The sequence below is a fragment of the Opisthocomus hoazin genome, chromosome 2 (assembly GCF_030867145.1).
Source record: "Opisthocomus hoazin isolate bOpiHoa1 chromosome 2, bOpiHoa1.hap1, whole genome shotgun sequence".
Classification (NCBI taxonomy): domain Eukaryota; kingdom Metazoa; phylum Chordata; class Aves; order Opisthocomiformes; family Opisthocomidae; genus Opisthocomus; species Opisthocomus hoazin.
The window spans coordinates 117649159-117721247 of record NC_134415.1 but is presented as its reverse complement, the minus strand read 5'-3'; the positions used below and the strand labels follow the sequence as shown (position 1 = coordinate 117721247).

The following is a 72089-nucleotide window of genomic DNA, read 5'->3' as shown; positions in this document are numbered from 1 at the left end:
TGCCTTGGAGTAGTCTGGAAAACAATGGCTGGTAGATACAGGCCGAAACCATGCCAAGTACACTTCTGGCTGTTACTAAGCGTAGATGAAGTGTGCCAGAGCTCAGAAACATTCCCAGGCATAATTTACTTCATATACATATGGCCACATTTGATAACTTAGGTGTCATGACTTCTCTTCAACAACTTTAAATGTCAGGCAATGTTAAACAGTAGGCAATTTAAATTGCCTGTAACTCTTTGGCTTTAAGCACTATCATAGTCAAAATGCCTAGGTAGCCACTTCTAATAGATAGCATGAGTATATCCTTATGTGACTTCTGAGTCTGTGAGTGCCTGGGAAGTCTGCGTTTCCATACCATACTCCGAGCACTCAGCAAATTGCTGAAGGATATGGGGTGAGTCGGATGCTCACCAGCGTGAGAAAACACACAGGGGCAAGATTCACTCTCCTTGTTAAGCAAGGAGCAGGTAGAGTCGATCCACACCCGTGGATCTCAGGTTATCTGTTCACTGCTCTCAGGGTCCCCTGAGTAGCTGTTTCCTCGTACAATTTCTCGGAGGAGTGGTAATCTCATACTTTCCAACGTTTTGTCTGAACATGAGGAAGAACCTCCCTCTGAGGGTGACGGAGCACTGGAACAGGCTGCCCAGGGAGGCTGTGGAGTCTCCTTCTCTGGAGATATTCAAGACCCCCCTGGACAAGGTCCTCTACAGCCTACTGTAGGTGACCCTTCTTCGGCAGGAGGGTTGGACTAGATGACCCCCAGAGGTCCCTTCCAACCCCTACCATTCTGTGATTCTGTGATTCTGTGATTATTAATGCAGGAGGGGAGGTACTTCTGGGCAGCTCAGGGTAACTCCGATTTTCATACGGAAACCTATCTAAACTAAAATCCACTAAATGAAGTGTGGCTTATTCTCATTTAAAAGGGATCTACAACGGTTAAAAATGAGAACAGCAAACCTTTATTCCAAATACTGACATCATTATTCTATGCAGAGGGATGGGTGTTGCAGTCTTGTTTTGCTTGCTTCTTTGAGCCTCAGTTCTCCATCTTTTTTAATCCTTCACACTGGGTAGTATAGGGTGTCTTAAACAGTCTCTTAATGCTCAACTGACTGATTGCATGAGTGATCATTTAGCAAACTGGCAGTATATTCTTCCTCCTCTCCCAGAGAAAAGAAAATGAAAAACCTCAAACACTACCACACTGGCTTTTTCAAAACAAAGCAGCAGTGAAAAACATTGTCAGTAATTTAATTATCTTTTAGGCTGACAGCTTTAGCTGTATTTAAAAATTACCAGCCGAGGGCTTTACATTAAGCCTGCCAAAAAAGTAACAGCAACTAACAGATGTGCTTTACTCTTCTTGGGCTCATAACCAGTGAGGTGCAGCTGCTGCTTTGACTTTGTCTTTCGTGGTTTGCTTTGAAATGTTTTCCTTTTTTTATCACTATACACTAGTCTTGTTACCTTGCTTTTTTCTAAAACCCAATTTTTTTTTTTACATCATGCTGTTGAGTTGCAAGAAGGATGCTCTATGGATCTTGTGGTATGTTAAAATTGTGCTAGTAATGTAGAGAACAGGTATAGGCAATATACATATGCCTACAGGATGCAACAGAGTGATGCTCATTTTTAATTAATGGGACACTTCTCAATGAAAAGATGACAGTTGCTTTATAACCAAGGCAGGAATATCAGCTGGAACACACGGAGTGTGTTTGTTCACCTTGGAAGCGAAATTAAGACATCGCATTTGTTTTATTTAAACTGTGTTTAGCAGCATGAAGAGACGGCAATACTGGGAAAGTGATGTGGCTGGCAAAATTATTAAAGCGAGCATGCCTCAGCTTGACGTTATTCATATTTGAATAGAATAGATTATACGCAGAGAATTTTCACTGTTCTAGCTCTTAGCACATCTGGTAATTACGACAGCACAAAATACAGTAGGGAAGATGGAATAAAATCTCAGCATTAAAACATTTCTTATTTTTTCCCAGGAAAATAAGGACTGTGGAAACATGCTGGAGGACAACAACTTAGGGAATAAATAAGCTACTGGAGAATTTTGCAAAGGGCTCAACGGTTCCTTTTTTTTGTTCTGTGAAATGATTTTTTTTTTTAGTACTATCAGCAATCCATACACATAACAGCTTCATACTAACTAGGTATTTTTATCTGGAAAGACAAACATTCTGTGTGTAATGAAAGGAATAATTACAATTAGCTGAGATGCTGACATCCAATGGGGTATAATTGTTATTTCATTTTACATCTTTAGCAAAAATGTACTTACTTGATTCTTAGCCAGCAGATGTGAGTCTCATGCTGAGAATTAAGTGTGGTATTGAACAATGGCCATAGCTCTGAGTTAGGGAGTGGGTGGTAGGAATGAACAAGGAGAGTCCAAGGGAACTGTGAGGAAAGGGAAAAGAGCTGATATAAATGCTAAGAACTGTGAGCAAATTCCTCCTCTCCTCTTGCATACAGACTGTCTGGAGTGTAGAAGCAGTGTTAAGCCTCTGTTTTCCAGCCTTTCTTTCTACATTTCTTCTGGGCAGCAGAATAGGAGCTGATCCTGGGTAGCAGAATTGGATAGGGGAAGGGGAGAAGGAAAAGCAGAATAAGAAGAATGGAGTGACAGCAGACAATCCATCATCTTACTCCTTCTCCCACCCACAGTATATACACAACCCAGCACTGTCTGTTTTTTTACTATGGCAAATTCCAGATCACCTTTACTTACCTATTTCTTGTGTCCAAGTTGCCATGCAATTCTGCACACACAGGTGAGAGAAGTCAGGCATGTCAGACTTTGGTAAGGCAGAGGGGAGCAGGAAGGGAACTGGGTATTTACCCTTCCATGTTCTGTGCCCACATAGGAGATAAACATAAAGCCTGGCTTGAGACCCTGTAGTATTTAACTAGGCTGTCAGTGGGGCTGGGTTCTGAATACTGTGATGGAGATGGCTATTTGGCATTGAGCCAAGAAATAACCTATGAAAGATGAAAAAGACATATTAGATCACACAGTCTGTCCTAAGTGTTACTTCCTCTGTAGTGATTGGTTCTGTACTTACTACAGTCCACTTGACACAATCTAAATAACCCAGCTTTCCAGTTTTGTCCTTCCAAGGTTAGTCCAAAATTTTCATAGTTTCGAGGAGTTATCCATGAAAATTGATTTTTCTTTTCTTTTAACAAATAACTGGTCTTGATTACAGATTATTATATTTCATAGAGATTTTAAACATAATTATCATATAAATAAGATATAACTGCAAATTTGAAAGCCACATGCTACATATCCATGTTCATAAAAGTAGGTTTTTATGAGCTGTGTTTCAGTGGCAATATTCACCTCATAATGAGGTGACACAGCATGAGCAGGAGATCTGAATACTGCTGTGTTTAATATTTCAATGGGCAGGAATCTAGTAGAATACTTAACCTTAAATACAATGTAGACGATGCCTTAATATAATGTGGAAGAATAATCTCTAGAACCACCTCACTGAACTTGAAGACACCTTGGGTGAATAACAGAAAACGCATCTGACAGAGGTGGGGGAGAAGCAGGGGAAAATGCCTAAATCTTGCCGCTTTTAGGCAAAAAGCCCTACAGCCTCTTCCTTTGACTGTACCTTTTAGAGGTGTGAACCTGCTAGTACGATTTCATATTCTGACTCATTTTGTCATAGATGTTTAACTTAGGACTAGGTGGAATCAATTTTAGATTGTCTCACACTGCTTTCTTCAATAGCTCTTAATGGGTACCTACTCATAGCTTCTTGCAGTAGCTACTGTGAATTCCTGTTTCAGGTGTCTAACTCTCCATTCATCAGGAAGAAAATGCAGGCACTTGGCAATAGTTAATTCCAGGACTACAGAAATACAGATGAATTTCCAGCATTGCAATGTTGAGTGTTAGTACACTGACAATCCTCTTTATGTCACTGAGATTTTAATTTGTTTTATATAACTGTATTGCATTAAAGTTTTATTCTACTGTGGATATAATTAATTGTGAAAATTTATCTTTTTCAGTCATGTAAATCACAATGTGAGTTGTATGATAGCAATGCCGCTTGGAACAGGAAGTGTACAAGAACATCTACCATATATAGCTATCCATTTTTAATCTAATATTAAATATTACATCATTAATTAGTCTAAGTGAAGAAGGCTCATTTAATAATGTAGTTGACATACGTAGTCACATTTTCTGCCTATCAAAATACCACAAGCAGATTTCAATTTTGCCATAATAATTCATGAATTGAATTAGATATGTAACAGATGTATACACCTATAAAATGTATGGTTTCATCATGATTTATTTGTTATGGCTACTCAGTATTTGATCTTTGATTTTTTTAACTTGAGCTACCATGATTTTGACTGTATCTTGATATTTCACATAGTGACTAGGTGAGATTAAGATTTACACCTTAATCTCTCAAAACACTAAATGCAAATTATGATCTGCAAAAGAATGCAGTTAAGGGGAGAATTAGGGAAATGGGGCCACAAGTGGCAAACATCAAAATTCTCTTCTGAAAATTTAAAATAATCTGATTTGTTTTCTTCTTTTTTAATGAACAGTGCAACATTAGTGCAAACATTTTCAGTTGGTTATCAGTCTCAGAGAACTGTGTTTTTCTCTGGATGGACCGAAGCAAAATCCATGGCAATTGCATATTTGCATAGGTGTATGCAGTAGAGAGGGAAAACGGGTCAAGCAGAAACTTATTGGGCTTATTTTATTGCTTCTGTGACAAGACCTTGGTCAGAGTGTTTCCATCCAATGTCATTCAGTGCTTCCTTCTAAAAATAATGTCTCTTTTAAGCTTACATAATTCAGTCTTGAGAATCATGTGTGCCTCAGGAATGTGAATAGCAGATAGAGAAAGGAAAGGACCTGAGCCTATCTCAATTATTTGCTTTAAAATCTAGCTGCCTGACTTTGTAAAACATCTCACAAAAAGAGGTGTAGTTCTGAGCAGTAAGAGATTTAAATACAGTGCAAAGAGATCAATGACAATCTATGCTAGTTTCTCAAGTATTTACCTTTTCCAATAACACTCTTTGGTTTGGACTTTGTGCTGTTTCCTCATGTGTTCCTTCATACCTGTCCTAGCTTTCCTCCCCACCTGCAACTCCACTGAGTCACAGGAGCTTTTCATGAGCTCTCTCCAAGCCATGGCCTACCTGGCCATCTGTGCTGCAGGGAGGAGGAACCTGCTGGGTGTGGTGTCCTGCCTCTGACTGCTGGCATCTCAGAGAAGAGTATCACCACTGCTGTGTGCCATCTGCCCACTAGAGCGGCACTAAGGGAAGACAGGCAGCAATCAAGACTATTTCTCCCTGTCACAGGAATGATCCTGGACCTCTCCTCATTCCCCTCCTAGCAATGTTGCTGCTAGCCTATTCTGGTCTCAGCGGTCTTCAACTGTTTAACCCCTAACTATTTTCATCACAAATCCAAAACATAGCACCATACAAGGTACTATGAAGAAACTAACTCCATCCCAGCCAAAATATGTGTCTTCAGGTCTAACTAAGATTTTTCCCCCTCATAGCTTCCCAGGATGTCTATCCACCTTCCAATGCCCCACCCTGATTTTTAGTTTCTCACAGCCTTTTCTACTTCTCTCCATTTCTCCTGAAGCCAGGTGTAAAGGAATTGGTATATAACCTCATGTGAATATGGCCTGACAAGGTTCTACACCATTTTTTCCTAACTAGTGTTTAATATGTACTCAGTATAAATTAGCTTGAAGATATCTTTTCAATAGAAAAAGAAAAGCCCTTGAACCTTGAGGCAGGGAGGGAAAAATAAAGCATGAGGTGCACCTAACAGGAATATTTTATAAACCATGAGGTGGGATGTTTTCTGATGGATGCATTCTAACTCATTTTAGGTAGAACAACTGCAATGTGGCATATGCTACAGATGGATAACATCACAACAGCAGTACACTTTTATAACTGGAAAACAGGTGTCTGGGTTTATTTAACAATCTAGCTAGCATAAACCAGATTTCTATTTATTATTGGAATAGTTGATGCATATGATGTTGTTTCAAGGAAGTAGAGAAGCCAAATGTCTGTGAAGCATTTGCAGATTTAAGGTTTTACTGCAAATATTGTTTCATTTTCCAGAAATTTTTAAAAGTGCTATTTTCATCTCTTTTTAATAGAAAGCATCCATTCATTCGCTGTAGTAATACCCTAAGCCGATGATGGCTGCATCACTGAGATATGAACAGGATGTGCCCCTTTGCATTTGTAATATGTGTATTGTGCACATGTGTAAGAAAGAGAAAACACTCTTTTTTTGGTAAATATATGGAGTTAATTTTTGCTTGTGTACAAACCATATTCAGTGCTCACAGATAATTCTGCTCTCCAGGTAAGTCTTTCATGATTATATGCTACACTGCTGTCAGACATGTAAACAGCTGTTTGTTTTGCCAGCATGACCAACTGCTGAGGCTTTACACATATCTCCAACAGCCCTATTAGTCTTTCAGTCCTGTTGGGACTTGAACATAATGGAGAGGATAAAGCTCAGAATACCCACCACCTGTCATGTCAGCACTTGCAGATGTTATTCATAGAAACAAGGGTTATACCTAAAGCAACATGCTGAATAGGAGCAGGTATGGGTTTGCCCACTGGTCAGCAGCAGTCTGCAAAGAATAATTTTTAGCGTGTTCCCTGCTATGGCTTTGGCTCAGGCCAAAGACCACTCTCCCAAGCAATGCCTAATTTAGATTAGCATTGGCCAGGTGTGGCTCCAGTAGGCAATGCAGATGAAGCTACCCTGTTTTGGGCAGGGAGAAATGAGAGTTCAATAGTTAGCGTGCAACTCAGAGCCAGAAAACCAGCTGAGGGTATAGATGGAACCAAAGGTGCCAGGCATCTCAGCTCATTTGAGTGTTGGATTGGGTACCTGAAAGGACAAAGGAGTGCTTCAGCTTTACTGGAGCTCTAATCGTAAGTGCCAAACTAGGGAGAAAACACCCTGATTACTGCTAACCCCATTGACATGGAGTTCTATGGAAGAAGACAGAACATACTTTGATGGCTAATTGTTGAAAACAGATACACTTAGATAAGATGCGAGGATGTTTATAGCCATTGGAGCAAATTGGTAAGAGAAATGGTAGATTTTTCACTTCCTAATGTCTCCAGATTAAGACATTTATGGAAAATCTGTGGTGGTCAAAAATGAAGTATGGGGCTGAGAACAAAAAATAACTGGTTGAAAATGAAGGATCTGTGGTGCAGAGGGGCTAAGACTACAGGTCTGAATAGTACTCTGACTAAACTGTGTAAATACACCAGTGAAAAAGCCCCATTATTATTCTTTATTTAGCCATGGGGAAAATGAACTGTGTTGAAGTTGTATATCTGGCGTGACACAAGGCAGTGGCAGAGTTTAAAGCAGTGTCAAGGGGTCTCTGAAATTAATAGCAGGTACCATTTTCCAAAATTTCCTACTGGAAAAGAGCTGCAGAACATAAGCAGCTCAGGGGTTAAAGGTATTTTGATTTATTCAAAAAAAAAAAGGCATTTTTCCCCACGCACTTCCTGAAGATTATAGACTGTGTTATTCCCTTTAGCAGTGCACAGGTTCATGAATGATTAATGAAGGTTTAGGTCCAAAATCACTGAGTAGTGCTATATTGCAAGTTTTACAGTGTGATCTGTTACCAGAAAATGTATCTTTTGGTGTTTCATTTGTTGGATATACTGTGCTGTGAACTGGATAATCCTTCCAATTTTCCCCCCTTCTAGAAATTACCGGTTAGGTGGGAGTGAGAACAAAACTTCTTTGCCTAAAATGGATACTGCTGTTAAGCACCTTGTTTCTTGTTCATACACTTGGTAGGTGAAGAGTAGGGGGAGAGTATTTAGCTCTCATTTTCTGGCATTTTTCTTCTACTAGTAAGATATAATTTGCATATCTTATCACTGCCGCTTTTTCTGATGCTTTATTAATGGCCTTTTAAGGAAGCTAGCAATAGTCATCTAAGTAGCTTTGTTTGGAAGTCCATGTCATGATTGAGTTTCAGAAGCTGAAAGAAAAGGATGAGTCACAGCAAGCTTCAGGATATGAATGATCCTGCAGCAAAGATGAATGGAAGAGTACAGGGGTTAATAAAAATTAATATGGTTTTTTTTTTAGACTGTAAACCCTGCCTGTGGGTGTGAGAAGTTAAAGAAATGAAATAACAGTGTTGTATTTAAGTTATTAGAGATGCAACACACCCTCCTTGAGTGATTTTATTCAAAGGCCCTAAACAGCATTGCAGAAGTCCATTATAAAGATGTTGCTTAACTCACTCTTTTTAAAATTAGAAAATGTCAATATGGTCTCCCTCCCAAGAATGTAAAAAGTCTGGAGCAAAAATTGGAAACACTCCAAAGAAGGTAATTAACACACTCCCTCAGAGGAAGTGTCAGGCAGTATAAAGGTGAATGCGACATGCAGGTTATGAGAACATCTAAAAGAAAGGGGAAAAATCAATTAAAAACACTGTAAAGCTATAAATATGTCTGACTAAGACTGGTCTGAGTCACACGTTAAAGCAGAAAAGAGCAGACTTGACTTCCTGCAGGTCCACAATTTTGTTTCTTGGACACCTACTCTGGCCTATAATGACTGTAACAGTCTGCAGAAGAGTTTGCTCTCTAAACAAGCGGTCAGACCAAAAGTGTGTACCATCTACGTATAATTCTTGGTACGGACATTTTGTCCCCAACCAATTAGACAAATAATGTTTGTCAACTTCAGCAAGACAGAGAGTTTTCTCTGTTATTTTTCAAAGTATTAGCTATAGATTACCACAACCCTTAGCAATTTTAAGTAACAATGACTGGAACAAGGATATGAGAGTAATTCTGATGGGATGAGCTGGAAGTGTCTTCAAAGTAATGATTTTCTTAGATTAGACTAAAAAAAATATCTTAAATTTAGTTTTGAACTATACCGATTGTGGGTGAAGACTACATGCTTCTGCTTCAGGTCATGTAACTGCTCAAGCTGCTGTGCTTCGCTGTTAGCAGATAAAAGAGACGAGAGCAGAAGGTGAGTTCATGAATGGCAACACAGCAAAGTCTGTGTGAGAGGGTTTTAAAGAAGGTATTCACTGCAAATTAAAATGAGAAAATTGGACAAGTTCAGGGAGTCATTAACGACTAAACTACAGCAGAAGTTAATTATAATCTTTAACCAAATTTATACAAAATGAGTGATTTCTGAACTAGAGAAACAGATTAAATAATGTTTATACAAAGCATGTACAGCATATCTTGACCAGAAATTAACGTCTGTTTTAAACTTGCTACTTCTACAGTGTTCTTCATATTAACCCCATTAAAACCCATCTGAAAACCACCTGGGAATCTTTTAGAAAAAAAAAAAAAATCTGGAAAAGCCCCAAAACAAAAGCCAGTTAATGAATAGGAGACACTTTTCTTGTGTATAATAACCAAAAATTGTACTTCATGCAAGAGAAAATAGGAAAAGGGTTATTTCAAGCACTAAGCTGACTGGTGTTTTAGATAGTTCCAATGGGAAAAATAGGGTGGAGGGAAGAGAAAAGAGCTGGTAAAGCTGTGATTCAGGATGGAAATTATATGTTATATATAAAACCAGGAGCAGGACTGAATTTTTACATGCAGCCTGAGGCATATATAATGCTGCAAACTCTAGCATCCTGGCAGAGCGTTTATTCCTGTTAGCCAATCCACTGGCACCAAATTCCTTTTTTTTTTTTTCCATTAGTAGATACTTTCTAGTGGAAGAATCTTTCCTAAAGCCCACATAATGGTGAATTAAAAGTTTTTCAATAAAATTATTTTCTTTCTAGATACTCTTTTCTTAGAAAGCAAAAAAAGCAATAGAGAATTTTTGACTAGTTAAGAACTAAGGTATTTTAGATTTGCATAAAAGAAACTAAACTGGTGCTTGCTTTGAATGTGACGATCTAGCTAAAATGATATGAGATGTGCTTCCTGCTTCACGTTTTGGATTTTGAGATACCAACCTAGAATCAGTCTTCAGCCCAGTATAGGTGAATCCTTTTCCTGAAATCTTGCAGTGTCAGGCAGATGAAGAAGTTACAGCAAGCTGACTGAGTGAAAGGTTATGGAGCTATTCTATAAGTACTCAGCCTTCAAGTGTTTTGGGTCAGGTCCTCATGTATTTTAATGAAAAATATGTAGCACACTTCATGATAAGATTTAAAAATGTGTGTTCCTGGTCAAAAAAAACCCCAAAACACCCAAAGCTAAACCAAACCAAAAACTAAACCAGTGTTTGTCAGGAAAAGGTCGAACACAGATAATTGTTGAGAGTTATTCTATATAGAACACCATCTTTCAAACCATGTGATTCTTGAATTAACAGCTGTTCAAAAACAGTCCCTGTTATTTTCTTCTGTTGCTGAAGTAGTGGATAAATTGTATATTCTTACTTTTATGTCCCCTCAAAACAATCACACTATGTTACTGAAACTTCCACAAAAATACTTAATCCTTTGGCAAACATCAAGGATGGAGAACACCAATATAAAGATAAAAGAAAAAAACCAAACTCCCCAAAACAAACATGACTCAAAATAAGTAATTGTCATGAGTATATTTCTTCTTGTTTTGTTTTTGATTTTGTTGATTTTGTTTTTTTCTAAATACTAAATTGTGTTTTAACTAGGACATGGCAATATGAAGAAACTGTTGAACTACATTATCTTAAATCCTGCCTAAAACGGGGATGAGGAACCCAAGTTCTGCTTACATCCAACACTGCAATGTCATTACATATTTTTGTATGCTGTCTGTATAGAAAAACACTCTCTGCTTTTCTGGATGCTCCTTAGCTTCCCTTGATGCAGTACAAAAGCTTATGTAGAAGCGCCCTGATTTGGAAAGACAGACACCAGCTTAACTTCCATGGCAATCCAGGTCTAAGAAGACAGTTACCTAGGAAAGTCGAAACTTTTGAGGTCTTGATCGTGATCTGGAATGTGACTACAAGAACCAATACAAGAGATGTGAGGCTGGTGATGGGTTCCTTACGAGCTTGTTGCATCACATGTTTAACTAAGAAGCAAGAGATGTTTAGCCTGGAGGGAATTAAATCCATATCATTGAAAAAATGTTCTTTTCAAACCCAGAAGAGTTCTCTTAGTGCTAAGCTATTGGACAGTCACCATATAAGCGTTTTCACAAGTGAAGTATCCTTGAAGCTTATGTTGTTAAGTGCACAGGATATGTGGAAGTCAGGATATAAAAGAGAGTTGTAGTGATTAGGATACAGTGATATTATTTGCAGTTACCTAGTTACTATTTTCATTACTGTACTTCCAACTGTTTTTGTTTACTTTTATTCTCGTAATTGAGTAACAAACTAATATAAAAGGTACATTTTAAGGACACACATTTTGTTGACACCCATTTTCTTCCAAGTGCACCCCTTCTTTCAGAGAATATCAGGTTTATGACACTTGGTCTCTTTCAGGAAAATCATAGATTTTGCAACCTTTTATGGGAGACATCGAAGCTGCTTATTGTTTAGTGAAGAGTATGTCCCAGAAATGCTAGAAGTTAAGGAGTAAAGTACTTTCTTAGGAAGCAGAAGCAATAAATTCAAGACTGCTTATACTGAGGATATGCTGAAATTACAGTTCTTTCTTTCCTGTCAAGTGTTGAAAACAGCAGGAAACTGTACAACAGTAAGACCACATTTTCTACACATCGTCTTCCTTTTATTAGAGCCAGCCCTACTCTACTAGGTGTTAATTCTACGAAAAGGATCAGGTAGCCTGGATGCAAAGATTAGGTGGAGGATGAAAGGTATTTCCTCCTCATTCCTTATACATTTAGTGAAAAGAGGTAGAGTTAAATTTATTTTTCCCATTTTGTTTACTCAGCTTTTTTTCCTCCCTCTAAAGTAAACTATTAAATGACCACACAAAATGTAAACTCTGATCCACCCTACTAGGAAGATTAAGAGAAGGTTATATTTTATACAATTAGATTCTTCAGTTCTCAGGATGGGGATTTCTTGTTCACATCTTCAGAACTGTGCTTTGTTTTAACAGTTTGGGAATGTTTGTGTGATTTCCTGGAAGAAATGAATGAGTCTGATGTAATGGCTGAGTTTCAGCAAGTCTCATTTCTGATGTGCACTATGTAAACTTCCATGGCTGAACTGTTCACTTGAAATCCACTTGATGATCAGTGGAGAGAAATAGTATTTTCTAGGATTCGATTCATCAGGCCCACTTCAGATATCCACTTCAGAAATACTGAATTGTACCTAAAATTGCCTATTTTTCTCCATTGACTACAAAGAGATTCCAAGGTGACTTGGTCAGATTTTTAGAACACATCTGTCACCATCTGTACTGCATGTAGACATGAATATTTGTGTAGATTAATCCTTTCCAACTTACCTTTGAAGTTACAAATGCTATACTTGGGCAAGCAGCTAACTTGCTGCATTCTTAAACAATGCACATTTTTCATTCTCTTCGCACTACAATTTTAATGCACTTCCCTCTTAAATAAATTGGATGTTTACAGTTCAGTAAAAAGAATACTTTGCCTAACTAACTATTTAAAGGTCAGATTACTCTGTATTCTAACAGGATAGTCAGGAATGTGGGATCTCTCCTAATCATTGTCTGGAATGGACATGAGGAGATCATCTAATCCAACCTTCTGCTCAAACCCCTTCAACACTAATCTCAGACCAAGATGTTCATGGCTTTATCCAGTCAAGTCTTCAAGACCTCTGAGGACAGAGAATCTGCAGACTCTTTGGATAAACTGTTTCACTGTTTGACTATCCTCATGGGGAAAAGTTTTCTTCTTACTTCCAGAAGGAATGTCTCCTGATTCAGTTTATGGTGTTATCACTGACCCTTCCACCATGCACAGCTATGAAGGCCATGGCTCTATCTTCTGGACGGTCTCCCCATAGATATTGGCATGCTGCTGTTAGGTCCTCTGAAAGCTCTCTCTTCTCCAGGCTGGACAAGCCCCATTTCCTCAGACCCTGTCGTGGCGTAGTGCTCCAGCCTTCCAACCATCCAATGATCACTGGCCTGTTTATGCAGCCCAGTATGCTAGGAGGCACTGCTGACTCCTGTTTGCTCTGCTGTCCGGCTTTGCAGCAGAGCTTCTCCCCAGCCTGTCCATCCCCAGCCTTTGTCATTGCAGGGGTTTCTTCCTTCCCAGGTGTAGTACTTTGCCTGAATACTGACTGAATTTCATGAACCTATTCCTTCAGCCTGTCTAGGTCTCTCTGAAAGGCAGCTCTCCCCTCAAGCATATTGATTGCCTAATCCTACTATACATTTGTATTTATTATACTATCATAATCTGCATTCACATATTTTAATTCATCTTTCATGAGAAAGAAGGAAGATGGGAAGGAAGCAAGCAAGTCTGGACCTCAAAACTGCGAAAAGTTGTATATTAAGCTTCAGAGATTTTGATTCATTTTTTAATTTGTAGTGTTGTGACCATAGTCTTTCTGCGCTTAGCAACACAGTGAGTCTGACCTAAAGATGCAGGGTGCTGTTTATCTCTCTGTTCCTGATTATTATCTTTCCAATAACATTTAATAAAAAACCCTGCTAGTGTCTGGTAAAGATTTCTAGCATGAACTTTAGAAAAAAGCAATGCCCTGGTAGTTAAAAATCTAATCTGAAAAATCAAAACCCAAGTTTAAATACCAAGACTGAGGGTAGATTGACCCGATAGACTGTAATGTGGTGTTTGAGTATTTGTGCCTTCTTAAACAAAATAATTAAGCTGTGGGTGCACAAAAATCCAAATAGTCTAGAAACTCTAGGCCATGCAGATTTCCACACTCATTGCAGAAAATTGTTCATGTCAAAATTTGCTCTGATGCCTCTCCTGTGTAGCTATATCATCAGCTGGACCAACTATGGATGCAGAAAGATCACTACTAATCCTAGTGTGAAAGCTGTAAACACTATTTTGAAATCTATCCTTTTCTTTCTTAAATATTTTCTCTTAGGAAAAAATCTTTCAACATATTCAGAACAAAAAACACATTTCACAACCGTGATTTTATTAATGAAGCAGATTTTCTGCTTTGTAGCCAGACCTACCTATAAATATTGCTACATAGCTTCCAGGAGTTTAGCTGCTCAGATCCTTCTATTTCCGAGACTGTCTGCCAAAGCGATATGTTGTATATAACACAGAACTAAAAATAATTGATATAATTTAACCGATGTTATTTTAGCTGATTTTGCAGATCATCACAAATTAATTTGCTGTGATTCTTTCCAGTAAAATAGATGAAAAAGATTAATCTCCTTTTCCCTAACACTTGATTTCCCTGAAGAGACCAGCTGGGATTGAGAAAATAATTTAACAGATATAAAGAAATGTTCAAGATGACTATACTATTTATTTTTCTCCAACAGGATAACGAACTTTTCTGATGTAAACTTCAGGTGCTGGAGGTACATTTTAAAGTCTCAAAATCTTTGGTCTTCCTTCAGATGTAAGGAATGAGGGAAATTTGCTACTTCGTCAGAGACCTGGTTCGTGGATTCCTTGTAATGCAAGACCGACAATGACCTGAACTCTGGTGAAAATGCGCAGAGACTTCCTGCCCAGGCTTAATAAAGCATTGCTGTCTGATGATTCTACTGTTTGTAAGCTACTGGACTTGAAGGAGAAATAGAAGGTCTGAGGGAAACTTGCATGAGAGGTGAAATTCTGTACTAATCACAAGTCCTGCTATGTGGAGTGAGGAACTCTGCATAGTAATACAGCAGCATCCACTTTTTATCCAGCAAAATGTAGAGCTGACTATACTCGAAAACCCAGGGGTCTGAGATAAGCTACCAGGAAAAGTTTAATAAATATTCTTAGACAGGTGTTTGGAGATTATGATTGTCATTTGAATTTACAAGGTCGTCAATAGCTGCAACACTACAGTGGCAAGCTGAATGACCTAAACTAGAAGCCTAACTTTTAAATTACTGGAGGTACCTGAGCAAACCATAGCTGTAACTCTTTTCTACCCAATAAACACCTGCTGAGCCAGGGACAGAACTTATTGTGGCTAGCTTAAAGATATGGGTTCACTTATAAATGTTCTCATTGGCCATCTAGCTGCTGCCAAAGCAAATGCAAGGTGGCTGAGCTCTGCCTGAGCTGCCCTTAGAAGGCACAGCCCACATATTGTGAAAAATCAATGAAGTTACACCAAGGTGCAACAGGTAACAGACAGATGGGTTAGTTGAATAGTAATCTGTTTCCCGAGAAGGACCCTACCTCTCCAGTAACTCAGAAAAGCTGCTTCAGTTTTTGAAAGCAGTGTGGGCAAAACTGAATATTGCCACCTCGAGGATGAAGAGCTGCCATAGTTAAAAGCAAAGGGCTGAAGAGGGATAAAAAGTCCTAGTAGTGGGCAGAGAGCTGCAAGGAAGGAAGACTCCAAAGATTCAGGTTGTGCTGTCAGTAGCTGCTGCTGCTAGGTGGAAATACTCTCTTTGACTACCTGTGCATCTTCTGATTTAAAACACTTTCTGATTTCACCCTTATTTGTGGGGAATCAGTGTTGTAAGGCACGGTGGGTCACAGGTCCCAGATGATATGTCGCTACATATTTGGTTGCTTACATTGCTACTGCTTAGTACCAGGTTTCAATCCCAGTATGATTGTGTTGCCTTAAAGATGCTAAAGCTTTGTTCACTAAAATTGAGTTTTGCATGTCTGTAGGACAAAACAGATTAGAGAAGTCACTGTGTGCTTCATATGCTTTTGCCCTTTGGTGCAAAATTTCACATTGCCACTGTGTCATGTTCTTTTTTAATTGAAATTAGACATAATTTTTGCAGGAAAGTATTTGTTTAATTGTAGCTTTTTAAATTCTCCTTGGACTCTTTTTTTTTTTTCTTTTGCTGAGGTACAACCAGATGAACGGCATTGCAGTGATGACCCTGAATTTGCACTGTGCTCATCATGATACACTGTGTCAGCTTGAGTGGTACAATTAATGCGACATGACCTTATGCCATACTCAACGTCATAGCAACATTTTGTTTTTCCCCCTTCATTCCACGAATAAGTGTCAGTAACCATTTTTATCATGTCGACTAGTCAAACACTTATACCCACAATGGTATGTATTATAAAACACCTTATCATCAGTCTGGCAGTTAAGCCCTGGAATATTTTTTCTAACCTTTAGATACTCACAGTGTTTTCCCAAATGGGTGTATTTTATTTACCTCATTACGTTGCACAGTTCAGTGCCAATAATAACCTCTGCTACTTATTTAATCAATCTGTAGCATAAAGTAGACTTCAATGTTTTGCTTTCATTTTTTTCTGGCCAGTCCAAAAGATTTGGAACATTCTTTCTTGTCAGTTCATGATTTCAGGATGTTTGTTCTCCAGGTCAAGCTGATGTTTAAAAGCAAGTTTCTTTTTCAGTATCCATATGACTGTCTGTGATCTGTGTGTGGGAAATGGTTGTTGACAACTCTGTGAGGCTGCCTGCCATTTTAATTTAAACCTTTCATTAGAAAAGGGTAAGGTTTTTTGGTCAGGTATTAGTACAAATTATTATAGTCAATGAACCTTTGGTGGTTTGCATGCCCTGAACATCTGTTCTGGCTGAGCTCAGGCAAACTGCTCACAAGAATATTAGCCAGTTGATGATTACTTTATTTCTGTGCTACAAAGATTTTCTTTTCCGTCAACTGACGATACTTCAAGTATTTTCTGCAAATATTTAGCTTTCATCACTCCACTGAAATAATGGCCTCCACTGTAATAATATTCCTATTTTGGGACCCAGTGCAACTCCCATTAATGCTATTTATTGAATTAGAGGAGAATTGAAGTAATACGCTCACAGTGACCTTTTGCTCTGGAGTACAGTGAGCTGATGTCTGTCACCCTTCAATTCATTTATTACTAATTTATTACTCATTTTGAGTTTGCTTCAGTGTTGTTAGTACAAAGTAGTTCCCAGCTTATTCAGGAATTGGTCCTTCCAATGTACAAGGAATTTATCCCTTCACGACATAGGTGAACTAGTCTAGAATGCTTAAGATCATATATTTTGTTAATTTTTGAACTAGAAAAGAAAAAAAAATTAGTTTTCCTTAATTAAAATGAGAAGAATTTCTGTTAACAGGTTCATCTTGGGTACAAAGAAAGGTAAAGGGATTTCACCATGCTGCCCAACTTTGGAAACCTTAACTTATTTGCCTTGGTTAGGACAGGAGTCCTCCCAGGCTGTCTGTACAGTCACAGGAGAAAGACGGACTCTCTTTTAAGCACGGCTTCTTGTAAAATATTACCTTCTGTGTTTTCAACCAGCCTTCAAATGAACCCCTCATTCTTTCTCCCTTGACTCTGCTAATGACCTCACAGAAAAAAATGAAATAAAAATTACAAGAAATACTGAAGGCTGCCTGATCCTTCCCCAATATACTCTCCAGCTCCTAGCAGTAGTTTTTTAGGTAGCTACCGAACAGGTTTTCAGTCTGGACCACTAATATACTATGAAACAGTTCTATACATTGGGTTTGCTTTCTTTTTTGTAGTTTTTTAGTGTTGGTCTATCCTTTAAGAAATATTGCATACAGGGTTCAGGATACAGCTGTACATGGTGAATGTACCAAGTTTTCTGTTTCGCTCTCAATTTCTTTGCTAATAATTTCTCAAATTTATATTTCCTTTCTGACTTCTGTTAACCAGGCATTTCCTTAGAAACATCTACAATGACTCCAAAAATCTGTCCTCTAAGTGATAATAGCTCATTTAGAACCTATCATTTTATACACAGTTTTTCCCATGCTTATTAGTTTGCATTTGTCAACACTGAATCTTTTATGTATTTTGTTATCCATTCACTTCTGTAACTCTGTAATCAGCATTAGCATTGACTTTCTTGAATAACTGTGTAACATCAACAAACTTTGTCACCTCACTGTTCACGTACTTAACTGAATTATTTTAATTGATACAATGAACCTATGTCCTAATTCCAGTAACCTTCTTCCTTTGTGTGTATTGGTATTGTTTTTGAGGCTTGAACTTATTTTCTTATTTTAATCAGTTACTAATCCACAAGTGAAACTTGTTTCTTACTAATGATAATACGTTTTTCTAAGAGCTTTCTGACAAGAATATTGTGAAAAGCTTGTAAGAGCCTTGTGTATGCAAGTCTGAATGGATCATCCATATTCATGAGCTATTTCACTTCTTCACAGAAATCTAACAGCTCTGTGAGGCACACCTTTCCTCTGTAAGAAAGGTGTTTAACTACTGATCTTGAACTCTGTATGTAATATTTATTCATGTATCTCTTCATATTTGCTCAACCATATAACCCTGCATCATCCCACAAACCTTTTCTTAAAGGTAATTTTTTACTTACCAAAATGTCTAGTGAAGGTTTTTTCTATTCTGCATCCCCTATTTGTGCTACAGGATCTGTATCAGGCTTCATATTTTAAAGAAACATTTTGTTATTAAATTGTAAGTCATTGGCAGGTTGCATCTCAAAATCTCTGTGCCTTTAACTTGCTGTGATTTAGCACAATTTTCCAAATTATACTTTTGTTTTTTTAAAAAAAAAGAATATCAGACCCTAATTTAGGCATTTAGCCTCAGTGCCCTACACTGGGCTGCATAACTGTCATCTACAAAGTAATTAGTAGACAGCAGAAGTGGGAGTAGATCCAAGTGCTTTGAATCTTCCCAGCAGAAGTAACCTTCTGCCTGCTCAATGTAATCAAGAATATTGTCTAGTGCATAAGGGTTTATGCATTAGTGTTCTAACCACGAAATGTTGGATTCAGACACAGCTGTATATGTTATTAATTTAATCAAATGTACCTTTACTGTGTAATTTTTGTACAATAAAAATATATAAAAATACAGTTGTCACTGTACTCAAATTTGTCTAAGAAGGAAGCAGACGCTTTGAAATCTTTCAGTGATGCTTCATAACCTGGTTTTGAGGCCTCAGTGAAGAAATCCTTGATCTATGAAATATAATATTGACAGTGTCAAGTCAAATTTTTCAGAGTGTGGAATTTGTTTATATCTTTGTTTAATAAGGTAAGATACAAAGACAAATCTACTATAAGTGAGAAATTTTAAGTCAAATATTAAAAGGGTGTACTCCAAACTAAAAAAAATTGCATGTGTGAATTATAATGCATTTATAACCGAATATATGTATCTTCATGTGTATGTAGCAGAGCAAAATGGGTTCCAAAAGGATCTTTGCAGTGCTGAGTGTCTTCTTATTTAGGTTAGGAAATTTCAACATTATCCAATTGCAGAATATTATTATTTTTTTTTATTTAACTCCAAAAGTTATAACTTCTATTATCCCCTCTCCCAATAACAGCACATTCTTTAAAAGACCTTAAATAATCCTATTTTAATTTTACACAAGAATTTAAAAGTGAGAAAGCAATTTTGAGTATGGATGGCCAATATATCTCAGCAAAGAAGGATGAGGCTGCTATATTTATGCTGTAATCAACATTTCTGATGTTTACTCAGTCAGTGTAGTTGTGAATTGTTGTCTTGTTATTTCTATCATGTCATCTTTAAAAAAAAAAATAAAGTAAGTGTTTGGGGCCAGAAGTTGGCAGTGAATGACCATAAACAAAGAAATATATATTATTATATATATATATTTGATTATATTAACACAAAATCAAATCTGTTACTGTACAAACTACAAACATGGCATTTTTCTGGATACCTGCAACAGTCACACTTAGGAGTGCCAGCTGTTAAAGAAGTAGCAAAAGTGTGAAGTGTTGCTTATGACTAATCAGAAGGCATTCACAGACCAATGAATTATGAACTATTAGCAAGCAGCTACAGTTGAATATTAAAAAAAAAAGGGGGGGAGGAAATAGAGACAAAGAGGGAGAGAGAGAGGAAAGAAAAAAGAAAGAATGAGAAAGAATGAGAGAGAGAAAGACAGAAGACCATGTGCTTCTTTTCAGGAGCAGCATATAACTGTATCAAAGAATAGACATGGAGACATTGCCTCGATTCATTTTTGTCTCTTTTCTTTTTGCAAAAAAAAATGTAGCTCATTGCCAGTGTTCTTTTCCTCACTTGCAGCTGCCCTTTTGGGTCTTTCTGTGTGTTGTCTTGCTTCCCTTCTTAATGTTATGACTTGTAATCCTCCATTCTAGGACTGACACAGACTAATGTTGATCAGCTACACAGCAACCTGTTGCTTCTTGTCTGAAAAGAGACAGTAAGATCCTCAGGGTGCTTCCTCACGCTTCATACATTTTGTCAGCACAGAAGTGCCCTGTGCCATTTGTGAATACTAGTGTAAAGGAGGCAATGAATGATAATAAAGGTTTCAGGTAGTTAGAAACGGAAAAGTAGGGAGGGATAAATTATGCTCTTTTTGAAGTCTTCTCTCTATAGCTTGCCGGTTAAGGCAGGAGAAATAGATTAATTCATATTTTCCTGCAGTAGATCGTACTTCTATTCTCTGTCAAGACAAACTAGTTACTTTCCTGTTCTTGTTCTCTATTAATAAAAAGCTTCCAAAATGATTCTAAAAATAGACCTGTTGGGGAGATTCTTAATGTGAATAACTCTGAATAGCAGCTTTCAGAGAAAACAGAAAAAAAAAATTATTCCAGAAGATTCCTCTTATCTTTGTATATTCCTTAATGTACCCTTTTTTATTTTAATCCATCTTCAACAAAAAGTTAAGAGAAACATTCAAAACACAGTATAAAAATCCTTCAGGTAGATCCCAGGGGCCTTACAAAAACAGTGATCTGTTACTGTGCCATTTTGTTACGAACAGATACTGACATTTCAATCACCCTCCGATTCGTTGCAGAAGCAAAAATTAAATGCAAGGTCAAGAACCGTATGTTGAGTCACATCTTACTCTATGGCTAGTTTGATTAAAGTCAGTATGCCTACTGGTGGATGTGGTTTAGCTTTCCGTTAGGGATGGTAAAAATATCATCCTAAGAAAAAGGACCGTAATTTGTTGATTTGAAGATGTGAATTCTTTAAAATTTCTACTTGAGTTCTTTTTTCTTTCACAACACTAGTGTGTAGAGACTTGTATAGTCCTTTTGGACAGAAAATTACCATGCAGAACATTAGCACAGGGAGTATTAAACTTCTATATCATTAATTAACTCAGTTTTACTTTCTCTGCTTTGTGTTTGCAAGCTTTTGTGTGACAGCTGAACTCCTGGTTAATATGACAGGGACTAAGACAGGAACCTCCAGAGCTAATAACATTAGATGCAACATCTTGAGCTAGAAAACCAACACTCTGTAGCTGGGAGCTGTAACACTTGTATTGTCTGTGAATACCTCACTAGTACATTGCAGTTGCTTTGACTGCTCAGCTCTGATTTGCTTCGCATAATTTCACACTAAACTTTTTTGTTCAGTATTTATACTTAAATACCTTGTTCATTTTTTGCTGAGAGATTAGTTCTTTGTAAACGGAAGACAAGCTTTTCAGATAAATATGGCAGACACACCTAAACCGTTTTCTCTGATTTCCAGTAAGGCTTACTCCAAAGATATGAGGCACCATTTAACTTCAGCTATGTAAAATACAATGTCTAAATGAAAATAGTCAACTAAGTTGCCTTTACAACCAATGGAAAGAAACAAGGATAAATTCCAGACACACCAGTCCCTCCCTTGGGCGATGATCCTTCCCACCTGCAATGAGAATCAGGTTCCAAAATATGGATGTTCACTGCTGTTTGAGATACCATTTCCACCTGGCTTCCAGCCATCACTCCAGAATGAAGTGGATTTTTTGCATAGCTTCTGTGCTATGTCTGACAACTCTGGACTGATGCCTCAGATACCCTACAACACCTGAAACAGCAGTGCACAACTATGCTTAGGTACCTGAATTATTCCCCTGACTATAGGCAATGAAGAGTGGTAAGGGAATTAGCTGCACTTTAAATCCTAATTTCATTGACATGACTAGCAAAACTGATTTAATTTTAGTCGTGCAGGTGCATACCATTAACTCCCTTAAGCCTCAGATTAACAAAAAATACACCTGAGCAGACAGTCTAGGTAGATAGCAGAGAGTATTTGCAAATAATTATCATCTCCTTTGTTGGATAATGGCAAGTATCAAAGATAGTTATGCATGTTTATTTTTCAGCAGCAGAAAAGACTCCCAACTAAATTTACCAGCTGGGCTTAAGAATTCTTTGTGTTAAATAACAAAAAAAAAATTAAAAAAAGACAAAACAGTTGACTCAGAACATGACTGAGTAGTGAATTGTGCAATTTTTAAGTTTCGAGTTTCAAGGGATATCTTTATTTCTAATCAACAGAACAAAATCACATAGTTTTAAAAAGAAATGTGCATGATTGCATTATACAGTCATACAATGTATGCCTGTGCAGTTTTACTACGAAAAGGTTTTTGCTTGGTCCATTAAGAAATTCTATAGTGTCTGATTCAAGTGAACTGAATAGGAGTCTGACAAATAGTGGAGGGACTGAAATCTCAGAGCTGTCCTCTACTTTGATGTTTAAATCCCTTAAAGAAGAGATTATCTACATAGATTATATCATACTCTTTGCTACTTAATGCAAAAATACTTCAAAGCTAAAGAAAGAAAAGTGTATGTATGTGACAGACACACTATAGCAAAATTCATGTGTTTATAAAGAGATTTATGAAAACATTCTAGCTGTTTACAATGCTGGTGGTTTTCTGACAACTTTAAGAACATGATCATAAGCCCTTCTGAGACTAAAGAATGACTTAACTGGCATTTTAGCTGAGTGACAACGGAGCAAGACATAGTCATTTACACACTTGCACTGGCAGATGAAAACCCAAAATAAATGGAAGTCATTTGAAAAACTGATCCGTAAATACTAAGCATGTGTGATTATAGACATCAGTTCCCCAAAGTATTGACAGATTTATCTCCATAATCCTTATAAAAATAAAAGCAGTTTACATGTAAGTTCAACTGGTTTCAGAAAAAAAAATGTAGCTAGAGGAGTCTTCTCTGTCAATTAATAAGCCATTCCATTGAAAAATGGAATTGGTGTATCCCAAATTTACAAAGGCTAAAAACATCCACCAGATTCATACAGAAAAATAGCAGGCTTGCAGAAAAGCCTTAGAGCTTTCAAGCATTTAATTTAAACAAGCAATGTGTGTGTTGCTTTGACTGTCACTAGAAGCTGTTGTATTTATGATGATACTTTCCACATTCAAACACTTTTTAAATGTTGGAGATTTATCTTTTCCCTTACACTGATGTTTTATGTTTTTGTTATGTAAGTTATGTAGCAGAGAATTATTTCTGAACATGCAGTAATGATACAAAATCTTCATAAATCCATATAAGAAGAAACAGGACATCAATAAAAAGTACCTAAAGTGGAAAAAGTTTTGACAATAAACACATGTTTTAAAATTAAAATTAAAACAACAGTCTCCGGTCAGACACTAACATGAATCTTTGATCAGACAAATAGTTCTCCATGTAATTCTTTCCCTCTTCAATTCCACAGACATAGTTCAAGTCTGGAAGGAAAAACACTAAGATGGGGCCATCTAGGCTATTTCAAAGTCTTGGAGGGCTCAAACTGAGTTATGTCTGTTGAACTATTTTCATGTGAGAAGCAGAAACCTGCTTGGCAAAGGATATGAAGACCCATGTCTCTGAAAGCCATGGATATGAGCAGCTTTCCACACTCAGAGCCACTGTGAGGTGGCCCCTCACTACAAGAAAGACAATGAGGTGCTGGAGCGTGTCCAGAGAAGGGCAACAAGGCTGGTGAAGCATCTGGAGAGCAAGCCTTATGAGAGGCTGTGGGAACTGGGGCTGTTTAGTCTGGAGAAGAGCAGGCTGAGGGGGGATCATATTGCTCTCCACAACTACCTGAAAGGAGGTTGTAGTGAGGCAGGTGTTGGTCTCTTCTCCCAGGTAACTAGCAATAGGACGAGAGGCAATGGCCTCATGTTGCATCAGGGGAGGTTTAGATTGGATATTAGGAAAAATTTCTTTACTGAAAGAGTGGTCAGACAGTGGAACAGGCTGTGCAGGGAGGTGGTGGAGTCCCCATCCCTGGAGGTGTTTAAAAAACGTGTAGATGTGGCACTTCGGGATAAGGTTTAGTAGGCATGGTGTTGTTGGGTTGATGGTTGGACTCAATGATCTTGGAGGTCTTTTCCAACCTATGATTCTATAGGTCTATGATTCTATGTGGCCAATGTTTGTTACTTTCTGTGGGTCTAGATGTTTGTGGCTCTCACCCATTGGTCTGCCTTCTCCTAAGTGACTGAGAGGGATGACGAGGGGAAAGTTAAAATAATGATGTTATGGTCATTGTTATCGTACTGATTCCGTACGGATTTGCAGAAGATCTAGATATTCCAGTTTCTCCACAGCCCTGCAACTGATATTTAACATCTTTCATCTTTAACTAAAATTCTTCACCAAATACAGTTTCTGCCTAATTCTTACTTCATGACTTTTAGAAACCACTGGTAACTCCTCCCTTTCTGAGCTGTTTAGCCCTCTAAACACTTTGGCAGCAGATCGAAGCTGACACCTGCCTGGCAAAGCAAGAACCATGTAACTCCTAAAATGGGCAATTCTCTGAGCACTGATGGATGAAGAAATTATAAAGTGAGCCAGTGCTGAACAAACTTCCACAGCCTGGGATCTTCTTTAACTGCCATGAAAACCAAGGTTAATTCCTTTGCTGAAAGGAAGCATTTTACCTACACCAGATTTAATGACTGGAGACAGGAATGTCACGATTTACTGATGTTCAGCCTGTGTGTAGAGCATCTCACACGTTCTTCTGATTTTCCACTATCTATGACAACATCACTCCTATTAAAGCATAAAAGTATGTTGTTAGGTTTTGCATATTGTAGGCTTTCAGTTCGCTAGCCATTAGTACTGTCACTAGTACCTTTTGAAAAACTTACTATGTAATTGTGGATACTGTTGATCACAACAAACCTTTAGAAAATGTAGCCCCACATGTATTTATTTCCCTAATGACTGAATTTCACATCATTCTTCTTCTGTCAATTTGCTCCTTAGAAAAGTAGAATTTTATTTATTTATTTAATAATTTTTGTGCACGTTTAAGACAGCCTGACTCAGTTGCCACTCAGTTTAGGGATAATTACATGTTAGATGCTATAAATGGACACAAAGAATATATTTCACTAGGAATCCAGAAGAAGAGGAAAAAGAATAACAAAGAGGAGGCTTTAGAAACACTTGTAAGCCACTTGTCTATCTATACCAGCTGTTTGACACTAGCACTCTCCTTGAAATCATTTTTAGACTGAAATCACACAGCGATGCTGCTTCTGAAATGTTAATGTTTTCATGTCTAAGGCAAGACTAGATTATTCTCCCCTGAAGATTTTTAGCAGTCTGTTAGGTCCTTGCCAGCACCAACAACATTTTGGACCCCCACTGATGACAGAATAAAAGAACTGCCTTCTGTCTTGCTTTTGGGGAATAAATGCTCCTTGTGACTCACACTGCCTTACTCCTCTTGAATGCAGCTGTCTTTTTCTCATCAGAGTTCAAGTAAATTTACAAGAGTGCTTTAGTGAGAGAAAACTGAAAAGGTTGCTTATTCTCCAAGCTCACTATGTTGGCTTTTTCCTGAGAAACACTCATGGTTAAGTAATGATATTCCCTGCCGAACTCACAAATTGAATCTGAAGGAGCGACAGGGAGGGTGTTTTGAAGGTTAAATCAAATGACAAGTTCAGTCAGTGTGGTCCATAAAGATCATAACGTGTTATTTATTTAGTGCTTTTTCTGGGGCTGGGATTGCACTATGTGGAATGTCCTTTCTGGAATATCTGCAAGATTTGTCCCATGTGTTTGGAATCTAATATGTCCAGAAAGCTGCCCTGGAGAGCCTGTGGCTTTCTGGAGGACCCTTAGTATAATGTAGCCACTTCTCACCACCCAGGCTGAACCAAGCAAGCAGGGTGTCTTGTCCGCTCTTCATTTGATGTCACTTCTCTAGCACCATCTGACAAAAAAAGCTGAATTTAATTACAGCTGTGTGTCCATTCCTGGTGGTGGAATTGCAGAAAGTATCCTGCATGGGTGTCTGAAGATGTGACCATGTGAATCCTCAGGGGAAGAGAACAGAAGAGATGACACAAAATATAGGAAAGAACAAAACACCAACTCTGTGTTAGTCCCTTGCTAGCACTGTTCTTTGTTTTTTTGTAAGCTAACACAAACAGCACTGGCCAAGTTTGTGCTCTTTCTGCTTTGGCAATATCCTGAACATCCCATTATGCCAGTCAGTATCATTTGTCACTGTTAGAGGAGCAGTGAAGTAGCACCTTTACTCCTCATTTCTTAGCAAACTTGGTTAATGATAGTTCAAAAACTATGTTACATTTTTCTCATAGCCAGTTTGTTCCCTCAGAGCACCAAAGGACATCCCACCTTTTTCTCTTAAGCATTGGGTGGGTATTTTGAAAGAAGAAAACAAAAGCTCAATCACGTGTAGCCATTTTGGATTGAGGCCCAACAGCTTCTTTAAAACCTTAATAATGGAAAACCTGCAATTAATTTATTGTTTCCTCTGAAAATGGAACTTTAAAATAATTTAAACTGCTGTGGGAAAAAAAAATCCTCATCTCGAAATGATTTAAAATTTCATCTGTATTTTGACAAATTCTTGAGTTCAGTGTTTCATAACATGATCTGGCTATTGGACTCTGAGGATTACGAAACAGTTTGCTTAGAGCAACTGTATAAGTTAGCTCCCCAAATCACATCTGTTCTTTTACTACTGGCCCTAAATTTATGTCAGATAATGTGAAAGACCTGCCGGTATTCTTCATAATTTCTAGGATAAAAAAATAAAACCAGGGCAGAATCTTAATAAATGTCTTAAGAATTTAAGAATTGCTTAAGAATTTGACTTCAGCAAGCAAATTTGCTTTTAAAGCAAGGAAGTTGTTAAAATGCATTAAAAAAATACTACAGTGTACTCAGGGAGCTTTGCAATGTCTTTATACAAAGCAACGATGTAAATTAGTGAAGAATATTTGGAGCCTTGTATCAGGTACTTAGCAATCTCAAGAAAAGCGTTACTGAAGTGAAAGGACTCAGAAGACAGTCACAAAAATGAAGCCTAGAAAAACTCATAATAAAAACACAATATGTTTCCCTTTCTTAGCATGGTAAAAAAACTAAGGATAGAAAATCACTAGTAATACATCAAAAATAGATTAGGAACTTCTTGCTGTATTATAGAACAAGAATTGATTTTACATGAGGTAGGATATCAAAACACAGAAAATGCTGAGACAAGAACTTAATTGGAAACAAAGAGGGAGTGGACATTTGTAAATTCTCCAGACTATCCAGAATTGTAATCAATTATAATGAATCTTACAGAAAGGATTTTGTACCTTTTTTAAAATTAGAGAAGATGAAGATAAATATCTACATATTCTCTTGCAGCCTCTGGTGTTGGTCACTGTAAAAAGATCGGTTAGTGAGATAGAAAAACACATGGATTGATCTAGCAACACAAAAACTCTTTCAAAATTAAATGTAAATAAGATAAAATTTGTCTGTTAAGGTTTCAAGTTCTAAACTGCATTTAGAGACTCAACAGTTCATTGATCAAAGGGAGACAAAGCACAATTTAGGGGATATAGTAGGACAAAACACAGAAATTAATAACCCGTGGAACTGCCTAGTGTGTTTTGTGGATTTGCTTTGTGTACCTACAGAGGAAAACCGAAAAGTTAAACACTTGATGCTGTTCTTTCCCTCCCCTGAACAGTATCTACTTTTCCATTACACAGATACACAAAATTTTGATTAAGCCATTGGTGTTCACCAGATCATGGATATGCTCTATGATCAAGCTAAGACTCTAGCTCTCAGTACCCTGAAGTAGTTGTAAGAGTCATGCTCAAATTTTCAGCTGCCATTACTCATAAAATGGCCATGAGTGAGTGCACTGTTTTGTTTCTGCAGCAGAGGATAGATTTTACTTCCCTTCTTATTCTATCCTAATGACCATGTCACCCACTGATGACTGATTCCCACCTGTTGTCAGTGTCTGAGACAGCCTATGAGAGCTGAGGACAGGTGAGGCTTCCTGACTAGAAAATTTAGTAAAAATTCCTTTGTTTGGCCACTAGATGACTCTCTGATCTATTGAAATTTAACAGGAAAAGTGTAGACCCTGGGAACACAAAAATGGATGCCAGGATGGGGTTTTTTTTTTGTTCTTTTCTGGGTTGTTCTTTCATTTATTGTCGATATCAATAGTTTAGTGTGCTAAGACAGTGTGGGACAATCTACCCAGAGGTCAAGACAAAATTCAAGCTTACATATTTTTACAGCTGAACCCTTTTTTTGTCTGTTTGTTTGTTCCCTTCAAGAGTCTCCCAAGACTTAAAGATAAGGAATCATACACACACACAAAAGGAGCAAATAAGCAACCCTGACAAACCTAGCACACAAAGGTGATATTCCAGTGTTGATATCATCCCATGTAAAATAAAATAGGTGATGGTAGGAAAAGGCATCTGATGGTCGTTTCACTGAGGTTATTTGGTCCCAAAAGCTCCATATAGTTTCAATTTATTCCTTCAGCAATTTTGGTCTCTTCAGGAGAATTGTTATTGTTATTGCTCCACTCCTACCACAAAACTTCAGGAAGTTGGTATAGCATAAAAGTTACAGTTACTCTGCTTCCCACTTCTCTCCCTCCTGCCTCCCCCTTCCCCACAATAGAGAGATAGTACAGTTTCTAATAATAGGGACTTGAATGCAGGTGTATGGAAGCACAAAATTCAATTGTAATTCAGTGTTCCACAAATGAGCAATGTCTTGATGAAAATCATTCTGAATCATGAATTGTAAGGCTAACTGCAGAACCAACATCTGCAACATTTTAGAGCTTGAGACACCTAGTAAACCGACCAGGTAGATTATGCAACCCTCTGAAGGGAACTAGTGAATGCAGACTTACAATAAACCCCAAGATGCAGTCTGCTCTGGTGTTTTCTGCTGAATCGAAGAGCAGATAGTATGGCTGTTACTTGGTCTTCAGAATCTTAAGCAGACTTCTATGCTGTGAGTAGAAGGCTATTCGCTGTTATCTATTAAACTGGATGGTAATAGGCAACTCAACAAACCAAATTCTATTTGTTTAGAAGTCCAGGAACTAGCACTCCTACAGCAGATGGTTATTCTTTATTGGGTGTTTACAGTCCTTCCCAATATAAATTACTGTCATGTGGTACAAAAAAATCCAACATTCCCTAAAATCCAAATACATTTAACTATGTCATTGGTTGCTGCTTATATCTGATGGAGTAAACGGGACAAAGTTGAAGATCATGTGAAGTGAATACCTACCTAGCTTAGTTTTTGATACCATGAACAGAATCACCAGTGAACCCAAACAATTATTTGTCCAGCTCTAGAGATGACCATATTTTCAGAAGAGATTATTGAAAAGAGAATTATTTGATCAGTAGAAGTTTAGTGTAATATCTGAAAGTAGGAGAAAAAAGATCGATTTTGATTCTCTATTAAAATGTTCTAATCCTCAAATGCAAGCAGGAAATAAAATTAATTATATCTACTCCTTACAACTGAAAAAGTGCTTTCAGCAAAGTGATGAGGATTTCAGAAGTATTTGAATTTTATATGCATTTTCAAAACTTATTCTCAAATGCACTCATAATGAGTGAATGAATGAATAACTAGTTCAATGAAACAAATATTAACTGTTACATCTTTTCAAGGATAGACATTATCACTTTTTATTTGAATATGCGATTATTTAAATGTATTTGTAAATTCTTCCAGCAATGAAATAAAATGAGTAAAGGTCAAGCCTTAAAATAAAGACCTGGTGCCAATTACATTACTGTAAATGATAATTCAGTTTCATTCTCTGCTTTATCTCTGATCTACTTTTTATGCTTCATAAGGAATGACTTAAGCAGGGACCACGGAGAGGTGCTGGAATGTCTCAGGCAGCCATTTTCATTAGATAATTTTCAGTCAAGTGTGAAATTTACCAAGGGAGCTCTAAGATTTCTACATCTCATTTTTTAATCTGGGTATCCTTTATTCATCTGTCTTTCTAGATAGGAAATGTTATTATTTGATGGCATTTGATAGAGTGATTTATGGAGTCTGCTCAATCAGTCCTCATATCATCAGAGCAAACTTGAAAAAGTATAAATGAGCAGTGAAATAAGGGTATACAAGTGCTTCATGTCATTGCCGTGCATTGTAAAATTTGTCAGCTAGGACCTAAAATTCAACATTGGGAAATCAAGAGGTCGAGAATCTGCAGAAAGGTAGCCAGAATTTTTTATCACATAAATTCACCTTTGATACTAGAGAATTGTTCAACATTAGCACTTCAGTGTCTTCCTCACTGTAAGTAGGATTTTTCATATTCTGTGCCACAGCAGCTACAGACAGACTACAGCCATGGGAAAACTGAGTTTAGAGAGAGTTTCAGAAGCAAGTCTGGTCCTCACTCAAAGCCCTGTGAAACACGTGAAAGGGTGTCTATTGACTTTGATGGACTTTGGCTTGAACTCTTCCAGCCCCTATAGGCTGTCTTGGGTTCTGATCATACCTCCAAGATCAAGTTCATGTATTTTATTCAATTTCTGCTTATTTATATGTATTGAACATCACTTGGAATAGGTCCAGGAATACAGGACTTTTGCCTTCCAGGATGATGTTTTAACAGTGAATGCAAGAAAATAATTCTTTTTTTTTTTATTATTACACCTCTGAATTTTCTGTGATTTCCTGCACAGTGACACAAATTTTGCATTAGCAACATCTTCCATCACTCCAGAATTAGACCAGGGGTGACTGGACAGGTGAGGTAAGATGGAATGCTCATGGACAAAAGAGGAAAGGAACTACTGAGCATATCAAAATTAGTTCTGTAACCATTCAGGCCTGGGTCAAAATTGAGCATATCAAGTTGCAGCATAAAATAGTTTTCATTGCATTTCACTGGTTTCCAAAGGCGGGCTGCAAGCACTGTGAGGAACTGTCAGACCAAGAGCAAGGTACCTGGGAAATAACAGCTTCTCTGCTTTAGAAAAGTCGAAAAGACGTGACTACGTGTTTCTGTGATTTTAGGAAGTGATACTAAGTGTCTTTGAAAGTTTGTGGCCTTTATCTCCTCATCTGTGAGTGGAATGCGCCAATTGAAGAACATGTCAAGGGGGACAAATGGTCTACCACCTGCTGCCTGCACTCACCCGTAGGTCACCAATCTTGTCAAAGAGATTTGCATTGATGGAATATGAAATGGCATTACCATCAAAACATATAAGATTATCTTTCCTTTGAAGAAAAGCAACAGCTACACTTACTTTGAAGTTTGAGGACAGGAAGGCAATTAGTTCAAGACTACTAGACATAAATGGGGAAACGAATTCAATGTTGCCACTAACAGGAACTGGCAGATTTAAACCCTGAAAGATGGGCTTCTTATAACACTTTTCAATGACAAGTCCCAAGCTAGTGAACTGATTTTGGACTATAAGAATGGAATAACTTGAATAACACTGTTAGATGCTCTAAAAAAGCTAATCTTTCTGCTATACAAGAATAGATTTCACAGGACATCTACTCTCTGTGCCACCACACCTTCAGGAGCCACAGACTACATTCCAATAATCTACATCACAGCAATAAAGCAGAGGAGATTGTGGGAACTGAACAAATTCTGTTAAATAAAACTCTGCAGATGATGTTAGAAAGTGGTCTACACTACACACTACAGAAGAGCAAACTCCCTCCTCTGCTTGCAAAAGACTAAACAAGAATGTGGTGAATGAAGAAGTCCTTGAACATATGAACAAAAACCAGCAATTAAGGACTTGAGAAATTACAGTGCTATTAAGGTTACCCAACTTAGGTCATCTACCTGCCTTTAGCTCTGTCTTAACTTCACCTTTCTTTAGCTTACATTAGCTTAATATCAGGGCCTCAAGTTTAAAATTTATTCTGAGATTTCTCAGAGCTCTGTTACTATCTCTTGACTCACTTTCACATCTTTTTCTTTTTGCATTGTTTTGAATAACAGCTAAGCTGAGCTGTTAATCTTAAAATGTTATCTCGGTACTAAATGGTTACATTAATTTCTTACTCTTCATTCTTCTAAAATTCAGTCTGCTGTCTTGTTGTTGTACTGACCATCACTAATGCTAATTAAATTAATTTTGATGAAGACAAGTGAATATATCTCGGCATGACTGGACATCCTGCCATTATAGAAATACATGGCACAGTAAGTGCTAAAGACTTTAACAGTATGGTTACCCAGTGATATGCTAGAGGATCCATTACTGTGCAAGGTTTCATAATTTCATAATGCTTATTATTCTCAATAACACATTACATCCTTTTAAATGTAATCTATATTAGTTCTCCATGTCTTTTCTGCCTGTCTGCATGTATGCTAGCTAAGATTAACATCAACTGTCACATGAGAATTTTCGGCAAATACATATCTGTTCCTTTTTTAACAGTCTGCTATAAACAGCATAAAACATGAGTTTATGTGCCGATAATTTATTTTTGTTCAGATAAACTTGAAGATTTCATTAACTTTATTTAAAACTTTGAGTGGTATGGAAATCAGCATTACATTAGAATACCTCTCATAATATTTTTCCCAATAAAAGTTAAAATCAATTGCACATGTCCTAAAATGAGCCATCAGATTAACGTCTTCTGAGATATCAGTGGTGGGTTCTCACACTGGAAATCTATTCCTCTGGCAACCCATTAGAATTTAAATTTGGCAGGCTGCAGTGTAGTATAAGGTTTACTTGTTCAATCAAGCATTCAATTAACTAACATGTCAGTGTGTTGGTCCTTTGTGAGACAAATAAAAGGCAGCTAAAGTGCATTGAGCCATCTGAATGGATAGTTGTGTAATTAATATTTGTTTTTAATTTATTGTAAGGTGTCCAGATGCTCTGGCAAACAGTTCCTGGGAAATCCTTAAAATAGTTGACTGAGTTCTGTAAACTTACTAGAGGGCAGCAGGTTTTCCTCTGTGTGTAATTAGAATTGGGCAAACAATTCAGGAGACCTAAAAAATTTTTTTAACCTTTTTTTTGTATTAATAAATTGTTTACTGTTATGACATAAGTTCTGTGTAATTGTCTATTTGTTATATAATAGGGTTTATCAATTATCTACAGTCTATCTACGACTGTCATTGTTTTGGGAACATATAGTATTCTCCAATTCAGTAAACCAAGCTTTACAAGTCTGAGGTTTGACAAAACAGCGGAGCTCTTCCTGGGAGAGAAGAAAGCATGCAATTTCAGGACTTTTTTTTCCTTGGTTAATGTCACCTTTGTAGCTACGCCAGCAGCAGGTTAATTCTAGTTGTGTAAGTACTAAACTGAGAGAAAGGCATTTGAAGTGTGTGATTCTATTACATGTGTGCTGAGGTAGGATGAGTTGTCCTCTGAAAGCCTGGCTCTCCTTCTGTTGCTTAGATGAGTGACTTTATACTTACAACTTTTAGGTGAAGAAGTTGAGGGAAGGGGGAAATCAGAGCCTTTCAGTCTGTTTTTGACCTACTCAACTACAGTATATAAATATAGAGCATTGGTATGCTAGACAACTTCTGTAGCCAATAGAGATGCAAGTATCTTCAGCAAATGGTGCAGCTTGGATACCCTATTCCCACTAAGTACCGAAAAAGCTGAAGTCTATATTGATAATTGAAATCAGATGAGTCAGATCTTTATGTAACTAAAGTCTGCATTTCGCCAAGGTCTCAGAGTAAATGGGATGCTACTTAGCTAACCAAAAGAGATAAGAAGCTAGGCTGATTGGCAATATTGCATGTGTTATACTTACATTACCTGATGACAGTGACACCATGGGAATTGCAAGGACATTTCTAAACATCGTTTCACTGGAGACCATTTGTTAGTCTCATATGATGCTACAGGCTCTAGTGGGAGGACCATTATGTGCTCCACTATGCCGTCTCAAACACGCTGTTTTGTATATGTGGTAACTCCCAGAATTGATTTTTTTTTGTCTCAATTTCCTGCTGCATTTGCATCATTCAGTTATACATTCCCCCCACTCACACACTGGGTGAAATGTCATTTAGAGAAGGATAATTCCCACTACTATCACCCCTGGTTTACTTTTCTTCTGACCAAAGTTTCATTGATTTTTCTGCTGCCTTCTTCCTGGCTAAGAGTTAATGATCACACTCAATGTACAGATAATAGAGATGCCACTACCCTTGTAGCAGTTAGCTGTGATCCCACAGAGCCATTCTCACACACAAATACTAACAAACCAAAGTAATAACAGAGATCCCACAAGCATTTATATACGTAGACAAATTTATTTGAATGATAATGGAAACATCACCAAGAAGGGGTAGATTAGCTCATAAATCAGATTTAAGGAATATCTTTTCAAACTCTACATCTTGCATTCAAGACATAGTGGATTCATTTTTAAGATAAACTGCTTAGCAGCCAACTTTTTTCCTTGTAATATACTAATGCTAACCTGTATGTTTAAAAATCCTGATATATTTAACGTTTAGTAAGATACGATATCGAATTCTGTGTTTTGTAAGATTTACTTTACAGCTATGAAATCTTTTTAAAATATGTGAGCAACATCTTCGAAGCTCTACTGAAGCTGTCTTCAGTTTTCAGTTTCTGACTAGACTCTGCTTGGGGGCTTCATTTGCAGGTGGCAGAAGTTTGACATTGTTTGGAAAAAATACCTACTTTTGGAGGTCTTCAGTGAAGTTCTGAAAAGATGAGGGACCACAAATGACCGCTTGTATTTGTAACACACTGACCATTATGAACAGATATAATACAAAACTAAATGTTTCATGTTTTTGAGCTATTCAATCTGAAACTAGTTTGTATAAGATTTGGAAAGGTTGAAGAATACAACTTGAGTTTTCCTGTCAATATGACAACTCTATTAAACTCAAAATGGTACATCTTCCTTTTCTTTCGCATTGTTTGTTTCAGTAAAGCGCACCTGAATTTTGAAAAAAGGTCTATGGATCCTGAAAATCAAACTTCTCCCTAAATATCAATACAAATCTTATTCCTGTTTCAAGGAAATAAGAAATATATGACATTCCATAGCAGAACATGAAATAAATTCTTCCTCTGACATATTATCTTTCTGCTTTATTTCTATTCATATTATCTTGGATGTTATTCTTAGGAAAGTCATTAAAAGCTCAAAGGTATATATGAGATTAAGGATTTCAGGAGAACGAAATTGAAGATAGGCTTTCAGTACTCATATCACTTGCAGTATGCAAACATTTGACATTTCTATTGCTCTTGGGGTTCATTATCAGCAGACAGTGAACTCAACTTTAGGTTCCTATGGATTAAGAAAAGTTGCTAGCACACTGTGAAATGGAGAAGCAAAAGATAATCGTCTTTATTCAGCATACGTATGCAAGCTTCTAGCATGCCAAAATTTAAAGGGTATCATTTCTATAATTGGTGCTCCTAACACAGTGAAAGTTTTATCTGCATGTTTCTGAGTTTATCTCTATACAAAGCATAAATATAAAAGAACTGCTCAAGATTTCTGCTGAGCATGAGTTTTTTTAGAACCTTTTTCTTCTGCCAATCTGTTTTCCCCTATTCCTTCAACTTGAAAGAGACATAAAGAAGTGGAAACTCTTTTACAACCCTTAGCTAGAGCTAATGGGACCCAGGCAATATTCCTGCCAGGATGAATCCGCATATTAACTGACCCTTTGTGCAGAGGTCTGGCACTTGACACTCTTTTATATTGCCATAATTAAAATGAGTCGATGGGTCAATTAAAGTGAACTTTTCAATATTAATAACCTTTGATTACACCTAACTGAAGAGTCAATGGTATAAAGTCAGCACAGGCTGGAAATACTAATCCTGAAAGCCTGTCAGGTAGCCAGGCATATTATGTAATGAGGTTTGAACTTAAAGCTAAAGTAGGGCTGTGTCATACTAGCAAATAAACACAGTTGTATCATATAGTTCTATGACAAACATTAACAAGTCCTTGCCTTTATCTAATCTACCTCTGTTCAATGAATTTATAGCTTAACTTGCAATCTGTTTCTTAAAAGTAACGGTTGCTGACGCTCAGTCTGATGTTTTAATCACCAGCAATGTTATGGTGGTCCATGATTTGTTATACTGGATCTACATTCAATGGAATTTATGCATTTATTTAAACAAAATTGTTTTATTAAAGGACTTCAGCAGGATAGGTGAGTGAATCCTTTTTCTTCCACAGCCTCTGGAAATGACAGTATTCTTTGGCAAGGATTCAGTCCTCACAGTCTTTGTAACAGTGTTTTCTAGTGACTGGCTTGTTCATGGAAAAGGGATTTGTATCACCCACAGGTGGTTTGAAGAGGAGGCAGAATTTTGGATAGGTAAAAAGATCTGTATTCTTTTATCAGGTGACACAAAAACTTAATGGGTGAGGATGTGGCATAACTGGGCTATTCTAGTTCTTGAAATGAAATTTCATCTGTCAAGCACTCAGAAGCATAACACTCAGGAATCCAGTCCACATGAAGCACTCACAGGTCTTGACAGAGCTCATTTTCACCCTGTATCCATCAGGTAAGATTTCTAAAAGCAGTCAGTGTTAGCCTAACTGTGCCCCAAAGATCTTTAGTGAAAGTTCAGCAATGAGTTCAATGGGGAGAGTCAAATCAATAGTAAGTGCTTTTCAAAGTCCCATCATTTAGCTTTTGAAACAAACATATGAGTTCAAAGAAAGATAATATGAGAAAAGTCAAGAAATATCAATGTCAGCCACCTCTTTACCTAGGAACAACCATACAACAACAGCTGAGCATGTCTGTACGGCAGAACACAGCTAATTTCAGCGTTATGTTTCCAAAATATTAGTGAGGGGAAAAAACATTCAAATCATGAAAAAACCTTTGTGGCACTATCCATTAAAATATACCAGAGAGAAAGATGGATGGATACTTCACTGGAGCATTCTTTTATTTATAAATACACAAGTCAGCAGCAGCATAGTTCATTCTAAAAGGGTACTTCATTATTGCAAAGTGTAGTGCTTCTTGATATTTTTTCTCCAGTAAGTAGCAATATGTCAAACCCCACATATTTAACCCACTTCTCTTGATGTCAGAAGACCATGGCATACCCTAAAGAACAAATATTTGAACAGTGTTAAAATACTGTCAGCGAAGTATTGGGTATCCATCTGTTGCACAGATAATAAACATATTGAAATGACTGCCATTTATTACCAATGCTAACAAAATAGTCAAGACTTCTAGTATGTGTGTATGCATAATATATACACACACATTATGCATATGTATATACAAGTATATCAGTTATATATCAATATGCATACAAATTTCTGCTTAAATATGTACAAACAATTAGTATATTTTTCAGGCTCAGTTTTCATATTGCTTTCAGCTGACTGAAAGGGCATATGGAAACAATAGGAACATATGGAAAAAAAGATCTGTTTTAAGACCAGATTGTGTTGTGTTTGCTTATGTTGAATAACATATGAGGAATATTCCTTCTGTGGCATAAAGGACTCTGCTGTGAAGAGGTGTCACAATGCAGCACTTTGTATTTACCCATGCTGTTAGGTATTCGCCATTTATTTACCTGCAGCAGTGATAGTGTCATGTCAGAAATAAATCTGGGTCTGATTGTTTCATTTACTTGCAAATTCTACCCCATGATAATTTTCTTGAATCAGTGTTACTTTTTTATTTACACAAAATGGGAACAAGCTCTTACCTCTACTGTGCAGGAATTACTGAGAAAGATTATTGAGGTCTCCCATTTATAAGTATTATGTTGCTTAGCTTATGAGCTTAAAAATACTTTTCAAAATCAAAAAGATTGCCAATGTACTCTGTATCCAAATAGTGTTTAAACTGAAAAATTATTATCTACTTAAGGATGGTGAGACACTGCATATTTTACTCACGCTATTTTGCCTAGGCAGTAGCATGGATCTCCAAAGTGTGAATGGTTTTATGTATGAGAGGTGCATGTTACTCAGCCTCATGCACCTTGGAGAAGAGAAAGAAAGAACAGAATTTCAAGCTTAGCTCTGAAAATCTTCCTTGAGCAGGCTGAAGTTTAACTGCAACTCTCCCACCCTTTTCTGTTGTACCCACAGAAATTGGGTATTGTTCCAAATTGGGTATTTGTTGTTCCAAATTCCACCTGAGTTCCTGTCAAAATAGTTGGAAATATTGGCTCTACAGCACTTCAGAGGCTCAAGCTCATAAACTAAACTCCAGTTTTCTATTTGTGCCCAATGCGTACACACACAGCTGCACAAGAGAAAGTCAAAGGGATGTTTGAAAAGAATTAACCCACTTTACCTAGGAAAATGTCAATTTGCATAGATGATTATTAAATGTACAAGTACAAATACACAATTAAGGCCCTTCTGGTAGACTTCACACACATGAGCCTTCCACTGAAATCTATAGGAGGTTGATGCTGAGGTTTTGATCCTGGCTAGTCCTACTCCCTGATTTTAGTCCAAAGTAAATGCCACATGAAGGGGATAGATCTTCTATTTTAAAGGTCCTGATCCTGCAAACACTTAAAGAGGCAAGCAGTTTTACATACATGGGTCAACTGCAGAATCAGAAATGCCCCAAAACCCCAAAATAAAAATATGACCAAAACCAAAAAGCGTCACCATACAAAAGCATACTTTCAATCTGAACAGCCGCTGCTAATGGAAGTTCCGCTAGACATATTCACCTGAATACTTTTGTGCTTGACGTATTTAAAATTAAGACATGAAAGTGCATATTACTAGCTGCTCGATTATAAATCTGATAAGACAAATTCTAGTTTATTTCTCAAAGGAAAATATTGTTAAAGTAACTCAATTTCAGTGGCGTGGTGGCATTTCAAGATACCAAAAATTAGAACTTCACAGCAGATTTGTATTATTTAGACAGATCATACTATTTTGCAAAAGAGATAATGCAGATTGCCAAAACTACTTAAAAAAAAATACATCACTGGTAATTTATATCTATATTATCTGGAGTAAACCCACTGATATGTCAAGTAACGGAAGATTCTTAATTCATTGCCTTTTTCCAACCTAACATCTACCCTACCCTCTTTATGATTTATAAGCACTTCAGTAAAGTATCTGATCCCAGTATTCACTAATTTTCTTTACACTAAAACTATAAAAAATTCTGACAGATTAAAATAACATTGTTTCAGAGGATCCATGAGCATAGGGCAATTTTACATGTCAAATTTGAACTCAAAGTACAGAGAAGTTAAATAGTTCATAATAAAGTAAGCAAATAAACTTCAGACTTGCCATGACACTCATCAACTAATAGCAGCACTTAATCACACTCTAGTCATATACTGTTCTCTTCAGACCCTAATTCTGCAGTGAAAATGCCCCCAGCATGGTAGCCCAATCATATCTCTTTACGTATTTCTGGATTAATTCTTTGGGACTGGGACTTTCATCTTTCTCCTGGATTATAAAGCAGAAAACACACTGTTTGCACAGCATAAGCAGCAATACATCCAACTTCTTTATCACAGGCAAGTATAATTATGGACAGAACACTGTTAGCTACTCTAGCAGAAATCTTTCATAGAAAATAACTAGCAGTAGCTATCTCAGCCCACTACCTCCTCTGTAGCTGCAGAGAGAGGGTTGCCAAGCGGGTGGGCTGAGGTACCTGATCATGCAAGATGCTGCATGTCTTGAGTGAGATCCGGCGTTCTCTCAACTCCAGCCATTGTTAGTTGGAATTACAGATGTTCAACACGCCACATAAACAGGTCTATAAACTCTGACAGATTTTTGCACATCACTTACCTGAATGTGAAAGACACTAAAATGAAGCGGGGCAGGATAATTAAGACTGTGCACACTCTAGCACAGACCGAAGGCCATTTCTTGTCACACCCTGAAGGCTGTATCTTGTTACATGCTGCTTTTAATCTGAAATCCACATATGGATCAATAGCATAGTGCCCTTAAAAATACTCTGTGAAGGTTTTAGGGGTTTTTTCATTCTACACGATTGCAATGACTTGAGAGGGAAAAAAAATCCTAACAAATGAAAACAAAGTCACCTGGAAATGTAAGATGGAGAACAAGGCAAAATTTGACAGTGAGAAAATCTCTTTTGCTACCTATCCTTACAGTGCTCTACCTGTATGCAGAGCCAATAACCAGCAAACATTTTGGTCATGACAGTAAAACATTTTACAACGGCTCTCTGTGTTTCAAGAGGACACGAACTGGATTTTTAATAAAATGTTAGCCTCAAAGCAATTCAAAAGATCAAATTTTGAAAAGACAAAGAAAATTGTATCCAAGCAAACCAGATGCTTTAAAACTGCTACCCAAAGAGCTAACAGAAAGCTTGAAACCTGACACAAAAGAAAGATGTGCAAAGTATCCTAACACTGCAGTCATATCACAAGTCAGTACTTCAAGAGCAATGAATGAGATATAAATATTTACCCTAGGTAGCTAGACTGAAGAATGTAAACAGATTCCACAGATATAATTTGTCAATATCTTTACTGATGGAAATAGAAATGTTAACTCAGGCAGGTCACTGATCCTGAAACATGAGTATAACAAATTACATTTTTTACCTATCATTCATTCACATCATTGGCTTTCTCGCAGCTGTCTGCTCCCCTGCCTTCCATTTCTTGTTTCAAGGCAGTGAACAACTTTTTATATCCACTTTTCACTTGCTCTTTTTCACTGTTTCCTTACTGCATTCTCAGATTAACACCGCTTGTTTCAGAACTAGTCTGTTTTCTTATTTTCATGGTATTGCCTGTTTTCACTCTCTCCCATCTCAGAAAGGTGGCCCTTCTGCTCTCTGAAGCACGGTCTTAAATCTCACTTCTTCTCAAGGTCCACAAATTTTAACCACCTCCTAAACAATAAAATCTGATCCAAAGCTTACTGAAGTCAGTGGAAGCCTTTCCATTAACTTCAGTGGGCTATGAATCAGGACTAGATTGCTGTCAGTAACTTGGGACTGAAATCAAAAGGACCTGTATGAGTATCTTTGTTCTTAATAACAGACAGCTACTTGAACACAGTCATAGCAATACTATATCCTACGTTAATACCATTTGTGAATATTTCCAATTCATTTTCTCCAGACCTTATGCAAAGGACTAAGGCCTTAATTTTGTTGTTACCTCTACCTGTACACGTTTGGAGTGATGCCAAAGACTTCTGACAGAGCTTGAATAAATAAGCATAGACTAGTTCCTATCACTTCCTTTATATACTACAAAATACCATGCTACTAGCTAGGTAAGCCACCGAAAATTGTTGAGCTTGTGAACTGGGTTAGTAAATCATCACAAAAAACCCCGGAGTTAAACTGGCTGTTTAGATAGAGTGGTGGAGTATTTAGAAAGCACAGTGGAAAGTTTAAAGCAAATATGTTTTAAATTCTCATTAGTGAGGATGTGCAATACTATTCTTGCAAGGATCCTTTCTCTAATCCTATATTATTCATCTAAGAGCAATTTGAAGAAAAGCATTCCAGAAATCAAAAATAACAATGTGACTTCATTCCTCCTATCTTCATAAACATTCTCTTATTTATTCCCTCTTTACATAATTCTCCCTGCCTCTTCCGACCTCAGTTCTCTAATGCATATTTTTACAAGGGGAAAACTAACATAAATTACTTTTTCCCACCCTTCCTTCTCCTACTACTTAAGTTTTAATCTCTTGTAAGAGCCTTGGGTGTAAAGACAGTGCCTTTCTGCAATCCCACAGTGCTCTCACCAAGTGATACAGGGAAATCAGTCCTAACAGACCATTTGGGAGATCTAATGCAGTATAATAATTAAGATACAGAAATACTATGTAGAGGACTGTGTTCATGTTATGGAAAAACCTGTCATTACCAGATAGCAATTATTGTCAATATAAAGCTAAAATACTACACACATTTATTAAAAGATATGTTGTGATTTGAGGCTATTTCAGTAGTAATTTGACAGTAATGAAAATTCACATTTTTCACATCTTTACCCTATATTGTACTAACTAAGGTACTTTAGGGAAGTAGATAAAAAGTATCACTGCCTATTACCACATAACTTGGCCAAGTGTATCAGCAAACACAAATCCAGTTAGATGACCTTCACTGGAGGGGCGCAATTTTGGGGTTTTCTGTTTTATTTTTTGATTTTGGTAGGTTTTTTTGTTTGTTTTTTTTTTTTTTTTTTTTTTTTTTTAAGATATTTATGCTGACACTTCTATTGTAGTGAAGTACACTCCACCCTCACAGCTTCAGCTATGGGAGACAAACACTTTGTAGAAATGAAATTACTGTTGCAACAAGGTTGCTTATGACATTGTTTAATACAAAAAGGAGCCAGGACACAGTACATTGATAGGGGGTGGAGTGTATTGTATATACAGAAAATGGGTATTAGTTCTGTTCTGTCATCAGATGTTAATGTGGGAAAATGGGACAAAAACATACGCATTTTCTTTCCAGTACTGAAACATGCAAAGAAAAAATGCTTATTACAAGTTGTATGCAGCTCAGATAGTAATAAAAAAAATTAGACAGATCTAAAAATTCCCCAGTATACTTAATTTGTTTAGTTTTTTTAAAATATATATTTAATACTCTAATCTTTCACTTCAAAACTTAGAATTAAGCAATGAGTGAACAGGATCTTCAATACAGACAAGGCATTGCTCACATCACAATAAAAGGCATCTTTTGAATGCAGCTGTGGATTTCTAAACTTAGACTGAACACAATTTTTAGTTGCTTGAAATTTGAAATGCAAGATGAACTTGGCCACATCTATTTTCTTTAAGTGGCATTGTAAATATGCAATAAATTGCCGATTCAAAGAGGCAACATGCAGAATTCAAACCTATTTCCTTCTTGCAAGATTCTGTTGACCTGTGCACAGAGGTATTGAAGCAGTGGTGCAGTGAGAATCACTATAGCAATACAAATCCACCGCTCAAGCATGAGATCCTAGAGGCTGGATCTCTGAGGAGTAACACTAAATATGCTGTTCTCCAAAATACACTTCCTTTAACCAAGGAATTCAGTTTCAGCAAAACTGCTGCTCACCAACTTTTTTCCAAAAGAAAGAAAGGCAGGGAGGGTGAGAGAAGGAAGAGATTATGCATTATGATGACTTTTAGCAGAGAGCTGCAAACAGTAAGCAAAGATGACCAATATTTGAAATGTGATAGATTTGAACCAGAAACACGAAAATCTTTTTCCCTATTAATATCTTGCCAGAGTTGGCTGGTACAAAATTCGGGTTGCAGCTACACGCTGAAGCAACCATGTTGAGAAACAAAACAAACAGGCATTTATATCCCCCCCAACCCCCTCCCCTTTGGGTAGCAAAGTACGACTGACACTTTTGGTTGGCTGCAAGGCAAATATGAGCTAGAAACTCATTTAGCCAGATCCACATCCATGGCCCCAGATGTTTAAAACTTATCATGGGTTAAAGCCATGAAATAAAAATTAAAAAAAAAATTTCAATTTGAAATTTTATTGGCATGTTGCTAGAATGGTCAACATCAATCGACAGGAGAGACTTTGTCCACACGCTCTGAGAACAGCCTTCCTGCACCTCCCCCCCTCTTTTCTTCCTCTCTCTCGCTCTTTCAGCACAAACGCTATTAGAAGCCAAACAAAATACTGGCTATGGGTGTAAGGAATGCTGGTTTTTTGGAATGTCGCCATGGATCCCGCTTCCAGTCACGTCCCACGGAAAGAGGGTGCAGACTCCTGCCTCTGTGGCAGGCTGGTCTCCCCAGGCAGGGCAGAAGGAAGATAGCCACATACCCCTGCTACCCCCTATTCTTTCCCATCCACTATAGCCAGGTCTTTGATCACCCTCAGTTTGCCGCTGGCATCGATCCTGCGCTTCTCGCGTATTAGATCCTCCAGGCTATGGAACCTCACCGTGTGCACCTTGTTCTCCGCCAAGTGGATCTTGAGATGGTACTGCTGCTGGTGCTGGGTGCCGGCGGCAGCCTGCAGCTCCCCCCCGGCTTTGAACTCCCTTTTGCCGAAGCGGCACCAGGCGGCGAAGCTCTCGGAGTTAGTCCAGCAGATCTCGTCGCTTTTCAAGCCCAGGTGCCCGCAGGCGTTTTGCACCACCAGCTCAGCTACCAGCGGGCGAAAGCGGTACCAGCTATTCACCACCCGGCCCACGTTGCCCGCGGCCGCCTCGTACAAGCTGTCCTGCCGGATCTGCCCCTGGTGCAGGTGGATGATCTGCCCGCCGCCCACGTACACTGCCCAGTGCGGCGGCGGGTGCTCCGACGGCCCCAGGTAGAGCAGCTCCAGCAGGTCCCCTGGCTTGCAGAGGGCAGGCAGGGCTGACACCGAGAAGACGCTGAGGTCCCCAGCCTGGGGGCCGCTGCTGACCTTGGAGAAGATGCATTCCTGGCCGCGGAAAGCGGAGAACTGGGTCTCGTTCAGCACCAGCTGGTGGTGGAGGTGGTGGGTGGGCGTCTCCTGGCCAGGGCTGCCGGAGCCCTTCACGCTGTACTTGTCTGGCTGGCCTCGCTCGTCCAGGTCCTCCTCCTCATCCGAAAAGAAGTAAGCCACCCCGACGCGCAGCTCGTCTTTCTCGATCCCCGAGGGGTCCCCGGTCGGCAGCTCGCTGTAATTCAGGTGGGTGATGCGATCCAGTTGATTTCCCATCAATGACAGGGCGAGGCGAGGGCAGGAATCGCCGGATCTGAAGGAAGGGTGGGGTGGGCAGACACAGACAGAACAAGAGAAAGGGAGCGCAAACGGAGCGAAGGGAAGAAAGGAAAAAAAAAAAAAAAATCAAGGTACATACAAAAGATCTCAGCGATTCCGCCCTAAGCCCCCATTCCTCCCCCTCCCCTTCCCTCCGTGCATGGCAGAAACTCCCCGCGCCGACCCGTCCCCTGCCCTCGGGCTGCAGGGCAGGGCAGAGCCCCGCGTCCCCGCCGCTCCCCGGGCCGCGCCGTGCGGGGCTGCCCGAGCCCCGCGGTCCCGCAGCGCCCGGCTGCTGCCACCGCCGCCGCGGGAGAAGGCGGCTCCCCGCCGGCTGCCAGCTCCGCGCCGGGGTACGGAGTTGCCCCGGGAGCCTCCGCTCCCAGCTCAGCAAGGGGAGAGGGCTCCCGGGGCGCGGGGAGGGGCTGGCCCGGAGGGTCCCGAGCCTTCCCCTCCGCCTGTGCACAGCCGAGCCGAGCTGGGCATCGCTGCATGCAGGAAGGCGGCTGGAGGCGCGCACAGCTTCGGGGCTGGCACCCCTGCCCGCCTGATCCCCGCAGCTCGGCCGGGACCCCGCAGGGAACTGGTGATTGGCATTCCCTCCCCCAGGGGTCCCACTCCGTACCCGTGGTCGCCCAGCGCCAGAACACCTCCCCCCCCAAACTCCTTTAAAGCCGCCCTGTCCCCATGGGCGCCGCAGAGGAGGTGAGCTCCGTCCTCCCCGCCGCACGCCCGGCTCCTCCGCCCGCTCCGCTCTGGGCTGCCCGACCCCTCCGGCAGCCTAAGTACCGGCGGCGCCGCTCCCGAGCCCGCCCCGCAGCCGCTCATTGGCCGCGCCGCGCCGCGCCCGGCGGCGGCAGCAGCGGGGTTCCGCGGCGTCACTGTCTGGCCGGGTCCCGCCGCCGCCGCCGGGAGCCACCGGACCGGGCACCGGGAGCACCCCCGCGGCCGGCCGTGGCGCTCCGGCGGCTCGGTGTGGCGAGGCGGGGCTTCCCCGGGGGGAGGGAGCGTGCCCACTGCGGGATGCTGCTGCCGAACGACTCTTGCACCGAAAAGAAAGAACAAGGGAAGAAGAAGAAGAAGAAGAAGAAGTCATTTCCATCAAAAAAACCCCTGCCCAGGATCCAGCTGCACGTGTCCGGGGGTTGCTCCGCCCCTCGAGGCCGGAGGTGGGATGCCCCTCACCCAACTTCAGCGACCTGAGGCTCACCTGTGCAGCCCAAACTGGTGCTCTGGGTTTCCCCTTCCCGGTGGCTGTTCCCCTCGCCCGTGGCGCGACCTGTCCCAGGAAGGGATGAGGTGCCGGCCTCCTGCCGTCGCCTCGATGGGATGTCGAAATGTTGGGCGGTTGGCGTTAGGTGAGATGACTCCTTGTGTTTGTCTTTCCACACCTGGCTGAAGCGGCAGCCGTGGGTTGTCCTCTGATGTGACTAGAAGGCATGCTATGACTTGTCTTAGGTGAAAAATGAGACTGCCTGACAGCTGCGGTCCATGCCTCCCTAAAACACATGAAACTTAAGATCTGTCCTCTATAGTAGTTAACACTGACACACGCTTTTACACCTAATTTTGCACGTTATGGAAATGAAACTCAGAAATGATTAGTTCGTTTGACCACAATTTCCTTGTGAGGCAGTGTCAGCGATGGGATTGTAACATATTTCTTCTGCGATCCTAGTCTTGTGCTCTAATCATGCAAACTTCTGAGAAGTGAGAATTTAAATATTTTAAGACACTTCATGAAAAAATCCAATGACATTCTTTAGCTCATATGTGAATCATATTAAAGTACCATTTTTATCTAGAAGTAAATTTACTACTTTCTCCACAGTGGAAACAGTTTTGTCATCTAGATAGAAGTATTTCTGCTTTCAGTGTTTGTGGATAATCTCTCTCTTCACTGCTGCCCTTTTTCCAGTCTTCAGGTTTAATTAACTGAGAACAATAATGCCATCACTTTATTCTCGTGATAGAGAGACATACATCCTTAAATATAGTGAATTTCAGTTTCTCGGGGTACAAGTTGTATACCTAAGTTCATATGGGTCAAGTACTGAGTTTCTTAGATAGACGTGTTTACTTCGAATGACCCTTTTATTTTTCTGTTCAAATATTCATGTGGCTGTGTTTCCAGAACACCATCTTTTTGTTCTCATCATTTTTTTAACATACGCAAAGGCATCGCATCATAAATGGAAGAGAAAAAAGGGTGTGTTTAGTGATATGTCTTTCAAAGATGAACATCAGTTATTTTTCATTGTGGCAATTATACTAATTTGTTGATGGTTACAGATTTCTCATGTTTCATAAACCCAGGGGCTACAGCCCGAGACTCACAGGAATTGATCTGATTTACAGCAGTTAAGGATGTAGCATGCAGGGTCTGTAGAAGCAGATAGTGAATTTGAAAAAAAAATTATATAAAAAAGTATTCTATTCTAATATATGCATTTAAAGGTTTCACAGGACTAAGCATAACAGATGGAAGCTATTAATCTCTGGAATTGTGTAAATGCTTTTCTCATGATTGTCAGAAATTATATGTTCTTTTATAGCATGACCTTCACCAACTGCAACATTTCAAATTAAAATATGCAAACACTCTATTAAGTTTAGAGTTTAAGCTGTAAAACTGTTTAAATATTTTGATTTTTTTTTTGGTAACTGTTAATTCATTTCATTGTTTTAAAGCTAGTCCAAGTTAAAGGACATTTTCTGTAGGCCTTCATCAAGAGTTTCTGTTTTCTAAACACTTTACATTTTTCCTGTTAAAGTCTGCATCTTTTTAGGTTGCACTCGCGCAGTTCACACTTCCCACATTTGCCAATCATCAAGGCTACGTGGAGTAATTTTTAGATAGTTCTAAACAAAATATTATTTCATCTTTTCCATGCAAAAGAGTGGAGAACAGGCTGCTTCAGTAAACTGCAGGTGCAGAAGGAGAGTGTGGGTCTAAGCAAAGCTTTGCACTTCGAACTAAGTGGAATAGCTCCTGCCAAATTTTAACCATTCTCTGTGTGCCTTCCATGCTTTTTCAAGTCTGCACAATGAGGGTACTCCATCTCTTGCTGAAGCACTTACCATCCCTTGCAGTCCACATCTCTCCATGACCTCCATTCAGCACACCTCCAACACCCATTTTCTCATTTCATTTCAGTTCTCTTGGCTGCACAGTCTCTCTCATCAGTGCTTCATGCTCTACCTCCATCCTTCAGGAAAGACTTTTTCTCTCAGTTTCTCTTCAATCCCAATTTTATATTATGAAAAGTGTCAAGAAGTTGCCTTAAAAAAATCCAACAGACAAAACAAAAAAAGCCCAAACTTATGAACATAGTTATATAAAACTGTGATTAAAGGACACTATAGAAAAATCATAGAAATAATGTGAACCAACGGCTAGAAATAAACCCCTCGGTTTGAAGGCTTCTGTTGATGTTAGAGGATGCTATGAAAGCAGTACACTGTGTCCACAGAAATGTATTGATGTGGACTACTGGAGATGCTTGTTTTGTCTGAGCTAGTTTGACTGGCAAGTTTATCATCTCCTTTAGATGTTTTGCTTCTGGGAGCTGGTGGAGGCTTGTTTCACAAGGCAGAGAGTGCAGGCTTGGCTGCTCTCAGACCACGGCACTGGCAGTGCAGTGTCGCTCTGTTCACACTCCTATTGACCAGCTTCGGCCTCATTAACCAGGGTCGTGGGAATTTTCCACGCTACTGACCCTGGTCCATTGTTATTAACTGTAACGATTTTTTCGTCATTCCGAGCACAGGAAAGAAGCCTGGTAACATCATCATCTCTGGTTCTGTCCTGGTCTACTCCGAGATTACATTTTTCCATTGCTATTTTTGGCTTTGGTGCCTTTTTCCATCCTTGGCATTTTGTAACTGTTGCATTTATGTTTAATTTAATACAGTGAAAACTCTTAAAATATGTAACAAAATAGATACTCAAGAGCTTACTTTTTAAGCCTGATTTTTTAAATGGTCTTATCGTCTTGCCTTGAGCTGAGCTTTGGAGCCTTGGACCCCCGTTGCTAAAAGCGGAGCTGAAACCTCTGTTGATTTGAATGAGTGGAGAACATTTGTGCAGAAAAATTTAAGACTGCATATTTCAATAAACAACCAGAGATAAAAAAAAAAGTGAGGATAAGGGTGGGAACTTTCCTATGTGTTATAAACTTTCTCTAGATTGTAGAAATCTGTCCTTTACAATGCTGTTAATGGTGAATCTTGGGCACCAGGAAATTCACCTCAATTTCAGATTGCAATCTGGTCTGCCCGGAGGCACCTAGACATAAAGGGTACCAGGAAGGGTCTTCTTCGCCTGAAATTCTCTAAAGGGACATACTCCACGTGTACTTCTTCTGTGCCTATGTCTTCATTACAATCTCAGTGTACATAAGGCTTCAGAAACATCTGATGTTAGTCCTTTGAGAAACCTGTGATCTGGACCACAGCTGATGCAAGTGGTAGAGTTGCTCACTTTTTGCAGAGAGCTTTGCATACATACTGTCTGCATACCAAAGGCTGCGATGCCCAGATCTGGGGTATTCTGGGTAAATGTGTGCCCTGCCAGCTCTATAGCAGCAGGCACACTGCATAACTAAGTACAGTTTCCACATCTAACTAGTCTGGGAGAGTCCTGAGATTTTGATCTTTAGCTTTGGGTGCCTTCTGTCATTTTTATCCAGTGATGGTGAAATATAGAATGTAAAAACTCACTCAGGAAGATAACTGTGGCCACAGCTTTTCACTTTACCACTTTTCTGCTGGCGTCTGGTGGCTGCATGATTCTTGCATTCATAGGGTCAGTTGTTAGTAAAATTGGCCAGGGGCTGTTCTCTGGCCCTGCTGTACGGTGCAACAATATAATTGTCCAGCTGAACCCTCTAAACTTCAAACAGGGTGGCTACATCCAAGCTACCTATTAGGAATTATTCCTAACCCACTTTAATCCCTAGCCTACATGGAAGAATAGTAGTTGTCCTGTGCCAACACTTCTCAAAAGGCCACGCTACCAATTTAATATTGTGAATAACACTGTGCCAGTCCTTGGGCCTGTGACCTGGCCCCGTGTAGCCAACTATTTAGACTCAACTCAGCTCTCGAAGGAGAGGTGAAGCATGACCAAGTGTGTATTTTGTCAGATAACACTTGTAAAGACTCCAAACTTAATTCTGCTTCCTGATCAAGGGATACAGCAAAAAAGATATTCTGCTAGAAAAGGTTTTGAGGAGGGATGGGAAGAAACTACCTTCCTTTTAAACATATTTGTCTTTGAAAGACTGCTATGTAGACAGGATCCCAAACAGGGAAGCTTCATCGCTTTTCAGCTGTCAGGGAGCAGCAGGGCAGGGTGCTGGGCAGGGGCAGAGTGTGGGGAGCTGGAGATGCCCTCAGCCCCAGGTACAGCTCCCCAGTGCCCTGGCGAAGGGAGCAGAGCAGGGGTGGGGGACTGGGGCCAGCTGAGGCCCAGCTGGGAGGTCATGGCAGCCATGCGAGGTTGTCCCAACACAGGTGAACTGGGAGCCTAGCCCAGGCACGGGCCAGGGCTTCAGAGCAGCTCCCAAGTCAGGGGCGGAAGCCCCATCTGAGCCTCCTCAAAACTCTTCATCGTTAGCTTTGCTTTTCCCCCAGACATCTGATTTGAGGTTCATCTTATCAGAGCTGATCTTGAACATAGGCAGCAAACCCTGAGGAAGGAAGGGAAGTGCTTGTATCTTGCTCGTACACTCAGGGCCCTGACGGTAGCAGCATATTCATTCACTGGAGTATGAAAGAAAAATAGCTGAGGGACTAGATTTTCATTTAGATGGCCGTCTCTCTACATTAAATAGAAAGTGAATGCATAGACTTTGGTTTTTTTTTGGTTTTTTTATAGGGTTATTTGCTTGGCCCTTTCCTTTTTCACGTGTGCTTTGGGATCCTTTATCAAGTCATTGTTCTGTAACTGCATTCTATTATAATTCTGCTCATTTTGAATAATATGTAGGATATTTCTGCTGCCCTGAAGGTCTCCTATGAAAATTAAATGTTTAAATAAAATGAGAACCCAATGCTTTCTATTAGGCTAGTTAATATTTTATAAAATATTTTTATCTGTGAGGCTTTCAATACCTGAACTCTAAAATGACTTTCTAAATATTATAAGCAATAACAAATAACCCTTAACTAAATAGCAAAGAAGAAATTTAATCTGTGTGACAGTTGCTATTCATAAACTGTTCGAGCTTCACTCTCATGGTTTATGATGTTAGCTGAACCCTTTTGACTGAGTTAGGAGAACTAGATTCAGTAGGGAAATCATACCGTGCTATATATAAATACCTTTTGCAGTTAGCCTCTATCTTTCAAATACAGAGCCTGATCCTGGAGACCTAAGTCATTCAAAATTCATATCAATTTTATTGCCAAGCCAGCACCATCCTTCCTATAATACAGAAAAGGCTGTCACCAAATACATGCACACAATTTCCTTTGAAACCAGTGAGATCTCTGTGTGCATTCAAAGGAAGAATACAGCCTTAGATGCTTAGAAATGACAAATCTATACAATTAGAATTCATCCAGTTTGCTAAGGTGTATAAGTATCGAAGAAAATCATTGAGACTGCACTGTGATGTTTTAAAAAACAAGTTTCTGTTCAAAAAATATTAATTTGAATAGTCTGAATTTTAAATAACACCATTTTCAGTAAAAATTTGTAAACAACATTATCCCAGTCTCTAAACTCAGCCTTGGGTCTAAAATACAAGTAGTGTCTATTCACCTATACCATCCTTCCAGCTAAAAGTCTGTCTGACCTAAGTAGACTTGTAGGTTAACCCTGTTACCGTCATACTTTTTCTTTGTGGTCATGAGTATATAAACCCATTGTTTACAAAAGTTCCTTTTAGAGGTGTAGTATACTAACCTTTAGCCAACTACTTTACGTACAATGCATAAATGACTGTCGAGTACAGCTCATTTTACTTAGCTGTGTTGTTCCTTAAATAATAACAGAAGTAAAAAGCCATACAAAACTTATGTTTATCCCTAAGTTTAGAAGATGCAGCATGACTTGAGTATATTCAGGATAAGTTGCACAAAGTATGACAATACTTTACCTTAACTTTCTCCTCCACCCTAAAAAAAAAGCAGAAATTAATGTGATTTTGCTAAAGAAAAACAATCTACTGAAAAGAAAAGAAAAAAAAATCCGATTTAAGACAAGACTGGATTTGTACCTGTACCTGTTAGTTTTATTCTCAGTTCTAGAAAGTCACATAGTGACGCTGGTCATGTCACTGGGAGCAAGGCTGGTGCCATCAATTATTATTTAAAGCAAAAGAACTAGAAGCATTTTTTTTTCTTTTAAAACATGGGCATGCTACTAATTTTTGGTGTGAAAAGTCTGTGTTCAGTTCCCTGTGTAGCCACAGTGGCTTAAACCTCTGTCATCCAGTTTAAGTGTATCTACTAGTTAGACCCACTACAGGCTATCTGGCTGTTCTCCAGTCATCATGTGGTAACCTTGCCCTTAATATAAGAAAATAATTCAAGGAAACACAAAGAAAACTTTTGACTAAGTGATCAGGGTATTCACCCGAAGGCAAAGAAACCTGGGTTCCTACTTCTGTTCCTATAGTTCAAAGACTATTTAATGTAAAAATGGAAATAGCCTTGAGATGAGAATGTTCCTGCAAAAATAGGTGCTTCATTCTTTCCTACAAAGCAGAAAAAATGACTGGATCCTACTTTCCTGTTATCTGGTTTCTGATTTGACTGCTGATTACAAAATGGGTGGTCAAGTGCATCACCATTTGTGTCTGCAATGTCTTAAAACCCCATGACTTTTCATTGTGCTCAAGCCTGCTGCGGATGGTCGGTGCTGCAGAGCATAGCACTGAGCCCCAGGGAGGACCCCCGGAGATTTAGCATGAGTTCACAGTGGGCCACTGTTGGTAGGTGCTGTGTTGTCAACACTCAGGAAACTTCAGGCATGCCTATAATGAGAAACACTAACCTCTTGTAAACTCAAATCTAGAGTGTCTCTTGCATTTAAGTGCCTCCAAGTTTAGGCAGCAGCTGTTGCTTTGGTTTTCAGATTACAGTTTTCTACCTAAACATCTCCATTTTCTCCAAATCCTGCTATACATGCTTAAATCCGTTATTGGCCCTATCCCTTAATCTCTGTACTCCTTACCTTCCCCTGTGTAAATGAGAATATCCATACTTCTTTCACCCCCCTTTACCTTCTGTGTTGCCTGATAGTGGTTATATAGGACAAGGGCTATTTGTTTACAATAATTCTCACAAGTCTGTTTCTTTTAGGGACTGTTCAGACCTTTACTGAGATACAAATTTGTACTAGAAGAGTTAGGTACGAGGTGCTATATAATATAGCGGACATAGCTGTTCCTTACTAGGAAAAAAATAAAAACTTGTGGCAATGTGAGGTGGTAATTCGGGACATGAAAGACGATAGTGGTAAAACGTCAGTGCTGGTCTGGGGAGACAATGTAGCGCTGTTAATGAAACAGGACGTTAATACAGCTCTGCAGGGGACGCGTTAAGTGAGATGCAATAAACATGGGATATGGAGGTACTGTCAAACAGAAATGAATTTAAATATTATAACTGCATGCTCATTTCATTTCACTTACCTGTTCCCTAGACCATCAAAGATTTTTCACATATGGTGCTGTAAGAATTATATTATTTTGGATGTCATCAAGTTTATGGGGTAATAATCCACAATATGGATGAAATTCTGGGTGTAAAAGCATGGCCCACGCAGCCTTTGTGTTGCGTGTGCAGACTGTGAGAGAATTGCTAATGATAAAAGGCCTTTGAAGACTTTGATGCCTGGGGTAAGCTTGTAGAGATTGTTGTTCTGTGACCATTTCATAAGGAGCTATTCACCTGAGGCTGAGATAGTAACCCAGGATATGATTAAATTCAGAATTATAGAGCCCTGATATAGCCAGTGATTCTTTTAGCTTAGTTAAAAAAAGCTGCTTATGAGTTGTGCTGCAACTCACTACAGACATTGAAAAAAAAACAAACCACCCCAAACAAAGATTTAACCTTTGAAAAAAAGTAAATTCCTTTTAAGTCAAACATTTTTGACCTGAAGAGTAGGATTTTTTAAACATGCATATTTTACTTGAAAAAAGAGATAGATAATTAAATATGAAGCATAAGTAGGTGGAAGGTAAAAATTTTTTAAAGATGAGGGTCTTTTTCTTAATTAGAAAGACTGAATGCTAATGTCAAACAAAAACATTCAGAATCTTCGAAAATGCTGAATATTTGGGGCTGAAAGGTTTTGCTGAATTCAACTTGGACTTGAAAAATATTTCTGATAACTGAGTAATATATTGCTTGGTACGCAGAGTATTTGCCAATAGAAGAAAAAAAGTAGCTGTTCTAATAAACCATCCTGACAGCAGCATGTGAGCTGGGCTTATGACTACAGTCGTATGTGATATGAACACGTGAAATGCTTCTCCAAGACCAGAAGCAGGTAATACCTTGCAACCCCAGAGACACCTGCACAGGAGAACTGAACTTTAATAACCTCCCCTCACCAAATATGATTAAGCCTTATTATGTGGCTAGTTGAGGATTAAAGAAATAAACGAAGCTGATAAAGAGGAAAGAATCTGCAAAAAAACAACTATAATAAATTTAACTGAAAATGGTGTAAGTCACATAGGTTCATCTCAGCTTTAACTGGGCTCATGATTCTTGGTGAAGCATTTATTTGACACATTGTTTTTTTTTCTTTTCCCTTTTTTCTTTTTTGTTCTTCTGTTCACAAATAGCTTATGAAAAAATAACTATTTCATCAAATGTATTGATTGGGCAAAATTATTTTGTTGAATAATTTCCATGAACAGAAATTGCTTCTTGTTTTCATATTAAATTTATTGATTATTACTTTTGCTCATGAGAAGAAGCTTGTAAAAAATACAGTTTGGGGGACACAATTCATACTCAGCTCTTAAGTCCTCCATGTAAATGAAATAGTGGGAATTTCCATGGTTTCCATCAGTACAAGATAGCTGGAAGAAAGACAAACTCAAACAAATCCAAAGGAGAAATAAAACACTATTTTTTAAAAGAAAATTATTAACCTTAGGTAAAAAATACAGAGTAATACAACGGTTGTAATATCTAATGTTCAAAACAGAGTGTATTAAATTGAATAGTCAAATAAAGTCTTTGGTTTCCATATAGTCAAAGGAAGAATAGAAAGAAACATTTTCATAGATTCATTATCTAATCTGCTTCCTTTCTCAGCAATATCTCTGCAAGTACTTGTAGCTCACATACGTTGTTTTGATGGTCTCTACAGTTCGACAGTCCAAAATTTCCCAGAAGCTTCTTACCATTGTATCACCATTTTGTAATATCCTAATCCTAATTTCAAACTTTGTTGCAGTTTAAACCAGTTATTTCTTGTTCTGTCTCTTAGGTCATGGAGAATAATTTATTCCTTCTCTCCTGCTTGCAACCTTTTACATACTAGAAGAAAATTCCCCTTTTAGTCTTCTCTTTTTTTTTAGGTTAAAAAGTCATCATTAATTAATTTTTTTTCTCTCCAGTTTAGTTTTCTAGAATCCCAGTTGTTCTTATTATTCTACTGAGCCCTCTTCAATTTTACATCTTTCACAAACTGTGGTGCCCAAAATCGGAAAAAGAAACCCAGCTGAGGCTTTAACAAAGCAGAGCAGAACAGAAGAGTTGTTTACAGGCTGTCTGTCTATTTATACCTTTCAGTATGGTCTATGCTTTTTGCAACAGAGTGGCATTTTTGGTTCACATTTAGGTTGTCATCCAACTACACAGTTTTCTGTGAAACTGTTACATTGTCAGGTTAGTTCCCACATCCATGTTTCTGACCTTAAAATTTTGGAATCTGTGAGTCTTGTAAATCTCTAAACCTTACTTATTGCCCTGGTGATTATATTCACAAATTCTCTCACCTTATTAGAACTCTGTATAAATAAATCTCTTGTTGACAGAGCGGTCCATCTGTATGAACTGAAAGACCCTGAAGAGAAGTCAAACTTTGCAGAGAGAGTTTGAAGGAGATTTAAGTAGTAGATGGTCCTCTACAGAGGAAAAATTTACTTGCCATAGATGATGTCCAGTAGTTAGGATTCACTGAAGCTTTCTCCAGGTATAATTAATTTGTGGAAATGGAGTGAAAAAGGTATTGTGAACATAACTGGTGTAAAAGCTGTTAAGAATGGAATGTGTATTAATGGAAATAATTAGTAATAGTTGCCTAGCTGTATTCTTATCCTTAGGCAATGCAGATTTCTTGAAGTACATTATTTGGAAGGACTAATGTTTAGCAGCAGGTGTTTTCTTCTGTCCTAGCCTCATAGAAGTAATAATTGACAGGGATGTCTGGTAGTCCATCTAATGCACCTCCTGCTCAAAGTGAGGCTAATGTCAATCCTGGATTTACATCAGCTGTGTTTTTTTCTAAGCATATCTTAGAAAGGATAGAGATTTCACCACTTCGCAGACTGCTCCAGTGCTGTGCTATCTATATAGTGAGAAAGCTTTTCATAATGTCCATTTTTAATTTCTCAATGGCTTGAGATCTAAAGGTTGGTAATGAAACAAGTACTCTAGGATTTGAAAGCAGTGATGGTGCAGTTCAGTATCTTCTCCTGGATGATGATGCAGAACACTCCCTCAGGAAACACCTTGCAGCTGCTTCTTGTTAAATTGTCTGCCACTACAAAGAAGAGTTTGGCCATGTCACCTTTGCAACTGCCCTTCTTCTGGTAGTAGGCTTCTATTGGATTGTCCCTTAGACTTCTCTTTGCCAGACTAAGCACTTACAGGTCTCTGCATTTCTTGCAGGCCATAATGCTGTAGGCTTCCGAACAGCTTGTTTGCTTTCTGGTGGACACTTTCTTGTTTCTTGACACTTGTTTTGAGCTGTGGAGGCCAAAACTGGACATGGTACTCCAGTTGCAGCCTTGTCAATACTGTGTAGAGTAATGTGCTAAGTGCTGGCTTTACTTCCATGAGTGCAGTCCAATATGCACTTTATCTTATTCATGTTGGCAGTTAGCTTTGCGTCATAGGTATGATTGCCTTTGTAAATATGTGCTGACTGTTCTTGGTTGCCTTCTTGTCCTTTGCATGCTTACAAATGGATACTAGGAGGATATACATCCTCCACCCCACCAGGGACCATGCTTAGTGTGTCCACGTGGTAGTTCCCTGGATTGTCCTTAACTTTCTTAAATATGGGCCTCATCTGTCATTGCCATGACTTTTAATAGTTAGTAAACAGCTTTATAATTACACTGCCCAACTCTTCTACAGCCTGGCGTATCTTTTCAGGCTCTATAGATTGAATAATCCATTTATTCTAAGTAATCCCTTGCCTATTGCTACCCACTCATTCTTCTTTCAAACCATGCTGATATGAGCAGAGGACTGGGAGCAGGCTTGGCTGGTAAGGGTGAGGCAAAACCAAAGTAAGTATTTCAGTTTTCCTTGTCATTTTTTGCCAGGTTATAATCCCCATCCATCAGCATTCATTCATTTGGTTGCTGGCTTAATTTTTCTCCATTACTCTCTCACTAAAATAGATACCCAGGTCATCAAGCACGTTGAATGCTGGACTACTGCTTATGTTAGTAATAATATGGCATCTCCTTACCAGCAGTGGTCTCATTATCACCTAAAAATTACCCTGCTATTGTGTTGTTCTGTGGGAGAGACCTAATATCAGTAAGCTTCATAATACTCAGCATTCCAGAAATAAAGAAAGGGGTTGGTATTTCAGATTAGGTAACTAAGTTTACTTCATACTTTTGACACTGATCTCTCTGAGCCTCCTTTTGCCAGTAGGATGTTCATTAATCACATAGGAGATGCTGGTTCCTTGCGTTCCAATTTGGTGTCTGGTTAACATCACCTTGGTCCAGCCTTTCCCCCTTAGCCATAAGCAAGCTGTAACAAATGTGCAGACCTGTGATGTGCAGGAACCACGACGGATAAAATGTGCTTGTTCATTCAATTGGGATGACACAGACATGGTCGAGCAATGTGCACAGTCACTCTGAGACCTAGAACATGTGCAGTGCTATGCAGAACACTGAGAACTGTGTTAGGGCAAAACACGTTCTAGCAAGATTTTTTTTAAGAGTATGCAGACATGAGTTTGTAATTTCCTTTTCAAGTGTTTAGAACTGGTCAAATTTCTGTATATTTTTTAAAAGGTGGTAAAACGCACTCTGCCTGCAAGTGTGAAGTCTGGGCTTCAAAGCATCGTTTGGCTTTATACAAAGAGGTAGGTAACACTCTTTAATGGTAATTTTCCCCTAATTCAATTCCTCCAAATGCTTGAGTTGTTTGATTAAATGCTACCCACCAAAGAAACGGCCTCAGGCAGGCATCTGTCATAGAAATTTTCAGCCCAAATCATTAATATTTTGCAAAACTAGAAGTTATTAAAACAAGGATTTGTAATATGAAGTGTCAGGGAGGCTCAGTAATACATTATGCTACTATCTTCCTGAACCAGTAAGTTACTGGTGTATGACTGGCTATTTAATAAACTTCTAGAACTTTTTTTTTTATAAATAGGTGCAAGAACTTGGTTCAAAAGTGCTTTGTATCTGTGTAGTTCTTTGTTACAACACCTAGGCACAAAAGATCTGTAATAAAAATGAAATGGCAGTCTGAATTCAGAATGCCCATGCTTTTGTGTTTTGATGTCTCAGCTTTCATGCTATTTTTACATTTTTTCTTTCATCTTTAATTTTACCTAGAGATTCATATTAGATGCATTATTAATCCCTGTAACACTGACTTCCCTTTTTCTGCACAGTAGGGGACACTTCTCTCTTCAATAGAAATAATGTGTGAGATTATTTTCTACATTTAATATCTGAATAAACAAACAAACAATGTGGATTTTCTAAAATCTCCAAACTTTGTAATTTTCTTCCAAAGGTTTCACGCATGCATTAAGACTGAGAGGCATGAGCAATCACCAAAAGCTTTTAAGCAATGATTTTGGTTGTGTACTTTATAACCTAAGAATTCTCAGCATGTAGCACATTATAACACATACCGCACTGGAAAATAAACATAAAAGTGAAGTATAGTAACTGGACTTTCTGTAGAGGTTTGACATAGATTAAATGAAACACAATTCCAACATGTTGATGAACTGCAGAAGAGGCAATTAAACGTTTTACTGATGATGGTTAATGGGACCAATTAGTGAAAGTGTTTTGAAATATGACTGGTACAGTTACGATGCTTGCGATTGAGAGGGAAAGGCAGGAGGAAGGGGAATAAGGGATTCTGAATGGCTAGTGGAAAGACTGCTAATCTGGGAGCTGGTGTTTTTTTGATTGTTGGATGAAGGGGAAGCTGATTACAAATACTGCTCCACTTTGAATTAAAATGTGTCATATTCTTTTGATGGTTTTATTTGTTCTGTAGGCAGTATCACAGCTGCACAAACTGGGCAAAGAAAAAGGGGTAGCCTGTAGTAGTTCAAGTCTGGCCATAGTATTTCTATGTAACTACAATATAAGGGAACTTACAGGGCTTCTACGGTGTTGATCACAGTTAACAAAATCATCTGATGGATATCAGGCTTCCATGCAAGCTGGGGAGCAACAACCATAATCCACTTAAACAGAAAATCAATACTGATGAAGTTTTTTGGGCTCCATACATCAGCTGGCAAAGGGTCGTGTGTTTCTACGTAAGGTAATATAGCACCTTTGTAGCTCACCTCTTTTCTTCTATTAGAAACAATGAAGATTGAAAGGGTTAATGAGTTCAAAAATCTGTAAGCAATTTGCAATCTAAGTCTCATTTACATCTGTGCTTCAGGCTCCCACTGGCCTTCCACAGAGACAGAGATATGATGCTGTTGTAGATGTAAAAGCAATACAGTTGCTCCTGTGTGAGTCCACCCCAAAGCTGGAAGTACTGGGAGGCATGGTGGAGCTCCTGTGGACAACCCCTTTCCACAACCCAATTAGGACCTGGAAGAAGAATTGCCATGTCCTCAAAGCACTTTGCCCACACCACCACCAACAGGCCCTCTAAAGTTCTGGATCCATTTTTCTGGTTACCAACATTCAGTTCAGATCTCTCTCCTATTTGTATTCATAGCTAGAAACTAGAAAGACCTGTGTTAGCGGCGTGGTTCCTCTCTTCTCAGTGTGGCTCATGTCCTAAGGTCTGTGAAGTCAGCTAGGATGGGCCCATGTGCCCAGATTGCCCTCCAGAGAAGACCGGTCAATGGTGCTTCAGAGCACAGCAGAAAAAATGTGTTCCATGTTCCAAAGATATAATGAAAACAAACTTAAATTATATTCTTAGTGAACATGTGCGTTCATCTAAAGCCAAAAGAATTGCTGGGTTTTCTTTAGCAATACTAAGGCATACAGAAATTAAAGTGTGCAATATGTTTCATTTGCTATATACACCTAATATATCACCACAGATATTTAACTGGTTTTTTTTTTTCAGAAGAAGTGCCAGGATGATTTGAAACGCTCATGAAAGTGGTAATTCTTCCACAATTTGATTAGAACCTGGCTAATAGTAATTTAAACTGAAAAAAGACAATAAGTGATAGTTATTTTTAAATAACATAGTTTAAGCAACACAGTTTCAACAACACAGAGCTAAGCATTGAGATGTATAAACTAGATTCTTATTTCAGTCACCTGTTATTATAATTCCAACTTAAATGCAATGAAATCAGAAGAATTATTCTAATTTGTAATAAGGCAGTTGTCCTGAGTCTGGCTAGGGTAGAGTTAATTTTTTTCATAGGAGCTCACATGGTGCTACATTTTAGATTTGCAGCCAAAACAGTACTTATAACATACTAATCTTCTAGCTTTCAGTGAACAGTGTTTGCACAGCATCAAAGCCTTCTCTGGTTCTCACTCTGCTGGAGAATAGACTGGGAGATGTGCAATAGGTTGGGAGGGGACACAACAGGGCAGATGGCCCCAGCTAACCAAAGAGATATTCCTTACCATATCACATCATGCTCAGCAATAAAAGGGAGCAGAGGGGGTTTTAGGGAGGTTAGCCACCTTCTGCTTAGGAGCTTGCTGGGCATTGGTTTACCTGTGGGAGGTGGCTGAGTGACTGCCTTTGCAGCAACACTTGGGATTGTTTTGTTTTCTTCTCCCTTCTTCCACTTATCTTTCACTTATTAAACTTTTCTTTTAATTTTTATTTTTTTAATCTTGACACCCAGATTTTCTTGCTTTTATTCTTCCTTCCGTCATTCCCCATCCCACTGGGAGCTGGGCAAGCGGGCAAGCGACTGTGTGGTGCTTAGCTGCCCACAACAGGCAGTACAGAAAGACGGCGGCAGACCTGCCTGGTTATGAACTGGTTTCATGGAACTGTACTGAATGAGTATAAAATGTCCACCTTCTGCTTTGGAAAGATAGAACTTACATTACAAGGCAATGGAGATCAGTGCTGTTGTTTTCAGTGAAGCTACTTCTGACTCATTCTACCTGAGAGGAGATTATTGTCTGTTAGGGTTTCATTTAGACTTACTCTCATTGTAATCATCAGTGAAAAATATTTCATAACAGAAAACAAGTGTAATTGGGTATAATTCATGATTCATGGAACAACACCTGCTGTTCCAAGTCAGGACTGAAAATACTAGGAGACATGTTAACATAATATGAGACAAATCCTGAAATGGTGTAAATGACTAGCTCAATTGTTTTCAATGTTTGTACATGCATTCAGCCTCATTTATGTGTATTTAGACTGGAACTCAGTAAAGTTATTATGAGAGTTTTAATAAGAAATATGAGGCAGCTGGAGCTGGTGCATTCTGCTGTTCTTGGTTTTGTTGTGGCTGGTATTCCTCATACAACAAACAAGCACTGTTAGAAATATCCTCCTCTTAAAATTTTAATAGAATTTAATCCATAAATACTTCTCTAAATACCTCTGATATACTAGTCATAATGGAATATATTCACTGCAAGAGTCATAAAATAGATGAGGCAGTGAAAATATTTAGGGAATGTTAGAACTAATAATGATAATGATGCTGCTAGAACAGTTGGAGCACAGCACACAAAGACACAGCAAGATGTTGTACTAAGCTCCATGCACTCTATGCAGAATCAGTGGTAATCCAGGACTGTATAACTGGTATTACAGGCTGCACTGGAGTTGGTGTCTACCTCTGGGATTGGTTTGTGTTAGCAGAGCCAAAAATAACATAAATGTTCGTTTGATGTTTATAGTACTTCCTCCTTCTCAGCATTCATTCTCTTTTCTGTCTCTTTACAGTGCTTAGACTGAAACTTTTTGGGTTTTTTATTGTCATCTTCTACAGTCTTTAGCTTCAGTTTGTGAAAGAAAGAAGGTTCATTTTTTTCTGTTCCATTTGGAGGTGCAGTACTCGGTAGATCAGGGGTGTTATACCACATCATGTCTGAATATATCACCCAGAGCTGCAGAGCTCCGCTGCTGACTCACCTGGCTGTTAGGTGTTAGGTGCTTTTACAGAAAGGCAGACTTAATATGCTGACTACATTTGGCAGTTAATCCAGAAATAGAAACACATTTAAGTTTCTGAGTTCACGAGAACTGAAGAATACAGAAAAATCCAAATGGAATAAACTCTTGGCATGAAAGAAACAAAACAGGGATTCAGGAGTATATATTTTTTTTAATTCATAGTAGGCCATTACAGATGATTGCGTGTATGTTGCATTCATGAGTGTGCATTCGTGTGTGTATGTGTTAGGAGCCTAGTGCAATTGTCGCTGATTTAGGACACATTTTAGCTTGGAATAACTCCAGAAGAAGAATTATTTAGCTGAGCTTTATTATTGCTTATTGATAATAGTAACATTAATAAAATTAGCAGCAAGATCAGTTATGCTGCATTATGGAAAATGGTTGAAGAACCTAAATAGAGTAAATCATAATTACAATATTTTCATTAAAAATGCAGAACTACAAAAAGGTGTTTGCTGTGAATTAGGTGTCTCCCTAGCCCAGCGTGGATGTCTTCCAAAATCACCATACCTAATCTGCCTCAGGTACCCGTAGTTACTTTAAGCTCAAAATCGTCTGTGCATCTGCTGTGAAGGCTTTGTTTAGCTATGTAGAAATAAATTATACATTTGATGATGCATAATTAACTAATGGTGACCCATACTTCAGAAGATTATCAGTGCTAATATTGTCATAAATAACTGATAATCTGACAAATAATACAGTAAAAAGTTGATTAGTGCACATCACTATATGCCTCAGGAAGAGAATAGTGTGTTTCAAAGACCTCTTTTTTTCAACCCTGATTGATGATTCCCTTTGAGCTTAATAACAGTTCAAAACTGGGATCAAAAATTGTATCCTTGCTAATGTCTTGAAGTTATTGAGCTATTGTGTGGAGTATTATAACTACTCTAAAGCAGTGATTTGCTATGGGTTTGCTGCTTTTTGGGGTGTTTTTTTTTTGGTGTCACTGGCTTTTTTCATCCGTGCTGCATGACAAAATGCTTTGGAGAACTAAACTAATAAATTACAGCGTTTAATATAACAGCGATTCAAAGAAATTGAGAGATTCTGGCAAGGGAGGCAATGTACATGTTCAGAAGAGAACTGGAAATAAATGAAAAGTCAGTGAAGAAGAGGGAAGCAGGGAAATGCTAATCTAACTAATAAAGCAAATTAAAGTGAAACATGAAAACACACAGAGGCAAGCAAAACCTAACTACAGAATACACATTTTCCAGATTAAAGTGGTGGTATTTTGTATTTCTTTGCCTTCCACTCTCAGAAGTAACTATATTTACGTAAGTTTCTGTTCTAATTATTTAAAATACGTAAAACTATTGGGTTTCATTTTGAGTTGAATGGATGTGTCCATTCTTTTGCTGCCTAGGGCCTGCTTCTGCACCTATTGCAATCATGGATAAAATTCTTGAATAGCAAATCTTGGTGTGGGATTAAAACTTGGAAAAAGAGTACTAAATAGAGGTAAAATTAATATCATAAATGAGTTAATATTTTTAGCACTTATTCATCTGTAATGGGAAAGGGGAGAAAGGCTTCAGTGTAAGAAAAGAAATAAAATGAACCAAAAGAAAAGCAATTTATCTTGTGTTTCTTACAAAATTTTTCCCCTTCTTCCTTAAAAACACTCCAAAGACTGGAATTTACTTTGTCTTGACCAAGAATGAGTCTAAAAGCACATTTGTTTTTGTGGGATAGAAAGTACTTAGGTCCTTGGTCAGTGGACAGGCTAGAGCCTGTGCTGGGCTCAGAGGGCAAGTAGCATAGCACAGGTGTGTATGCAGATATGTGTATATATACTTATGTATGTGTATGTGTATGTGCTTGTGCATATACGAGTGTGCATATATATATCTATGATGATACCATCTCCCTGTCCAAGCAGGATGTCTCTCACCTGCTGGGAGAAGTCCCTTGCCTGTGTTACCGTCCCTCTTAAGTGTGTCTGGGGTTGCCAAGGGGAGTGCTAGGTGACAGGGACCAAAGCTGTACTAGCAAAAGTGCTGACAATTAATATAGATTATGAGAATCCACTACTTGTCTCTGCCCTCCCTCTGTTTTATCCAGTCATTTAAGTGTAGTCCTTGAGGTCACCTTTCTCCTGCACAGGAAAATGGTGAGTCACAGGGACTTTCCCAGTTGCTAATCAGCACACTGGAAGACTACACTGCCTCAGAAAAGGAGACTAAACAGCAGAGGATCATCTGAGAGACAACGTTCAAGGCATCTCTCAGTCAGCTTTCTCTCTGGTGGCTCATCAGGGGGCAGTGAAGCATACCTGAGAGTAATTTACAGCGACACCTCAAAGATGTTCTGGAAGGCCATGACAAGGACACTATCGCATATACCAGCTAGACTTCCATGAAGTGAAAGATCATGGCAGTTATGGCTACAGCCTCTCCTCTGCAGCACAAGTACCACAGCTTGTGCAGGTTGTGGTGGCTATGTATGCCCTTATGGTGGTGGTATGAAGAGGAGGATGAAAGGAGGAAGAAGGTGGTAATCAGACATTTGGGGAGGCACAGATGTAATTCTAGCAGGAAAAAAGTATTTAGTTTTGCTCTACACAATGTTATTGTACATTCTGATTATATCTGTGAAAAGACTTTTTTTTCTTTTTGGCTTCATCATTGAACTGAAAAATTGGTCAGAGAAATAGTCCAGTGGTGACCTGTTGTTTAAGGGTTATTAAGATAGTTTTTACTATTCATTAGTTGTGTCAGACACAACATGATTTTAAATGAAAAAATAAAACATTCAGCATAGCAAGCTTTTTAGCAAAACTCTTTCATTAAAGAGTAACTTTTCATTCTGAAGTTTTAAATTTGAGGTGAAATAATTTGATGTAATTTATTTAAGTTGATAAATCCTTTCTCTTAAAAGTACAATTTCTGACAAATTTTGTAAAAAAAAAATCATACATTTGGACTTAAGGATGATTATGACATGCCAGTGAAGCCTAACAAAGTTACATGGCCTGTAGGCACTCAAAGTAATGGATATAGTGAGAAAGCTATTACCAAAGTTAATTTGATTCTGGTACATTAAAAATAGACTTTTGTGCAGATTTCAAGTGCCATTCCACTTCCTACCCTGTGCAGTGTGTGGCTACTGAACCCTGCTACATGCAGATGCAGAAGAGTGGCTGCTTGCAGTTTTACTTCTGCTGTGTCTTGAAGTAAGGAATGAGTTTGAGCTTGGGCTTAACAAGGGCTAAAATTTGCTCTTTCAAGCAATTTGTTAAAGTGGTTTATTATTCCTGGCAGGTAATAATACGTAACTAGTATCTGAATAATACAAATATTGGCTATTTTTATAAAAAATAAAAAAGTGTTTTCCGGTATATCTAGAGAAATTTTAATTAAAATATTTTGCTCATAATAACAGAAGGAGATTTGTAAAATTATCTTCCCCCCAGGTATCCAGCTTGAAAAACAGTTCCTCTCCCAGAGAAAGTATTATATATGATTTTGTCCAATGAGTGGAAAGCTTAAATTTGTTTCTTTTCCTTAGACATGTGATAAAAGAGGTTGAAAATTCTGAAAAGCCTGAGGGGAGAATGAGTATTTTTTCTTAACTTGCATTCCATTCTATATTATAAAAGGCTTCTGGGTCCATTTATATTAAATTACTTAGAGTAAATTTTTCCTTTTCTCAGTCTTTGATAGCTCATATGTAAGCAGAACATATGCATGCAAAGGTTGACAGTAGTGGTTTATTAATTCTTTCATGCAGGCAGAGTGTTCATGACAACTCAAATAATTCAGCACTCAAATATGAACAAAGGAAATGTTAATATGTCTGTCAAAAACTCAATTCAAAGATATATAAAGGAAAAAAATGAAATAATGAAGTAATTTCCAACAACTTTAAAAATATACTACAAAATTTGTAATACCCATGCCAGACAGTGCCTGTCAACTTTCCTTTTTAAACCCTTCTCTCATGATTTTTACTTCATGGTGAAAATTCACTGGAGCTGAATATTTGATTTTGAGGAGCTTAATTGGGAAAAGATATTGCTTATTGCTGGATAAATTTTCAGAAAAAAACCGACACTGCTGAGATTGATGCTTCTGTTTACAGCCACAAAATTTTGAACAATATTGAATTTTTGAGTTTTGTGTGACTCAGATACATGGAGAAGTGTAGGGTGTTTCTTCTGTTTTCTTTCGGTAATAATGCAACTATTGACGCATTCTAAAGGTCATAATTTTTCACTTTTACAAGTGTGTGTATATCAAACCGGAGGGTTGCACAGCTCAAAACTGAGTGTAATTGCCATGCCTTGCACTGTGAACACCAAATAGTCATGAAAGTGTAATCTCTCTCTGTAGTAGTGCAAAATGGCCAAAATGAGTGTAATGGCTCTTCTGTTTCACTGTTTTTCCGGAGTAAGACATGGAGTTCTGAAACATTTTATGTTTTAACAAGCCATCAAAAAAATGGAAGTGAAAAACCCCTAAGTAATGCACAAGGACTACATAACAAAAAAAAACAGACAGCAAGGTCAGCAAACTAAGCCTTGTTCAATGGAGATGGATCTCATCATCTAATATCAGATGTTTACAGAAACACCTGCATTTCAAGGAAATAGCCTTACCCTCCCCTTATAGTGTAGACTATGGGGAGAAACAGACACTGAAAATACAGTTTCTCATGTCTTTTTATAAATCTACACTAGGAAATAATGAATGGCATCTAGAAATACCTATTTCTCTTCACTGTCAGGGGAGTCTAGACCACTAATTCAGATGTCAACTCCTGATTTGTAAATGCCTGCAGTTACTCAGATGTATTTCACTTAGTTTCACTTCTAAGTGGGATTTTCATTTTCCTGGAGAACTTTCTGTGATTATCTTCAGTTGTAAGGATCTGAACCAGAGAATATTAAGATGGCTTCCAAGCTTTATGAAGGCTCATTTAGGATTAGAAGCTAAGTTACATCAGGAACTGTGGATGATCATTGTGTATTATATGTCCTACCCTCAAATCAAGAAGTTTACTGAGGTGTATGAAAAGTGTGTATTTTCTCATCACCTCAGTGAGTTATATAACTTGTTTGAAAATCTCCCTAATCCTGAGCCTACTGTCTGCCTTGCAGGCAGAATTTGAGCTGACCACCAAAAAGTCAGCTCCAACAGCAGCTCCTTCTCAGCTTTCAGTGTGAAGAAAACGCCCAGGATGTTCCTAACCCTGAAGTTTCTGACTGCAGAGAGCCTGATGCGATAGGTAGCAACGAGACAGAGCCACTCCTCAGCTGATCTGTACAAGCCTGCCACCACTTTAATCCTTCCAGTTTGGGAAGCTCAAGGTACGTGCACAGTTCCCCTTCTCTGAAATGCATCAAGCTCCTGGGTCTGTAACATATATATGTATGTATGTGTTCCCCAGTGTTATTTATGCCACTAATTGAAGATTATATACAGATAACCTTCTAAGTTTTTTGTTTTGTTTTGTTTTGACGTGATGTTTTTCCTCTATCTCCCTCTCCCCACCAAGAGAACAGAGTTTCAGAGATTTCCTTTGATGAGTTCAAATCATTATGCTTTCTAAATCTGTTCTTATGCGATGATTAGCAGAAGCTAATTTGCTTGGTTGGTTTTCATTTCTTGCTTGGGTGTGCCTTGTGCTCTTGTGTTTTCCCAGGCTCAGTTATGCAACACTGCAAAGGCAGATTAGTGATGGACAAGGGCATGGTTACTCTGTATTAAGCAATAGCTAGCTGTATGTTATTTGTCAAGATTCCTGTTAAGACATGTAGCTCAGCTTTCATTTTGAAAAGATATGAACACGTTTCTAGTGATAGCATGGGTTACTGTTGATCAACAATTTTAAATGAAAAAAATATGTTATTCAAAAATGCACTTCGATCAATAGATTTGATTTTTATTGTTTTCACTGAAATTGAATGGAGTCCAAGTTCCCTACAAACTTGATTTTACTGTATTTCTAGTAATTTTAAGTAACAAAATAAAACTGCAAATGAAAACTACTCCAGATTTTCCACACATCTAAGTGATCTGAGACATTCTTACTATCTCCAAAATTATTGTCTTCACATTTTTGTTAATTTTACATCATATTTTAAAAACACACAGGATTTAGAAAAAAAACACCACGACTCCCAAAACCCCCACACTAGGATTTTATCCTGCTAAATGAATCTCAGCGTAAGCTCACTAAAATCACGATTTCTCCTGAGGTTAACGAGAATGGAAGGTGTTATGAGTATTAGATGCACAATAGCATTAATGAGAAAAATAGTAGCTACAATGATAACTACCTGACTTGGGTAAAGACCAAGAAATTAGCACAGAAAATTTACCTGACTCTGGTATGTTAACCAACGTCTTTAGATCTACTTTTCACTTTTATGGTTTTTTGCTGGCATTTGTTTTGATACAGTATGTTTTAGAATGGAGTCTTCTAAGATTTCTTATGGCCCCTACAACCCAGAAACTTAATTTGACTGTTGAATGAGCATAATAGGTCAGAATGATATGGTTGCAGCTATTACAGATGCCCAAACAACTGAGTAAATACATTGGCATAGCAATGTTTCTGTAGTGCAAGCCACAAAAGGAATGTGCTTCTGACTCAGATGAAAGGCAACATGTTCACTGCAAAGACTGGAGAAGTGTGGAGGCAATGCACCTTAGCCTGTAAACACGGTTCACAGTCACAGAGCCGTGAATCCCTGGAAGCTCCACTGGCTGTGGAAGCTCCAGCAGGGATCTGTCAGGTCCCCCCCAACTCTCCAAGCTGGGGATCAGGGAAGAGTAAATTATGATCTTTTACATCATGTCATTAATGGGTCTAAAGCATAAAACCTCTGAGTGATAAAGATCAGTGACACACAGCCTTTCCGGCTGGGTAAGCGGTATCCCTGTGTTTAGTGGGGAAGGAGGCCTTTTTGCTGCCCTGCAAGATCTGATCAACTATGCAGAGCTACAAAATGAGCATGATGAGCAAAGAAGAGGGGCTTCAGAAAGGTAATAACTGGAAATGGACCTACTTTTTTTTGTGAAGCCCACAGGCCGGATACCAAAAGTACTTTGCCCACTGAGTGACCACTGGAAAGCAGCTACCAGGAGCCCACTAGAGAGCTGCTGGTGAGAGGGAGGCAAGTGAAAACCATTGGATTGGTTTTTTACTTTGTTGGGTCTCGAGCATTTCCTATCACTCCTCCTGTGGAAATAAACTTCAAGGGCACCTTTACGCTGTCACAAACAGTGTTTGGAGGAGAAAGGAGAACAGGTGCCATAACTCATACATGTGCTTCTCCTTGAGCAGCTCTAAGTAGATGGCAGTTCCCAGAGGCCTTTTTTCCCTGTTTTTCTTTCCCTGTGTTTGGCAACGCCGACTTATCTGATCATCTTATGCTGACATCAATGACAGTCTCATATTTCATTCGAACATGTTTTTACTGTCTGTTTGAGAAAGGAAGGGCAATCTGAAATGATGAGTTTGACTGCATGGTCAATTCGTGTCATAATTTACATGTGGAAGTGCAATATTATTGCCATACTATCACGTCAATAAAGTTGTGTACTTTAATTAAGAGTCTGCAAGTTCCAATGTACCACAGAGAACAAAATCAGAAACGTAATTCGTTCCTGAAATGAGCTAAAGGCCTTACAGAGGCTATATGTCTTTTCATCCACATGTGTGCATGTCTTCTGTTTCTGCTTACTCATTAATTCACACAGGTCAATAACTTAGACTGGAAACTGAGCTATAACATTAGGGAATAACCTATACAAACATAGAGACAACACTGTAATTTAGGAAAGATGCACAAAAAATAGGCATGCTGTGTTTCCTGAGCACACGTGACACTCTGAAATATGCATACAGTCTAGACTGCACATCATATAAGAGCTCAGAAAAAGTATCTAATGCTTTCATTTCACTGTCTATCATGAGCTTTCAGCCTGTACAAGGTCATGGAGGCTTTTTTCTGCTACATAGACAGGAGTTTGAATTATAATTTTTTACTGGTAAAAAAAAAAAAAGACAAACCAAAAAACCCAAGTGATATTACGTTAGGATTATAAAGTTGTTACCTCAACTGGTCCATTCTGAAATAGTGATAGCATCAGACTGAGGGCTGGTATAAATGACACTATTTGTTGTCGTAAGCATATATGTTACAGATTATAATGGCAGATGAATAATAATTTTTTGTAGCTTCCAAAATTTATTTTCATGTATCAAAAAAATCTTACAATGTTTAAAGAGGTAAATAGTTCAGACAGAGATAAAACATAGTAAATATACATCATAATACACCAAAGTGCAAAATTCGTCATTCTTTGAGAATTAAGAAGTCTCAGAGGCCTTTCCATTTGTCCTTGACTTTGGTCAGGTATTTCAGTCACAGCTGTATGACTGGGCAATTACTCCATCAAATCCAGGCTGCTGTCAGAAGAGCTGCTTAGTGGAAAAGCTGACAGAAACCCAATTCATGGGTCTGCACTAGTGTGGCGAACTCAAACCACTGGAATTCAGATGGAGATATTCATAGGTTTCAAATGGATGGGAGGAAAAGGAATAATCCATAGCACTGAAAGATTTCTACAGCTGTGAAAAAATGTACTATCTGATAGATATTTTTTTTTTAAATATAAGCCCATATCTGCTGAGAGAACTAATGCATTTCCATGTTTGACACCCCACAAAAATGTTCTGTTAGGCTTTAAATTAAGAAGGAAATTGTACATTTTGATGTTCCTAACAGTCACTGAAAACCTTTGGACTGTTAATTTTTTCATCAGGAAACATGGACAGTAGGAAGCTGAGCTCCTCATTAAATTCTGCTAGCTAATTTATGACGCATCATTAAAAACTTAAAATCCACCATTTTTTCCAAGTATTTTTCCTTGTATTAATTATCTAATCACAACAGACTCAATTGATTAATATTCCTTGTAAAATGTTCTTCCAGCCTGTTGGAAATGTCCATCTGCTTAGAAAATTTGTCCTTATGATGGGAATTATTATGAGAAGGTCTATTTCTATGAAATGCTAGTAGAGTATTTAAAACAGCAGGTATATAAAGTTGTGGTGGAGAATGACAAAAAAAGCATGAAGCAAATGAGAAGATCTTTCCACTTTATTTGCATGCACCATATCTCTGAGACTCCATGTACAGTATAAATGTTTTTAATTAAACAAAATTTTAATTCTTTGTCAGAATTATCACATTTTAAAAACTAGCTTTTCCAGATGTTCCTAGATGTTTTTTTGATGATTCTGGTAGCCTGATGGTATGCTCTACAAAGTGTCTTGAGCTAAAAGCATGTGGTTAATTTAATTTAGTTAAAAGACTTGATAAAAATGTTGTATGATGGGTCATGAGAAATTCTGAATTTACCTCTGCCTCACAGGAACAATGTATTCATTAATCATTGATTTAAATATCTGTTTCAGAAAGTAAACAAACAAACTAACATTTTTGATAATATTGATATTCATGAGTGTGAGATTTTTTTTCACCCATGTTCTAATAGTTATCATGCATCTGAAAAGATGTTACATTGGTAGGATGTGAGCATATATCTCCA

At 38.4% G+C, this 72089-nt stretch overlaps 1 protein-coding gene across 1 annotated transcript; it reads right to left on the bottom strand.

Annotated features, from left to right (window-relative positions):
* Positions 1–37326: 37326 nt before the first annotated feature.
* On the bottom strand, positions 37327–45693 carry LRATD1 (LRAT domain containing 1). Its single transcript, XM_075414860.1, has 2 exons — positions 45578–45693; positions 37327–44947 (listed from the first exon to the last, which is right to left on the bottom strand). The coding sequence occupies exon 2, from the start codon at positions 44908–44910 to the stop codon at positions 44056–44058; it is 855 nt and encodes a 284-aa protein (XP_075270975.1). The 5' UTR covers positions 44911–44947; positions 45578–45693; the 3' UTR covers positions 37327–44055.
* Between the last annotated feature and the right edge of the window lie 26396 nt (positions 45694–72089).

What these genes read in the sequence shown, in the direction of transcription:
- LRATD1 (XM_075414860.1), bottom strand. Translation starts at nt 44,910, where the DNA reads ATGGGAAATCAACTGGATCGCATCACCCACCTGAATTACAGCGAGCTG.